The sequence below is a fragment of the Lepidothrix coronata genome, unplaced genomic scaffold (assembly GCF_001604755.1).
Source record: "Lepidothrix coronata isolate B3197 unplaced genomic scaffold, Lepidothrix_coronata-1.0 Scaffold274, whole genome shotgun sequence".
Classification (NCBI taxonomy): domain Eukaryota; kingdom Metazoa; phylum Chordata; class Aves; order Passeriformes; family Pipridae; genus Lepidothrix; species Lepidothrix coronata.
In genome coordinates this window covers 429,895-492,458 of record NW_016690454.1, presented here as the reverse complement: position 1 = coordinate 492,458, position 62,564 = coordinate 429,895, and the positions used below count along the sequence as shown (strand labels likewise).

Genomic DNA, 62,564 nt, shown 5'->3' with positions numbered 1-62,564 from the left:
GACGCACACACACACAGACACACAGACACAGACACACACAGACGCACACACACACAGACACACACACAAACACACAGACACACACACACAGACAGACAGACACACACACACAGACACACACAGACACACAGACACACACACAGACGCACACGGACACACGCAAATGCACAGACACACACACAAACAGACAGACACACACACACAGACAGACAGACACACACACACAGACACACACAGACACACAGACACACACACAGACGCACATGGACACACGCAAATGCACAGACACACACACAAACACACATAGACGCACATAAACACACAGACACACACAGACATGTAAACACACTTAAACCCACACACATAAACAGACACAAACACAGACACACAAACACAGACACACAAACACACACATAAACAGACACAGTCACGCAGACACACACGCACATAAATGCACAGATGCACACATAAACACATACATAAACACACAGACATGGTCACACAAACACACACAAACACACACATAAACGCAGTCACACAGACACACATAAACATTGTTACACAGACACACAAACACACACATAAACACACAGACACAGTCACACACACATAAACACACACATAAACACACAGACACAAACACAAAAACAGACCCCTCCCTCACCCCCCAAACACACAGACACACAGACACACATAAACACATAGAGACACATGTACACACACAGACATACACACAGACACACCCACACATACAGAGACACATAAACACACACAGACATAAAGACACATGCACACACACATGCACACAGACACCCATACACACACATAAATACACACAGAGACACACATAAACGCACAGACACACATAAACACAACATACATACACACATAGCCACACATGCACGCACATGCACAGAGATATGCATACATGCACACACACATGCATGCACACACATATGCACACACACACAGATACACACGGTCAGTTCACCTCTCTCCCCAGTTCTTGTCACAACAGCAAAGTACAAGTTAGATAAGATAAAGTGTCTAAGATCCATCCTGTTGATATAAGCCATGCAGGACAAAAAGGCTGGAAAGGCTAAAATACATTATTCCTGATACACTGTATATTAAGGGCAGAACTGAGCTCAAACGCAGTAGTCTTCCTAACAAGATAGTACTGCAACTACTCAAAATTTCCCTAACAGAAAAGAATTGTGAGAAATGTATTTTTCCCCATGTAACTCATGCTTCATATTCATATTTCTAAACTGATACTTATTTCCTAGCATTCTGTGGTTAATGCCATTTGTATTTTCAATAACATGGTTCAGAGAAATCTGTTTGTTTCCTACCAACATTGGTTATTTCTGACAACCAGAACATCACAAAACTGCAAATGTAGGTTTTGATCAGCCTAGTTTTCCTTTCCAAATACGCAGCTTCTTTTAATGAATGCATAGCTAGAGAATGCTTCAAAGGAAGTGATTCAAACTCACATGATCCAAAAGGCTTTGCAAAATGACTATATGCTGCTTCATACTATGTATTTGTCTACTCTGGAAGTCTAATTTTCTAGCCATGCGCTTCAGTAAGATTCACAATAGTGGCAGCATTAGAAGCAAAACAAAATTTACCTGTCAAAGAATGATATTTACAAGCTCTGTAGATTTACTGCTCCTAACACCTGAACTCTGTTCTTTGGACTGTTTATACTGTAATGGTGAAGAAGCAAACGACAATCCTTTCAACAGCCAGACACTTCCTAACTTCTGCAACATCAGAACCTCATGATGTAAGATAAATAAAAGTGTAAGGAAGCTAGAAAGAGGGTGAGTCATTTGGAGAAATGGACAAATTATGGAACAACAAAAAAAATTCAGTTTGGTCAGCAACTATACAGTTATGCAAGTACTCTAAGGTTACTAAAGTATTTACATTTCACAAGTGAGGAAATGAGATTTACAGATGTAGGTTGTGCATTACATGAGACCAAAATTAGGAAGAATAAGCAAAATACAACTGAAGTGGAACCAGTTTCTAAGTAGCCACACACATAGCCAGACGAATTCACAGTGACTAAGTTTTTCTTCTTTCCACATTTGAGAACAAATAAAGGCTGTAAGTAGAAAATACAATCATGATTTGTCACACTGTCTGGAGGACTTTGGGTCCATAAAGGCAATAAATGCAGAGGTAACTAGCAGATAAAATATAGCAATTTAGCTTGTTTTTTACAACTTCACACTTCCTGGATGAACAATATAGGTGTGTTTTACAACCCCACTCAGAGACAATAACTTGACTGGAACTTCCTCATCCTACACACCAGCAGGATTCGAGGTTCATTAGACGTTATGCTGAAGTGAGATTGTGCAAACACTCTTTAAGCTTTGGTGACAATGTAGCCGAGTTACGCCAGGAACTGGAAGTATAACAGCAGCATGCAGGTGAACTACAAGTAGCCCAGGTATGTTTGTCATACAGATCTGTAGCATATATGCAGAAATTCATCTTCATATACTCTTGTTGCTTCAGTACAGGGAAGCATTAAAAGCTCAGACTGCAGAAAATCTACTTGGCACGGAAATTTATTTGATCGAAGACCCAGCACCAATCTATGTAATTATATCATCTTTTTACCAGGGTTTTACACTTCTTTAAAAGTACTAAATAAATTAATTCAGACACTTGAAAATGCTACGTACAGTGTACATGTTACATGTTACATTTATGTAACTGTAACAACTTGTTAATATAGAAATCAAGAGATGATCTGGATGATGATTATTTCCCAAGACAGATTATTCTAATAATTAATTTAATATATTTCATAGCATCTCATCAGATTCTGAGCACATGAAGAAAATACCTCTTAAATTACAATCCTGTGTAATCTATCAATTTCCCACATTTTTAGATAGTCACATTCTCAGACCAACATATAAAAAGTGTAAAATTTGTCCTGCACTTAATGCTAAATTGGCATATTCTAAAAGTAGCCAAAGGCTCAGTATTAAGCAAGATACTACTATACAAGAAAGATAATAAGATTTTCTAAGAATAATAATTACATGAGGAGAATTTTTTTTAACTGATAAATGTTGGTTTATCAGTTAATATGTTGAATAATGAAGTTGGTGAAGATTTCATGTTTATTCTACTCTGCACAAAAGGTACAAATAGAATTATATGACTCAATACCCAAATGTAAAACACATACACTACAAATTGTTTACACTCCCCATCTCCCAGTGGTGTTTCCTGTTTTAGTTGTATCATTCAAAAATACCTGTGGAATTGCTGTGTCTTGAAACATCTTTGCATATATAATCTCAACTCTCAATACTTCTAGTTTTTTTACAGTTGTAAGGTAGTAGTTTATGGGTATAAATCACTGTTATGGAATAATTTCAATTTATACACAGACCACAATTTCTATAGTTTAAGCACATTCTCATCTGCAAAACTGTTACAGTGAAAACTCATCAGTGTGTATATTTATTTCATAATGCTATGATTTGTTTATAAGTAAGTAGCTAATCCCAATATGGCCTGAATTAGCTTGGTGATGTCTGAAATGTACTTCTCTTCAGTCAGAAATTTGGCTTTTTCTCCTCCCACCTGAAGCAAGGCCAGAAATATGAAAAAAAACCCCACAAACCCACCCCAAATCTGGTTCTGATGCAAACCTGAAATAAAATCTGATTTTAAAAACTGTACCATATTTATATCACTTTTAAAAATGCAGAGCAATTACAGATCTAGACATAATAAGATTCTTTTTTTGGTTGGGATTTACTTTTCAACTATGTTCTAACTTACAAATTTTACCTGGGGCTACTGAAGTGTTTACATGTCCTTGCCAGTATACATACCACTTTATCCTGAATTTGCAAAGCTGACTGTTGTAACAACAAATCTTCCTTCCATTGTTCAATATCATACTTACAAATGTGGGGGAGTAGGCTGGGGAATCTGTCCATGAGATAACTGCGAAGGCAGATTATGCTATTTTTGCAGTTAGAATACCACTACCCTTTAAATTTCTAGGGCGAAACCATGGTATTAGTATTGTCAAAATACTTCCAGTGGAAGAGAAAAAACAGTATGAGCGTTGGGAAAGGTAATTATAGTAATTTATTGAAAAAAACCCCATACACCATTATGTAGCCAGTCTAACAGTCCTATGAAATAACACACAGAAAGTCACTTTGGCAATGTGCTTCTCGGACATTAAATTGATCAATTTCAGGTTAAGGGCTTGATTTTTTGAAAGGTCTTCTAAAGGAAACTTAATTTCAGTCTGTCAAAATGGGTGAGCTTACAGCTAAGTATATGAGGGGAAGAATTCAGTCAGGAAAACACTGACAAAGTAACAGCGATTCAGAAGTAACCCTTGGGTAATCTGTTCCCTTTACATGGCTCCTCTTTTGAGATACTTTATCTTCAAAAGGAAGAAAACCATAAAGTAATCACCATGGCACATCTCAAGCTGTCTCTTCAGTGTTCTGGGATTGACAACAGGTCATCTAACACACTTTTGAAGTACTGTCACTGTAATGAAGAGACAGGAGTTTGTTCCATGGATACACGACTTCAATTCATTTGTTCATCTTTATGCAGGAGTACCAGTGCAAATCCAAGTGCAGACTGTAGCTGTGTGACTTTGTCCTTCTCTTTCCTTGTTTTTCTTTTCCCCTTAAAGACAGTTTCCTCATGCCCAGGAGCTCTCACACTGTTTATAATGCAGCACTCCCTGTAGGACACAGGAACTTCTAATGAACAAGGAAAGTTGAAAAGGGCTTTTATTTTCATTCTAAGGCCTTAATCTTCATCACTTGAAGGACAATGAGCTGCATAATCAAAACTAGGAAACCTGATGGGCAGTTCTCCCCATTTCTTAAAAATTTGCTTTGTTGTTTTCTTGTCTGCAAACACAACCACAAAATTTCTAATCTTCAGACAAGGTAGGTCAAGGCTTCGGTGAACCATCATATTTCCCCAAGCCTGCAAGTATAAGTAAATTACATTTCAGATAAAATAGACAAGATCATTAGACAGAAATAAATACAACAACAAAATAAGAGTAAGAAAATAAGATGTTCCTCACTTGTCCACAATCTTTACATATAATTTCCCCATTTGTCTGGTAATCGGCATGCTTATCTTGCAGTGTCTTATTTTCTCTTGTATGATAAAGGCTTCTGAAAAACAGTCAGACAGCACGCATCAGAATACACTGGTCATTCAATGCTACAAACACACAGTGACTACAATTGCTGAAGACAGATATGAAACCTAAAAAGTCATAAACTCTCTAACTGTTGTGTACATTGAGGAGTTGGAGAAAATGCAAGGTCATACTTCATGCTCCTACGTAATGATGAAATATATGTATACTCCATGTCTCTTTTCACTGTATTTCAGGAGCTGCATCCTTCCTCACAAGTCTAAAGTAGGAGCAGAAGGCTCTCTGTTATAATAGGAGACAGATCTAGTTAATTTTTTTCAGGTGCTGTGGAACTGTCAAAGAAATAATACCTGAAAGTTAGAGGTTTTCTTTTTATTCCCTGTAGTTCTACGTTAGCCCTTAACAGAATGATTTGGATCTAACTCTCCAGAACTGCAGAGTATGTGCACGTTCTTGCATCATTTTATTTAGGGAGTACTTGATCTTGATGGTTACTATTAGCCCATGCAGAGGAGCTATAAGAATAATTACCTTGTATTTGAATTGTCAGTTAACATTATGCTGACAAGGCAATTTCACAGAAAAACACTTTAATATTTAGGGCTGCTGCTCAATTTTAATTTTTCCAATATGTAGGTACTAATTTCTCATACCTCTTCAAAAAGTCTTTACAAAATATACCAATATGTCTCAAAGAAACGAGAACTTTGGTGGGCAGTATCTTGGTAGGATGGAATGGTAGGATGGTCTCTGTTATGTGATAGTAAAGCACATCTGACTTGGCTTGTATGATACCCGTTACAAATTTACTATAGTAAGTAAATGAAAATTAAGTTGAATTAAACTATTTTCTTGAGCTCTTAATTTGCATTATAAGTTGGAAAAGAAGGTAATCTGCTGCCATCAGGTCACTGAAAAGTTTAACAGAGTTTAACATAGATGGCTTCATGAGAGGAAAGTCCTGCTTATCAAACCTGATTTCCTTTTATGACAAGGTAACCCACCTCGTTGATCAAAGGAAGCCAGCACATGCAATCTTTTCAGATTTCAATAAAGCTTTCAGTACTGTCTTCCACAGGATTCTTCTGGACAAAATGTCCAGCACACAGCTGGATAAACACATCATGGTGGGGGGTGAGCAATTGGCTCACAGGTTGAGCATAGAGGGTAATAGTGAATGGGGTACCATCAGACTGGAGACCTGTCACTAGTGGAGTTCTGCAGGGCTCCATCTTGGGCCCTGTGCTCTTCAACATCTTCATAAATGACTTGGACATAGGACTGGAAGGGATACTAAGGAAGTTTGCAGATGACACAAAACTGGGAGGAGCTGTTGACTCCCTTAAAGGCAGGGAGGCCCTGCAGAGAGACCTGGACAAATTAGAGGACTGGGCAGTCACCAACCATATGACGTTCAACATGGGAAAGTGCTGGATTCTGCACCTGGGATGGGGCAATCCTGGATGTATGGACAGACTGGGGAATGAGATGCTGGAAAAGCAGTGCTGGGAAAGTGACCTGGGGATCCTGGTCGATGGCAAGTTGAATACGAGTCAGCAGTGCCCTGGCAGCCAGGAGGGCCAACCGTGTCCTGGGGGCATCAGGCAAAGCATCGCCAGCCAGTCAAGGGAGGGGATTGTCCTGCTCTGCTCTGCACTGGTGTGGCCTCACCTTGAATATTGTGTGCAGTTTTGGGCACCACAATATCAGAAGGATATTAAGTCATTAGAGAGTGTTCAAATGAGGGCAATGAAGATAATGAAGGGCCTTGAGGGGAAGATGTATGAGGAGAGACTGAGGTCACTTGGTCTGTTCAGCCTGGAGAGAAGGAGACTGAAGGGAGACCTCATGGCAGTTACAACTTCCTTGTGAGGGGAAGGTGGCGGGGGAAGGCACTGATCTCTTCTCTGTGGTGACAGTGACAGGACCCAAGGGAGTAGCCTGATGGTGTGTCATGGGAGGTTTAGGTTGGATATCAGAAAAAGGTTCTTCACCTAGACGGTGGTTGGGTGCTGGAACAGGCTCCCCAGGGAAGTGCTCACAGCACCAAGCCTGACAGAGTTCAAGAAACATTTGGATGATACTCTCAGGCACATGGTGTGACTCCTAGGGATGGTCCTGTGCGGGGCAAGGAGTTGGACTCCTTGTGGGTCCCTTCCAACCTGGCATATTCTGTGATTCTGTGATTCTGTTTACCAAATTAGATAGCATCAGAAGCATCACTGGGAGAACTAAAAGGGGTGTGTCACCAGTGTGAACATCCTCTAAATACACAATTGTCAATGCCTAGCATGTGGCAGTATGTTATTTAAGTACCTGGCCATAGGCAAACTCTTATCCCAGGTCTGTTAGAATTGTAAGACCACTTACACTGTGGAATACATACCATACTACATAGTAAGTGACCTATTACCAGGTCTATTACAGATTCTATTACCACAGAACCTGTATCTTTTTTTCAGTTTCAAACTCTATTCACCTTGAATCAGGGGTAAGAACAAACATTTCATTCAAACTCCTTAACTGTAAATTCTATAGAGCCTAGGACCTGACAATATTGGAATAATCTTTTTTTTCCTCCCAGGGCCTAGAGGGTTACAGGCTCTTTTAGAGCCTTGCTGAAAAGAAAATCTGTTTCTGCCTGAAAGAGATAAAGTAGTTCATAAACACTTACTGGAAATCTTTTTTCACACTGACATGATGCATGTTCTCAATAACTTGTATGTCTTCTCCAGAACATATCGTTTTGTGGCAATTTTTGCATAAGAATGTTATTAGTGAAGGATTTTTCTTGTATGTCTTGCGCTGATCTTTCTTTGCCTTCATTTGTTTTTCCACTATACTTTGCAACTGGAAATTCTGAATCTAGAAACAGATCAGTAAGACCACTGTAACATTCTGGTGGAATGACAGCAATATTTTTCCAGTTATTTTACTGAGTTCACTGACAACATGACTTGCAGTCAATTTTCCCCCCTTACCAATAGAAAACCAGACCTTTCTAAAGGAATAGAAAACACAGATTATACAACAAATACTTACAGAAGAATTCAAAGCCATATGTAGTAACTAATATTATTTTAAGTTTTCCTTCTCTAAGTAGATTTCAAATAGAAAGTATTTCATACAATATAAATTAGTGGGAAAGTGCAGAGTTGTAGTAAATACCTTATTTAAATACTCTTCCTGTGGCATCTTCTGGACACGCTGAATGGCCTTATACATCATTTTCTCACGGAAAATATTGACATCTTCACGTTCAACAGCTCCTGAGCCACTCGGAGCCACAAGAGCATAGGTGCTCTCATCAGCTCGAGCTCGACCACGAGCCTACAATTTGCAAGCAATACAACAATAAACAGCACAATGTTCCCTATGACATCACACAACATTTTTTCCTAGTTTCATGATGGAGGATGTTTCTGCATTATTGTCAATGATACCTGTGAAAACTGCTCAGAGATTTGTGATTAGCACATTTTGCAATGCTTAAACTGTATTTTGTCACCAAAATATAAACATGCATTTAAATATTAAATATATAAATATTTGTGCTCACAAGTTAAATGAGAGCATAGTCAAACTGATATTCTGATATGTAATTATCTCTCTTTAGCTGTTGGTGGTTTGGTGTACATACACTAGTGGTACAAATTCTCTGATATCAACTGGTCTGATGATCATATTCTCATACCTTTTCTACTAAAAGAGCTTACTGTTTATGTAGAACTTTGAATGGATGCTACACCATTAAAACATGGAGGCAGATTTTATATTGCCTACAGACTGAGGGTGGCAACTGGAAATAAACCCTGTCGCAAGAGCGTTTTCTCTTTTAGCCCTCAAGTATTTCAAAATTATTTCCAAACACCAGGTATATGATTCACCATTTGCACATTCCAAACAGAAAAGCAGTATTAAAAATAAGTTGTGTGTGCAGAAAACTCATACCTGCACCATAGCAATTTCATTGGTGACAAGGCCATAGCGAATAACGATGTTACACTCTTTGATGTCCAAGCCTTCCTCAGCTACAGTAGTAGCAATAAGTAAATTTAAATTTCCACATCGGAATTTATCAATAACTTCCCTTTGCTCATTCTGTAAATTAAAAAAGAAATAAAAAAATCAGTATACTAACTTTCAGTAGAAGTTTCTTTTTTCAGTAACAAGTTTCAGTAATTATAGTCCCATCATTTCCAAGTTGAGTGTCAAACGTCATGTGGCTTTAACAACTGCATTTAAGCACCTTGCAAGATCACAAATGAGGAGCTCCTATTGAATATAATAGGTGTTTAGCATCTTTTTTTGAGGGAGAAGGGAGCAGAAGCCAATCTTTTTAAGGTAACTGAGCTTGGGAGTTTGTAGCCTATGTCACAGGTACTAGGAGATTTGATAATGTAGTTGTTCTATTGTTTTTAAAGTCTTTAAATACTTATTCAGAAGTCTGGATTTCTACCACTTCAGTCATGTCCAATCAAAGTATAGGCTTCTAAGTCTAGCTCCAAAGCACTTAAAATTGCCCATAATAAATGGAGATAATAATTTTAGTGATCTGGGGAGCACCAAAAAGCACAACAACGATACACTTAAAAAATAAAGCATCCAAAAACAGACTTCTGAATCATCTGGGTATTGTCACCAGCTTGAACAGAGGGACAGAAACTTGCTATTTGCTATATTCAGTTTCAAAATGCAGAAGCTATTGTTTTCTTTGTGCAACATGGGCTACAAATTAAATTCCAGGTTTCCATGGAAAACAAGCAATGTTTTGAGGGAACAATTCCTAACTTTTTTTGAAACTGAGAGCAGCTGAAGAAAATGGGCTCTGCCCAACAGTAAACCACACCATTTTTGCTTAAAAGCTGAAGTAGCAATTTTTGGGGGAGTAAAGAGCAGAATAGAAGAGAGGTTTCACTGTACTGATGTACTTTGTTTTGAAAATGTTTAAATTGCAAGTGGTGTATGAAATCAACACAATGGTACAAGATGAACATAATTGAGTGTTCAATTATGATATTTTCATTATGAATTTTGGCAAGTTATGGTTATGTCTCAGTGTGAAGCATGCATATAAGCTGGTATAATTTAAGCAATAGTATTAGAAAAAGACAGGCATATTCAACTTTGTAATTTTATTTTTTAATTCAATAACTAAAATATCATTTTAAATACTGTTGTCCTGATAAGTATAAACTCATTTTATGATTACATTTTTTCTCTTTCCATTTTGTTTACTTTTCCTTTATATGCCTCGCTACAGCTTGTGTCTCTTTTGACTATATACTACTCTGGGCAATGGATGCTGATTACTCCTATTGCCATAGAATCCATAACCAAAAAAACCTTCTTTCTTGTGGAAATAAAATTATTCCAACATTATTATTCACCTATCCAGCAGCTTATGAAGGTAAGTTGCTAGCAAGTATGAAACCAGAACTCTAGGCTCCACTGGTCTAGTACTAAACCAAGCTGTTTTCTGAAATCATGTACAAGATGCAATGTTGAAATGTATGGTTCTGTACCTGAGTCATGGGTTTCATTTCACTGTTATGTCCAGAGCCGATAAGATAATGGGCCTTAATTCCCACTTCTTTAAATTTTGGGTTGTCTTGAATCCACTGGAATAGAGCAAAGGCACTTAGACGAGTCTTTGTGAAAATAATTCCTCTAGGTTCCTCAGTCTTCGTGAACTCCTCCATTAAAGTATTTCGCAACTGTATTAGATTCTCATTTTCATGTTCTGGCTTTCCAGCCAACTTTTTCAGCCACTTCTTTTTTGCTTTAAAAATAATGGATGTAAATTAAGAAAAAGTAACCATGTAAAATTACAGCGCTAGAAAAAACCCTGCAAATAACAAAACAAAGAGCAGCTTTCTATATAATACTCTCAGCATGGCTAATTCACATTTAGTTTGAAGAACTTTGGCATACCAGTTATTTTTGAAATGAGTTAATATGCATTAAAAACACACTAATCAATCAAATAAATTACCATTATTGTACACTATATCTCATGGTGAGAATAAATCAAAGGAAAAAACCTTTCTATACAAAACAAGTGGTACAGTTAAGTGCACTGTATTAAAGGGCTAAATATCAGCTTATATTTGCAAAATAGTTTTAAAATAATGGAAAAAAGACTTACAAGAAGAAACAGATTAATATGCACAGCCTCAGAGCTGATAATGGTTTTATAAATTTAGACATAAATTGTCCTTGGGACATTAATTAAAGAAGGAATCTTCATTAGAAACATGTAATATAGTACATATCAGGATGAGCACATTTTATGCTCTTAGACGTTTCAATATACTCAATATAAATGAATGACTCTCTTCAACTGGCTCTACTGACCATGAGCAGGGAAGATTCCTCACGTGTTCTCATTTTTAAAAAAACTTCTAATATTTAAAAGTCTAGGTCATTGTCAGATGATTATGCAAACTCAGTAAGAATACTTTAAGGTGGGGGCCTTGTGTGTTACTACTCTCACTGAAGTCATCACCCTGTGCAGATTATTGCAGTGCACCTAGTCCAATGCAATTGTACTCAACGGCCATAAACTACACCACCACCTAGAGAGTGGCTTTCTGACTAGTCTTATTCATATTTTAGAATGTAATCAAACATATAGAAAGCCATACAAAAAGTAGGTAGATATAACAAACTCCCTCAATTTTCCCCTTAGTTAAACCTACACTAATGTCTCCATGGGGTTTATCCCCCAAAAATGAATTTTGCTCTTAAAAGATGAAAAATTTTAATTTTTCTTCTATTACTCCTGGCACGTTTAGTAGTAAAATCATAACAAACTGGAATATAATTTCTTTGAAATTTGTTTATCTGTGGAAATAAAAACAATCTAGAAAACTCATTTTCATTTTTAATTAACTTTTTGTTCTTAGAAATAGCTCAGTACTGAAATTCTAAATAAGGGGGCATAAAGAAAGTATGAAGAGTTATTAAAAAAACACACGGACATTATATAACCTATTTTTATAAGTTTTTTCAACATTTCCTGAATTTCTCAATGATCAGTCTAACTTTGAAAAAACAAAAAAGATTCATGAGTCAAGGACTGAATGAATCCCAGTTCCAAGGTGGATGATCTGAGAAAAAAGGCAACTAACTTTGGTCTTTGAGGCTTTATCCTTTGTTTAATTCTCTCACTAAGTGCTCTTTACCTGAAACTAACTCAAGGTCATCACTCCTATTTCTTAGTATAAAAAAAAAAATTGGCAGAAACTGTTGGTTAAGAACCCATCATTTCGTTACTTTTGTATTCCATTTGCTCAACCTTTTGCCCCTCAAGAGTGTCTACTGGAATACACATTTTATGTATCTGTCAGAGTTTCCTCAGGGACACTTCCTTGGAGGAAAGCAGAGAACAGTTTTTACTTACTGGCAGCAAAAAGAAAGAGCCCTTAGGCCAGAGCTGAGGAACTTCTATTACACGCTGTGACGTGACCCCACTTTGGTGTTGTTTAATGTATTCAAAACTGTATGAACTGGGACATCAAGGTACTGTCATAATAAACAGCACAGCAATCTCTAGGATGTAATAACTAATGGGCCCATGCAAACCATGCTAGTGCATAATTATGGATTTCAAATATTAAATATCACAATGTATTTCAAACTTACCATGAAATAAACCTATTAGAAATTCATCTGTTTCATCCTGTTTTGATACAGCTGGTTCATCATCATCATCATCACTCCTTACTGTCTTCTTACTTTTCTCCTCCTTATAAAAGTTATTTAGGTGATTGTATGCATCCACCATTCGGATACTGTCATTTATCAGGAGAGCATCATTGTATTTCTTCAAGTGTTCTGCACAGACACGTTCCTTGCGTTTTTCTTCTTTTGCAGCTAGAAGTGAAAAAAATACAAACCCACAAAAACATGTCTGTGTATAGAATGACCCAAAGAAATCCAAAGCTGGGTATATTTGCTATGCAGTTACCTCTTCTCTCTTCTCTGATCACCCACTGTTCATATGTCTGAGTTCCAAACTCGGATTTTGGATGGAGCTGGCAATAGTTTTGTATTTCTGTCATGATCTCAGTAATTTTCTCTCTAAATGGATCCTAGAAATACATTGATTAGCAAAGTAAGTAAGCATCTTCTGGCAACAGAAGTACTTGCCCAGTACCACACTGAGTAATTTTTTAAAAAGTTAAACCTCCAATTAAAAAACAAGTAAGGTTGTTAAATACATTTAGTGTTATGGAAATATATAGTTAACAATATTAAACAAATTATATTGTGAAATCACACCTTTTAAACAGAATATAATGTCACTCCAATACAAACATATCAACTATGGTTCAGAAGGTCTTTTGACCAGACACTTAAAAATTTAACTGACAGAAGTAAAAAATTAGCTCTATTTAACTTTACTGATACTTTTCCATACAGAGGAAAGCAACAATATTCAAATTAGGACTATGGATCCTCAAAAGTCTATAGAAAAAGAGCATTGGGCAAAAGGTTTTGATACCATACAACATCCTTTTAAACAGAAATACAACTTTAATACTGATTTGTTTGAAAAAACTTACCCTTTTTTTGTCATTTGCAACCACAGTCTTCTTGGACGGCTCCTTCACCTGATTCTTTAACTGGTCCTCATGCTCTTCAACAGTCATAATTCTACATGCATCAAGATTGGCACAGATCTGAGAGAAAACCAAATGTTATTTCTTTAAATATTGAATGAGTTATTCCACATGAAAACTGAATTAATGCAACAGGGTTTCTCATTTAGATATTTATATAACTTTATTATCTTCCTAAAAAAAATGGATAGAGGCCCTATCAGCATAAGAAAGGCCAAGTCTTTAAAAAGGATTTGAGATAAGCTGCACAAGTTAATTTTTAGGCATAAAAAATGATCCTTGCATACAGCAAAACATTTGTAGATCAGAGTGGAAAATAGGTATTTTGAAAAGGAAAATATAGCATCAGTACTTTGGAAGAGTAGATTTTGGAGCACAAAATAAATAAAAACAATGGTGAAATAAAAAAAAACTAAAAAATTTCAGGATTAATTGTAAAAGTAAGACCTGTTATGAGAGTAGAAAATAATTTGAAATTATGATTCTTGGAACAGGAAGGCAGAGAACATTTCTGTGCTAACTGCACAACTGAACTGGACTTTTCTGCTTTTGATCTCTTCCAAGGAGAAAATACATATATGTCTATCATTGAGTCTCAAGTAATAAGGGGAAACCTTACAATTTTTATGAGCAGAGAAAACAAGAAAGGAAGTCTGGCAAATAACCTTTGTAATGTCTTCAGCTGTATTATCTATTTCAGCTTGCATATTTGGATTACATTTCCTTAGATACAAACCCCAGCATCCTATCATTAGGATTTCAGAGCTGATGAAAAGGAGTTTTCTGCTTTTTCCATTGAAAGTAAGTTTTGTCAAAATACCTCACAATTCTACCTACTTCAATACAGAATAAAAGTAGAATAGGTCTCACCTATTCAATATCACATTCTCTTCTTGTGCAAGTTACCAGTCAGGAGATTTCACTGGAGTCTTTTGTATCACCGGGCTTTTGTATTACTAATGTAAATCCAATTAATTTCAAGTAAAATATAGTTTCTTTAAGCATAGAATTTAAAAAATTATCTCTGTTCCGGTGTTCGTGCAACTCCACAATACTCCCCTCTCAGTGAGTAATTCTAACTGAAAAAACCAAAACACATTTGTACGCTACCTGTATCTCACAGGTGGTTTCTGCTTTGTATAAGTATTCAACATTGTTTTCCATTTTCTTGGGTCCACACAAAAACTCAGCTTAGCCACTCTGGATATGCAGGTATAAAATACATCATCTGTCTAGTGTTTAGGAACACACAGTAAATTATAATGTATCAATGGAAAAATAAATTTTTTAGTAACTATAAAACCGTACTACATTTTGGATTTCTTGCCCCTGATCTTAACTTCAGAATGTTTTTCAAGTGAGGCAATCTTTTTACGTCCCTTTTCAACAACCCTACTTTCCTGTAACGTAAACTTTATTTGTATGTGGATTTCCATTAATTTGTAGTGGGTCAATTTTCTGAATGCCCATGAGCTGAACTTCCACGTACACATGAAAAAAAAAATTAGATTGTATATTTGGAGCCTAATGCCGCCTTTAAAAGTTCTGCTTGAACAAGACAATGGTCCTTTGATGGTTTGCAAGTGTGAGAGCTATTTACTTTCAGAATATGGTCTTCAGCTTTTGAGTAGGATCTTGCACCTCCTACACCAGGTGAGGCTGTAAGTCCCAGAATCTGAGGCTGTGGGATCAGTGGTTTGTTTTCTTTTGCCAGCTTCCTGTTCTTCATCTTTTCTTTTAAGTAACGTCGCATTATATTGTTGTAGACACCTTCCTTCTGCGTGTGATGACACTCATCAATAATGATAAGGGAAAAATCTGGAAAAAAAAAAAGACTCCTAAAATTAACAATTTTATTTCAAATGTGGAATTTGTGTGACTAAATCTTATAACAGGTAAGGATGGTGTTGACTAATTAATGTATTAGGGAATTGTAGTGCTGGAGGAAAGTGTGGATGGAAGCTGTACATATATCCACACAGTGATTTTAGATTTGGCAAAAAGGGTAAACATTTGGTAAAATACAATTAAGAGACCCCCCTCCATTTCACTAAGGCTGGAATTCCACATAACACGTAATGCAGACCTCTGTGAAAACAGATGAAAAAAGAAAGCACAGAAGTTTGGAATAAAAAACTTACAATTAGTTGGGATGATTTATATGGGCTGCAAGTTAACCAAGTCACAGCCATAGAAATGGAGCTGGCTGTGTTCATGCTTTCTTGGCTTTGGTCCAGCTAAACTTCCTAGCACAGGTGTAATAGCACAGAGGAAAAAATGAGGTGCAGGGCCACCTCAGCTCTGGAAAAAATGTAGCTCCTTATGAAGGAAACTTGGCAAGGTGTGCAGTACATTCAAAACCCACTTTGTTAGACAAGCTGGTTGACTCAGCCCAATTCTAAACTGGTCAGCAGTTCCAGTATAAATGTTCAGATGCCTCTATACAAGATTACAAAATTATTCAGATTTAGGAAAGTTTATTAACTTAGGTGCAGTGGAAAGGAAATAAGAATAAGAAAATCTCTGGTACTCTGCCTAGGTTAATAACAAGGCATTCTGAAGGAGGAGAGGCAATTCTGATGTCCCCAAGTGGCTCTGCAAGAGTTACTTTGGATCAAGCAATACTGCAGTCAGCACTAGGCACTGACAGACACAGACTGACCCTCAGGTTTCTCTGCTTTCTCTGTAACATCCAGATTAATACTTCTTTTATCTCAGGTCCATTATTTTGAATATCATAGCTCTCCCCTCAGCTACATCCTGCCCCATCTGAAAAGGATTTGATTGCATGCAAATAGAGGGAGAAGTTAACTTCTCACAGAGGAAGGTCACTGCAGCCCAGATCCTGGAGCTGAAGTCATCAGCTGTTCCATTATTTCTATGTCACTGTCACATAATACCACTTCTTTTCTGATCTCCCATAGATACCTGCCACTTTAGTATTCTGGGAAAACAATCTTGCCTCTTTATATTTTGTTTTCAACTTCCTTCATCTGTTGTAGGAAACTATTACATCTGCCAAGCTCAGAGAGACACACATTATAAGTAATATCACTGTGCGTTAGCAAAATTTTAAGAGTTTAAAGAATACTACTTTTATAACAGATTGGCTTTTATCTTGTGTTCCATTGTATTTCTCAAACTACAAACTACATTTGAGTTTTTATCATGGTTTTTCTCATCCTGTTTATGGCTTCTATGTGATAGGACTCAATGCTCTACCAAGCTTGGAAAGTGGAACCAGTACAACTGTAAATGCATGAACCTGTGCTTGAGTGAGATAAAATAGGAAGCGTAACAAATATTTAGTACAAATGAACTATAAGAGTCTAATTTTGGCTTGAAAAATTTGCATGCTCATTAATTAAGATCTGGTTTTGACTCCCGCTTGCATTTATAAAATGAGTAAATTGAAAAAAACCTACTGAATGTGACACATTTTTACTCTGCAATTTTCCAGACTTGAGACATACTTTTATTCCTTCTGTAAAAATTTCAGAATTAAAAACTTGCCTGATAAGTGGACACCTTCTTCATCTTCTTTGTCTGCATTTATCAGTGAATTCTCAAGGATTTGTGCTGTACTGATGATGACATCATTTCTTCTGACAACTTCAGGAAACGAGATTTTCAGTTGACAATCACCACTTAAACCAATAACCTGATACCAACGCTTCAGGAATGGATGAAACTCTGATTCTAAATGCTGTTGTACCAGTGGTACCTGAACAAAAGTTTCCAAAAAATTTCAACCAGAGCATACACTGGATTAAAAATACATGCCTGTTTGCCAGAACGGTTGTTAGCCGAACAAAACAAAACCAAGCAGTAAAAATCCCCAAACCTATTTCTCCCCTCCAGTTTCTCCTGCGAAACTTTTTTTGTCCCAAGAAACTTGGCTTATCTGTGCCTTAGAAAGAATGAACAAGCCATGCATGCTCTGGCTCTTTAACTGAGCTTATAACATGCTATAAAATTTATTCTTATAAGAGGATATGGATATTGTTTATTATTTCAATAAAGTTCTTAAATGTATTTCTATATTTTAATATTACAGTAGAAGATTAATTTATATGCGCTAAATTTAACTGTAAAAATTACAGCCGCTATCAGAAAATCTGAAAAAATATTCCTTAACTACTGTGAGACTCATTAGATGGCCTTCATTACCAAACTGAAACACAAAATGTGAAGAATATTTTTATTTTTTAAAATTCATTCTAATTTGAAATTTTACTTTTTAAAATAATGTGGTTATTAGGGCACATCTAAATTTGCACTTGCAGTGGGGTACACTGAAATAATTTGAGCTTGCACCAGGATGATGGTGCAAAGGAGATGACAGTCTAGAGCTGTGTGCCTTTAACATAGCTACATCTAGAGAAGCTGCAAATTGTGTTTATATTCATTTTACAATGTCTATATTAACAATGCATGATGTTTAAAAATTATTAGTCTTAAAAAAGTGGACTAACATACCTTATTAACAAGTACTATGACTTTTCCAGGCTCTGATGATCTTTTCTTCTTATCCAAGTGATCTTTGGTAATGTAAACAGCCACTCTGGTTTTACCAGTGCCTGTAGGGAGACATATTATAATATTCTCCCCATTCAGTGCTGGCTTTGCAACTTCCATCTGGTAATCTCTCAGGGTCAGATCTGGCTCAGGTGAAGCTCTCCTCTCCTCTTCATCTTCATCTAAGGGTAGAAAGAAATATAAGTATCAAACAGGAGGCATAAAACATATATCAGAATATTGAAAAAAAATTTCAAAGAGAAAAATACTGATTTACTATCAAAAGTGTCTTCTGAATAAATAGAAACAGGGTATTAGGACAGACAATGTTACTCTGTGGACCTGTTCAACTCAGGATCAGAACTGCTTATATCCAGTCACCAATCGGAATAGGTGGAATAAGCCACAGTATGTCTTCACCTGTCTGTGTTTACATGACTGCTATCATGTATGAATTCAAAGATACGGTTCAGTAGCACTGGGACCAACAAAAGTTGTGTTCAGAGCTGCAGTATTTATTACAATGTAGTCAAATTTATGTGACGTTCTCCTTCATCAATACTGAAATTTATTTGGTCGCAAGGGAGCTACTTTTTTAAATACTTCCAAGAGTGGAGCCACAGAGAGAAAAAGAGATAGGGACCACTTAAAAATGATGAAGGGAGTTATAAAATATAAAGATCAAATAGATAAGAAAATTCAACTGCCCATACAAGATAGAGCTAACTGCAGAACGTATCACACCTATTCATGGTAGATTATGTTGCTTCTTAGCCTGACCCATACATAATGCAATTGAGCTGTTCATTAAAAAGCCATATACATTTGTCACCTAAGGCCACAGCCTTCCATCTCTCATTTAAAATGCAATGGCAGAGTTTAGATCTATGGCTCACAGATGAAACAAACAGCGTTCAAAACTTAAAAGTAGAAAAATGTTGTTGAATTATTTCAAGCAGTAAGAAAAGCATATAAAGTCTCTCGAGTTTACATATATTTAGGGAGTCAGAAATTATATATACCTTAATATCAGAAGGATTTATTTCAATGGAGTTTTTGTGGTTTTTTCCTCTACAAATATGTTTAGATCACCCTCCATCTATTAACTGCCCTCAGTGAAGAAAAGATACAAATTCATTCTACTAGACCAAAAATGAGAGAAAAAAAACATATAGTTTTGTTCCCTGATATCATTTAGTGAAGAATCATGAGGATTTTATTATCACTGAGACATTACACACAAAGTAAGTATATTTTTCTAGTATTCCTGATTCCATTAAATAAAATTAAACTAACAAAAAGTAATGAAGCTTGATAAAATACTGCTGATGGAAACATCTGAATGCCATTCTTAAGTGTTTTTTGCTTGTTTTGCCTTTTAGTGTGAGTGCAGGGCTACCTGGAACGCAGGGAAATTTGCACGAAAGAGTACTTGCTGTCAATTATCTGACTTCTACTACTCTCTTTTGAGGAAGAACGTTGTTTGCTTTCTGGTTGGCTAAATTCAATAGTTCAATCATATTGAAACTAGCACTTTATCACCCATCTGTTTGGTTAAATTTCAGTTCCTTAACATCCTCAATTAACGGTGTAGGACTAAAAAATATTTAACTTAGCTCTTTCCTAACTTCCTCAGCCCCTGTTTAGACAAAGGCTCACACAGGAATCTTTTCACAGATTAAAAAATGTAATAATTAAAGGATTTTCATAATGCACAGTTTAACTTTAGGGAAGTTGTCTGCCCCTGTACAAGGCTCATATGAATTGCTAATTCCATTTTTTCTTAAATGTGAAATGATCCTTGCAGAGAAAACTGCAACTGAATCCACGTGATTCTTTGCATTAAAATCCAAAACATATCAATGGATAAAGACACCATCCAAACATCTATGTTAATACAGCAGCCTCACTGCAAAATTTCAAATTATAAAATCCATAAATATCACAAAGTTCATCTGCATCTCTTTAGCAGACGCTTAGTTGTTCTCACTGAGTTTACCAGGCATGATTAAAAAGTGTAAGTGTTTTTAAAAACTTTTTAAGTAGTTGTTTTTAAAGCCCACATGTAAACAGAACATATAGAAAGTAAACATTGGAAAAAAAAATCTGTTCTCCATTCTTCACCAAAGTGTAGTGATTATTTTTTTTTTATGCTGGTTACTAGACATAGTAAATGTCCAATTTACTTAATGGGAGATATTTCAGGAATCTTAAAGTATCAGGCCACGCATATATATGTGCTGCCACACACCAGCAGCCTGGATTGACCTGACCAACTGATACAGTGTGACCACCCCCAGAACAGAGAAGTTTCCGTGCCCAGACATTTCATATGACACAATGAGGAAAAAAATACAATGTGACTTATGAGTCTCCTCAGTTCATGAAGAAGTGTAAAGTGTATTCTCAGGATTTAGCAACACATAGACTAAAATCTTAGCTAGAGTGTAGCAATTTAGATCTGAGCTACCCTAAATTTTCTGCATACTTATAGATTATGTGGATTTTAATATTTTAAAATCTTGTAACTAAAAGTATTTATAGTAAGTGCTTTGCAGGCATATCATATATAGCATTTACATGATGTTTATAGGTTTATTAGGCAGAGCTGGCCTGAAAGGTACCCAAATTGTTTCTAGCCCTTTTACAAGACACAGTCCCAATACAAATTTTAGAAAGGATAGATTTCAAAGAGTAGCTTTTGAATTCTGTGTAGGCAAACAGGTTAATCACCATGGTGGGCAGCTGCAAATTTGTTCTGCCTGAGGTCTAAGATTTGGAAAAAAAAAAAAAAGAAGAAAAAATATTAGCATGTCATTTACAACAGCAGTGTTTAATTAGGCTCAAACTATACATAGCAAGATAATATCTGTTTGCTAAGTATTATGTAAACACGGCCCAATTTCTAGTTTAAAACTGTATTTAAACTTGCACATGTGTTTAAATGTGGGATTTGCAAAGGTCTTCAGATAGTAATCCCCATTGATTAGGTTGCTTTTACAATTAGGGCTACTAAAATACTTAGGTAGAACGTAGACCTTCATTACTGTTCTGCAGGTACCCTGGAAATGCTTCTGCTCACAATTAGATACTTCTAAAACATGTTGTATTCCCTCTCACTTACTCTGTGTAGGGGCCAGGCACAATCTACCTCCTTTCTGAGAGCAAAAGACAAGTCTGTGTGGCAGCATTGTGAATAGCTGTACAGGTGACTGCACTGGATGACTTCTGTAAGTCTCTTCAGCCTATGTGATTTTATCATTCTGTCTCACTGACTATTTCATATGATGACAATGTCTAGAGACCTACTCAGACAAGCTCAGTAAATCAACTCTTTTGGGGGCTAGGACTTAGGTCCAGACACTTAAAAATGGCATCTGTTTTCCAAAAAAATAAGAGTAAGTCTGGCATCTAAATACAGTGAACTAGTGTTCACAGTGAAAGCCTTCCACTAATTTTTGTTCCAGACCATTCACAGAGTGCTTCCCCTCCAGAGCTTATTTTGTAATTTCTAAATAACAGAAGGGAAACATACCTGAATTGCTGGTTGTGCAGCTCTGACCCAGGTTTTCACTGAAGTTACGGACACTTCCATCTCCTATGGAAACATCTGACTCTAAATGAAAACCACAAACAAATGTAGTATAGTATATTTGCTGTACAAATATTAATAGCAAAAGCATATTGTTTGCTCACTTCCTAACCTGTTAAAATAGGCTAGACAGTTATCAAGCAGGGATGGCTGAGACATAATTTTCTTTGTCTTTGTAAAGATAAAAATATGAACAATATAATTCATTTTCTTATGGAAGAAAATATGGAGTGGAAGATTAAAATCCAAAACATGGCAGAGGTAAGGCAATGTGGGTCATGATTCATTGTTTGAAAGCAAGAGTCCAGACATGACCACCTGCATGATCCCCTCTATCCTCTCTATCCTATTTTATCTTTTCAGAAGAGTGAAAATCCAAAAAAAAAGTTGCTTGCAAACTGAACATCCTCTTTTACTCCCTGTAAGCCACGAGAGCTATACCTGTAGTAGAATAAAAACAAAACCAGAGCTCTGAGTTTTCTTTTTCTTTTTTTTTTTTTTAAGTTTCTTCATGTAACAGGGAAAGAGCAAACCATAGTTCCCAGGTAAATGCAAGCAGTGATGAATTATTAAATCTTCCAAACTGTTTGCAAGCAAAAGCAGAGCCGGGATGGGGCTGCCCTGCCTGGGAAGTCCGCGGGGATATTCCCGTGCTGAGCTCTCCCTCTGCTGGGCGATCACTGTGTTACACTGACTTGTTTTTTCGGTCACCAGCGTAATTTAAACAGCCGGGTTTCCCCCAAGTCAGTCCTCTCAATACCTAAAGAGACACGCAGTTCTTCTAGAAAAGTCTTCTGCAAACTGCTTCATCCTGAACTTACCTTAAGGTAAGCTTAGGTCAGCTTACCTACAGCACTCTGCAACTGAGCCTACAGTGTGCATACGAAATCAGTCATTGACTGATGTTTTGCTTAATCAGCTAGTGAACTTGTGTTATATCAAGTTCTTTCCAGTGAATACCCTATTATGGTCCATATCCATATTTTTCCCAATTTATTGTCCCCAACAAATAATTCATAAAGCAAGACAGATTCTGTGAATGAGAGTTTAGAACTGAACAGAAGTTACAGTGTCTTAAAAGGAGCTCCTGAAATATAACTACAAAATCTTGGTAAGTGAGGTGGAAATTAAACCTAGTCTGCATTCAGTAAATTTATGAAGCTATCTTAGCTACCACTAGAAGTCATGTATCAATAGTTTTTCTAATATAACCGTGAAAAGTGATGCAAACACTTGTCCTGCTGTCCTACAGTTGTCATCATTCATTCCATACAGACCTCAGAATCTGATCCCACTATTAATCACCATTATCTATAGGAAGTGGTATGATAGACAAGGGCATTGAAAACTTTAAGCACCTAAATTAAGCCACTCTCCTGGAAATCTGTGCAATCAACAGAAAGGCACAAAAAAGAAGAAAGCCTCACCAGTTGTAAGCCATGTTCAAAGACCTGTGACAAAACTATTAAGTAGCATTAGGGAAAATGAAGATGATACTGCTATCTCCCATTTTTACTTTCTAGGAATCTATATAGGATAGGAATGAGGACAAAATTAAGATTCTATGTATCTATTCCATATGGTCTCCCATCTAAAATCATCTAAGATGTAAAAATATGCATTCATAAGGTGTTTTGTACATAATTATCTGAATAACAATGTGCAGCATGCATTACACTATAATATCTCAACAGAAAACAACAGTGGTGAAGTGATATGCAAAATAATCTTCTTCCCAATGAAAGGTGAATAAAGTTCTCCTTTTTCAACTGTCTCACCTTTCTTGAATTATTTTAAAATAAAATAAACTAAGAAAACAAACAAACCAACCAGTAGGCATTTCCAAAACAATGAAGATAAAAGAGTCGATACTCTAACAGCTATTTTCACCACTTTTGCTAATCTTCCTTTAGAGTGCTTCTTGCACATTGTAATGTAGAATATTCCACAGAAAGATTTTCAGTCACTTTGCACTGACTAATTAGTAAGTATAAACACAATGGAATGCAATGAAAAACAAGTCTTGAAAAACAGAGCTGCTATTATTTAAATTGTTCTTTGTATAGGTAACTGTAGCCTTAATCCAAATGTTTCACTTCTGACCTTGCAAACTTATTTGCTTTTGTGTTGTTTTGTGTGTGTGTAGTTTCTTACCTGTGTTTTTTTATGCACAATTTTTCTCTAGTTATCTCTTAGGCTAAATGATCTACTTCTGATTTGCTTTTATGACCCTGCTGCACTCATACCTTCTGACTCCCTCTGTTTCAGCTATTCAAATAAACAGGTCAGAGGAGGCTTCAGATACAATGCAAATAGGAGTAATTTCAAGTGATTTGAGAAAGCTTCTTTCTGCTTGAAATACGTCCTTTTCAAGACATGAAAGAACGGTGGGAACGTACTGCAAAACTGACAACACTTGACAGCATCAAATTGCAAATCAGGTGGGTTCCCAGCATACTTGGAAGTAGAATCTGGGCTCCAGTTTTCAGCTGCCTGGTTTAAAAATACAGTTTTACCAGGTCACAAGAAAGGATGGAAATGGAAAAAGAGTTGAGTGCAGTTAAGTGAGTGTACAAGCACACAGAGATTGAAGCTTACTGCACTTCAAAACGGCTGATGTGAGCCTGTTCCTCTGCAGCCATGTCCATGCAGCACTGTCTCCTGGCAGTGCCTGTTACACTGCATCTGCTCTGCTGCTTTAGTTCAAGTCAGAAGTGCATGTTTACAGTGAATCTGTCAATTGTCCCCACTTATACCACTTTGGTTCATATCACAGAGCTGGTTTAGATCAGAAGAAATTCATTGTCAGCTGAAACAAAGTGTTTCATGTGTTCCAGCCACTTCACTTGCAGGTACACAGTCCACACCAGACTGAAGTCAATCTGAACCAAACTGACAGAATCCCTGTACTAAGTACACTCTTAGGACCATTTCAATGAACAGATCTGCTCAGCTGCACAAACTGCTAATACCCATTATATATTAATTTCAGTACAGTTCATCGCTGAGGAGACTGTAGTTTTCTGTCCAGAATTAGCTTGCGGTAGGCTAGTTAATAACTAATAGATCTAATTATCTGTAATGCTCAACCTGGCAAGAGTCAAGTAGAAGATCAGGCTAATAGCAATGAAAACCTACCCTTCTTGAGGCCCAGTAAGAGCCTTAGCCTTGCCCAGGAAGGATTCCAAGTAACAATGAGGATAATTCAGTCTAATCCATTTTGTAATTATCCTTAAATATTTGGCACCTCTTCTTTATACTGCCAAATTATGTTCTAATCCAGGAAAACCAAGCTGGTATTTTTGCTGTAGTCAATAACTCAGTATTTGCTATGAAGCATTGTGATACGCTGTTAATATTACGATTAAGTGAGAAATAGGCTACTACTGTTGTACACTGAAAGGCTGTAGTTTTTCAGAGCCAAATTTTTAAAAATTTATTCATGTTTGATAAAAAAGAGCAGCCTTAACTGTCTTACTCCTTTGGCTGAGTAAGCTCACTAGAATAATTTCAGATAGGATTTGTCTCAGTTGTAACTATTGTTCAAGTTCCATCTGAACTTGTAACACAAATGAATGGCTCCTTAATCGTGCAGCATATGTTTGAACCATTGGTTCCCAGTTATGTTTGGGAATTGTTGCTGCTAATTCCTGTTGCTCTTAATCAACTCCAAAGACATGTTTTTAAAAGTAGATCTGTGTGAACAACAGGCCACAACAATTTCTAAAAATTTGTACCAAGTTCTCTCAGTTACCTGCAGTTACTAAAGTTTAACTGGTACCAGCACAAAATACCATTTAGTCAACAAACCTGAATCTACAGAATTCTCTCCCATGGATGTTTCCAATACACTGTTCTCACTGATGAAACTATCATTCACATTTTCTTGCTGTTTCAAATCCTCCACTGTGGCATATCCTGGTTGGCTTGTAATTTCTGTTTCTTCATTTGTACTGTTCTTCATCTCATTTTGTCTATTCTCTGTTCCTAGAAAACAAATAGAAATTCTAAAGCCCTATAAAACATTTCATTGCTTTTAGTGTGGAGCACAGAAAACATAGAACTAACCTGTATTCATCATGTACATAACGGCATAACATACAGTCTTGGTCTTGACTCAAACACAATAGTTTGGAATTTTGACATTTTTATAAATATTAAGATATTACTCTGTAGTTAGAAATTAAATTTAAAGAAACAAATAGATTTATTTTTATAAAGTTCTCAATTTCTATGTGTAGGCGTCTGCTAATAACAATGTGGTTTATTGTAACAAATCATTGATGATCAACCTGTAGTGCCAAAATGTAGCACCAGTCTTCTCCTTCCACAGTACCCAATGAACCTGTTCTCAGTGTTTCCTGTCCATGACCTTATGTCAGTGGATGCTCCAGCACCACACACCTAACGTATCTACACACATACAGGATTGTGTACATGGAAAATTACTTATCCTCTGGCAAGAGCCACACAATTTATGGCTTTACATATTAGTCTGTAGAGTTTCTTTTAGGGCCTGCATTGCCCAAGATTACAGAGAAACTGTGGAATAAATGCATTCATTCAGTATTCCATAAAAAAAACCTGAATTAAACTTAAGTTTTACCCTATATCCTCTTCACTGTACTGAAGATTTAGAAATGCAAAATTTGAAAAGAATTGAAAATAAAAATATGAAAAGAATATTAATAATTTGCATGTTTGTGAAATATTTGCTACTCTGAATGAAACTGAGGACCAGAATTAAAACTAGGACCACAATAGCTGCTTAGTTGCTGAGCCATTCTCAGGATCTGCGTTTCACTCAGAATGATCTTCTGAGGCTCCAACTTGGTTGGTCTTGTCCTGCAGACCGCAATGCTCAACCATCTTTGAACTGCATACTCAAATACAGCAGCTGTGTATCTGTGTCTGGCAGAACACAGGCTGATTCCTGTCCAAAACCTTCATGCCCCTCTTACCCCAGCCTTATTGCATTGATCCATATGCAGCAACTAAAAGCACAGACACATAGTTCTTGTGAGCTCCTCAGGTGAGCAGGCTGAAGCTGATAAATGGGAAATCTATTAAAAAACGTTAGTCTCATAAATCTTATGAAATATACGTGGAGCACAGTAAAAATGAGGGATGGAGTATTTGGGGGCTGCTTCTTTTTTATATTTTAGAATCCAAGGGAGCACTATGATAATTTTACAATATTATAATCATCATACAGGAATAAAAAGTAGTGGCTGCTTTAATAGTTTATTCTATTATTGATATACTTATATATAGTATATACTTATAAGTATAAATACTTATATATTTTTAAGCACTGTATTGAAGGAGAAATCCAGGTAAGGTCAGTTTTGTTTGTTCAAATTAAGCTTCAGAATATTTTTTATGAGTGATTATAAAAACATCACACTAAAAATCGATAGGATTCAGTTTAATTACAACTGAATACATACTACGGCAATTCTCATACTGCTTAGTAAGAACTTTTAGTGTTTAAAAATCTAATGATTAAGCTGTTAAATAACTTGATTTTTAAATCCCTGGACAAGCAAAAACATTAGTCTCAGGGTCACAGTGAAATCAACACGATGGGAATCTTACATTGTTTCTTAAATAACAGCACAAAAAAAAAAGATATATTAAAAAAGTCAGTAGTACTGAAATAAGATTATTACCTCCTGTATTTCCACTTAAATCATCTGCCAGGTCTCCATGTTGGGTTTCACGGAGAGCAATCAAAAAAGGAGAGAACCAATCTTTCTTCTGCATTATTCTGCTCAGAAGCTCCCTTGCACCCTCTCTGTTCCCACGATTGTCAGTAACAGTCTGGATCTGGTGGAAAAAACCCACAAACAATCATCGTATAAATTTTGGAAATGGTTCGAGAAAGTTAGTAAGAATAGTCTAGGTACATTTCCCTGTCATCATTAAAACATACTTAAAAATAAATATATGAAGCAGACCTGCCCCTAATCAGAAGAGACTTACTGCAGTTTTGTCCAACCTCATGTTTATCCCATATGGTTTCAGGTGGGATATATAAGACTTATGAGATCTGAAATTTAATTGGAGAGACCAGTAGTACTACACAATGGTTACAATATTAAGAACTATATAATAATTATTAGTATTGTGGAATAATAATTGGTGTTCAGACTGGTTTAGGGAATAAGCAACATCTTACCAAAACTCAGACTTAATCTGTAACATGATCTTATACATAAGATAGAACATGTCCCTTCTTAAACTCTGGCTTTATCATCCCAATTCCCACTTAAAAATACAATAACTAAGCCTCTAGAAAGTCACTATTGCCCTCAAAGAAGCTATGGAAAAGTGTCCCAAGGCTGTCACAAGCAGAACTTGACAGGCAATCACACCAGAAATGAAATGATAATCCCAAGAGCAAAGCAGCCTGAGATAGGTGTTCAGTCCTCAAAGGTAATTTTCTTGAGGCTCACGAATCCCCCATCCTGATATACAAGGAAATGGGCAGACATTGCCGTGGGAACACCTGACTGAGATTGAACTCTAAAAGGAAGTGCATGGGAAGTGGGAGTAGGAAGAGGCATTAGGAAAGACTAGGCTCCATTGGAGTTGAAACTGACAGGATTGTGAAGGGTAATGAATGGCTTAATGGAAATACCAGAGGCAAAAAGATGGTCTGGGGGATCACAGGGACCCATTACCAGGGAATGGAGCTGATAACCTAAAAGGCCTCTGCATCCACCTGTGTGTTACCATGCTTGACTTCTGATTCATTAGGGTGTAGCTGATTCTTGCTGCTACCTGACAGTCACAAGACAAAGTTATGTATGTTCCTGTCCTTTAACTGAGACAGAGTACAAAACTACCTCAAAAGTGGATGCGAAGGCTCAGAGTGCAAATGTGATGTAGCACCCTTTGTTTACCAGTTTTCCTCTTATTGCTCTGGCAATTATTAATTTAATGTGTTCTAACACCATTTCAGGATATGAAACCATTTTTTTGGGTTTCAAGTAAGTTTCACACTCCAGATAAGTAATTTTTAGCCAAATGGGATAAACACTGGCAAATGTCTTTATCAAAGATTAAAACTTCCTTGTTCTTGTCAAACTGGTATTTCTGTTCACCTCATTGTCTACTATGACAGTCTTTAGTGAACCTATGGTAAAAAAAGGGGAGACAAAGTCTTGCTTTATTTTAGCTCAAGTATTCTTTAGGACTTCACAGGCCATTGCTACTTCCTGGTATGATTCAAGAGCCAGAAGATACTTAATGACACTTCATCTCCTGAGCCTAAGGTCTGGGGCAAAATAACAAGTAACAGTAAAGCCTGGCATATTTCTTCCAGTGACTTGGTTCATGGCGTTTTTCTTTCACAGGTTCTTAGCTGGCATCCCACCTGCTGTCCCATTGTCAACGGTCTTCATTGGCTTACCTGGAGCCATTTCTCTTTTCCCCCAAGTTTGGGTACTCCCTGTTCATTTTTGCACTTACTAGGCCATTTCTAGTTGTGGTTTCCTACGTGCCGCACCCACACTGGGGCTGGGCAGTTTCTGTGGCACTGCCCGGCACCCAACCTGGCAGGTGGGCCACTTACCCGCTCCAGGTCCTCCTCCTTGAAGATGCCCATTTCCAGGCACTTCTCGGCCACCTGCACGGCCCGCATCCTGTCCACCAGCGTGCTGTAGAGCAGCTGCACCAGGTGCACGCAGAGGTCGTGGTCGGCCTCTTCGGCCGGCGAGGGCAGCTGGCTGAGGCTGGGGTTGGCGTAGCAGGCGGCCAGGCTACAGCCGCCCTGCTCCAGTGCCTGCAGAAACTCGTGGAACCAGCCGCAGCCGCGGGGCCCCCGCTCCACGGCCCGCAGCAGCTCCTCGGCCCCCGCCACAGCGCCCCCCCGCAGGAGGGCCGCCCGCACCTTCTCCCTCTCCTCCGCGCTCAGCGAGGGGAGCTGGTCCAGCACGGGCTGCACCTGGATGAACTGCTTCAGCCGCGGCCTGAAGCAGGAGATCATGTAGAGGAACCTCTCGTCCCGGTCCCCCTCTTCCATGGCCGCGCTGGCGGTGCCCGGCGCCCCGGGGCTCCTGCGCGGCCGCGAGAGGACGGCGGGGGGCGCGAGGTCTCCCCAGGTGCCGCTGCCGGGGCTCCGCAGGCGGGCTCGGACTCGGCCTTGGGAGCAGCAGGTCCCCCTCCGCCTCTCCTCCGGCGGACGCCGGGCCGGCCCCACTTTATTACAGAGCCAGCGTCGCTTTCGCTTTCGTTTACGAGAGCGCTGTGTGGGGCCGGGACACAGTGCAACGGGGCGGGGGCACTGCGCCTGCAGGGAAGGGCACCACTCAGTGCCGCTCCTCAGTGTTTAAACCGGAACCTTTAACAGTAACTGTGAGTTTAAAAACCCAATCATAAACATAAATGTCTGTCACTTTCCAGCTCACGAATTTCCCGCGCCGGTCGCAGCGTGTCGGGGTTCCCAGGCACGCACCGACAGCAGTGAGGCGCTCGGGCCGTGACTGAGGCTGTTGGAACGTCTCTCCCTGAGATGTGGTTTCACCCATAAGGTAGACATCACTGAGCTGCAGAAGCAATCTTGGTTTCCATCTTGGGGTTTTCAGGAACCTCGGTGTGATTCTGAGATAAGGCAATGTTTTGGTCCTGGACAGCTCGAGAGAGACACCGAAAAATTGGAAAGAGTCCAGAGGACCAACTGGATTGGAGAGACTGGTACATGTTGGAAGGAACTGGATTTATAAAGTCTGGAGAAAATGAGACTCAAGGGAGTTCCAACCACAGATGTCCAGGTGTTAAAAAAATAAACTACTTATTGGTAGAACTGGCTTTTGAAGTTTCAGGGTGTGATATGTTTCAATGATCTCAGACCTAGGGGAAGATTAACAAAGCTTGAGGCAAAGGACATACGACTGATAGCGGACACAAAGAACACAGAATGTACAGCCCTCGAGGACATTTGATAGAACTCCCAAAGTAAGGAAGAAACTAATAAAGCCAACTTAGCAATTGTGCTGAAATCAGCTCTGACTGGATAGAAGGTAATTCCGACAGGGGAAGATTATGACTACCAATTCAAGAAACCCATTGACTCAAAAGAAGAGAAAGACACAGCATGTGGATTTATTAGCATAAGAAGTGAGGCAATCATTTAAACAATAGAAGATAGAATACTAATTAATAGGTAACTTGCAGCCAATGAACATTAATGCCTTTGCTTGCTAAAATGTATAAAAAATGTTGATAGTCAAGTGCTGTCTTTGTGGCTTTGCCACCCAGTACCCCTTCCTGTGCAGAACTGTAAATAAATCATACACCTTGACTCTGTGTGTGGATTGGCCTCTTGTCCACCAGGTGAAGGAACCTGTTTTGGGACAACAGTTTTCCAGCTCCTAAAAGTGGGATCCCTCTTCACTGGGGTACACAGGACAAGGAGCAATTGGAACACATTTCTTCAGGGGAAATTATGTCCAGGTGTAAGAAAAAATTATTATCCAGTCTAGAAACAGTTGGACATTGGAATATATTGTCCATAGAAGTAGTGGGAGTTTCCTCAATAGAAATATTCAACACTTGGCTTGGCAGGGTCCTTGATTTAATGTCTTCCTTTTAAAAGGAAGCCGGCTATCTCTAGAGGTCCTTTCCCAGCCTAAAATTTTCTGTAATTCAAATCGTGCCCTCAGCTGATTGTCATGTTGAGATGTGCTACAACATTCTACTCTCAGAGGAGCCTCCTTCGGCTGCAGGCTTCTTTTTCAGAGGAACTTAATTTGTTTTTGTTTTCATTTCATTGTCTTTCTACTTATGTCAGCTTTCACTCTTACTTCGTCATTACTTTTTTATTTCTGCTTTATGCATGTTTCCTTTGAAAGATTTCTGAAGAAAGTATCATGTCTTTTTTTCCTTTGCTATTTTTTTTTTTGCCTTCAGCACCTTATTTGGAGGGCACATGAGCCTTCCTTGCTCGATCTCAGAAGCCCATAGGACTTACTTGGGTTCACTGTGTGCAGATGGGTTGTTTGTGTGTTTGTTTTGTTGTGCATGTACTTGTGGTAAATCAGGCCGTGTATTTATCCCATAACAATCCTTTACTGTTTCTGAGAGTTTGCAGGCACTAAAAGGACACTTAAAACTTCTAGAGATTTACAAAAAAATAATGCAACTTGTTTATTCCAGCTAGCGTGAGGTTGCATAGATGATGACTGAGCACAGCACTGCACAGCACTACACTGCAAGTCACAGCACTGCACTATGCAGCGTAGACATGTGTTAACAGTGTAAGACTTCTATTTGTGTCCAGCATTTTAGAGATCAGCAGCACAAATGGGAGGAAATGCAATTCATCAATGGGCAAACCTCCTGTTGCTTCACCTCTGCAGGCAGCCAGAGGCCATGCCAAGCAGTGCTTTTCAGCTTTTATATGTTATGATGCTGGTGAGTCAGATAGGAGCTCTGATGAATTCTCACCAGAGGGAGGAGATTGCCAGGACACAATTTGCAGGAGAAAGAGGGAAGACAGGTTCATCTGCTGGCAGCAGTGGTGAGATGGGAGACCAGAAAACATGTTTGTTGAGTGAACAGAATGGGAACATGGAAGGAGAGGAAGACATGTAGGTGGGCATATGCTTCCTGGAAACAGCAGAGTTGGGCAGGTCAAGACGCAGGACTAATGCGTTTTACTGTAAACTTGTGCCTGTAGATGAACATGCACATCCAAATGGTTTAGGTTGCTGCACAGCTTAACTATTGAAAAGCATCACAATCTGTCCTTTGCTTTAAATCTTGAACTAGACCCGTAACTGGTGGGAGCCAATGAACTTCATGAGGAACTCTGCTGATTTGTATGGTCTCATCTCTCACATTTGGAGTGATTGTCCCAGTTGCTTTGGTATTTCAGCTACATTAGCTATTCTTGAATTTCAAGGAGACTTCTCTGAATCTACAGCTTTTAATTTATACATAGTTTCAGCTACAGGTTTTAAATGTACATGGTCAAGTTCCTAAGTTCAAGCAAACCCAAAACTTACCTCCTAAAGTTCTGAAAGCTTCTACTGATTTAGAGGCTGTGCACTGTAATGTGTGGGTATACAATCCTTTACATTATTCCCAGTTTGATTTGGATAACACAGACCCATCTCTATCAAGTCAGAACAGACTGGGCTTAAAGGTAGCCTCACCCCTTCAAAAAAAATCAACAAACTAACCAACCAGACAACACTCACCCCCCCAAACCCAAACAAACAGGAACCCCCAAACAGCAACAAACTAATGACAAATAAAAGGGGCAATTTTTGCTGTTTAGAAAATTAACACATTTTCAAAACAAATGGTTTGTACCTGCTTCTGGAAAAAAAAAGTTTGAAACAGGGGGTTTTCATGTACTTCACTGAAGGTACCTGAGAAGGCACCTGAGAAGGTACTTGAGAAGGCAGATCTTTCTTTGCCAGAGAAGGGGCAGTTCAAGTATTGCCACCAAACTTTTGTTTTGTTTCTGCATTCCTTGGCAGATGTCTAGGGAGCTTAGGATCTCCATAACATTGTAAAGTCTCCCTTAGTTTCCCCTTAGTTTTCTTAGTTTTCTTCTTGATACAAAGAGAAGGAACAAAGCCTCTTTGAGCCAAGAAAAGGAGTAAGGAATGGAACTTTTCCTTCACTTGGACTAACTAGAGCTCCTCCTCTTCCCCAGTGCTCCTTTCCCAGTCTACCTGTTTTGCTGAGTCTCTTTGCATTAATGTGAAATACCAAGTGATGAAATTGGACAAAAGACATTTTGTAAACCAATGCTCATGCATTATACTTTTTTCAATGATTTTATTTTTAATTTATACCAGACTTTTTAGAATGTAGCATAAGCACAGATAGTTTTTTAGAAAATGTACTAACCTGTTCCTTGTAGCAGACATTAATATAGTTACCAGACTGAGACAGAGCAGAAGTCATTAACATTTGCTATTAAAAAAAAAAAAGGCAAAGAAAAAAGCAGAAGCTGTTTTTATTCAGCACTCCTGCGTCAGTGGAGTATATGCAGGCAGAGATTCTGAATGGTCCCTAGGATCTGATCCTGCAAGGCACTGAGCAGTGCAGACCTCCTGGAGTCGTGGTAGAAGTAAGAGCAGTCAGCCTGTTGTAGCATTTGGACCTTTCAACAATCAACAGTAGCATGAGGCAGAAGAAAATTTGATCTTTTATGGGAAGGGTTGGTTTATCTTTTCACTTACAAAGGTATTCACTTCATTTTTGTATCTTTAAAAGCAAAGCTAAAGCAGAGCCTTGCTCAGTAGCCCAACACACACTGATTTTAAATGAGGGAAGATTCACCCACCTTGGGTTAATCTACTGGCTGTGTATGACTGGAAGTGTCATGTTTCATTCCAACCCCAACATACAACATATGTATCTGTGTGAGGGACAACTGCTATTGCATCTGTCTGTAGCACTGGTTTAGAACAGAGGGTATAGTTTGGGTTTAGTTAAGATTGCAGTGTTCCCCCAGTAACTGGATTATGTGCTTTTCTGAAACCAGTTTTCTTCCTAGAGGAATTTCACGTTAAAGCTATAAGATTAGAAAATCATGTGAACATTTTTAAATATTTAAAAACAGTAATAAAAAGGTAATTTCATTTAAAAATAAACACAACATTTGAAGCAGAATAATATTTTAATAAAATTAAATCTAAGTATTCACAAAGCATTATGCATATACAGTACATACTGTATTTAAAGCCTACAGACCTTAAATCATTTTATTCTAATGTAGTCAGCTTTGGACACAAGTTAAGCTTACTCATTTTGTAATAAGAAAGTTTACAATTGTTCCTGAAAGTGATTTTACATATATACATATATATATATATATATAGCTCTATATCTATACTCCTACATGTAAGTGTAGGTATATACATATACTTGTGTGTATGTGTGTATATAAATATATATACACATACACATACATACACACCTATGTACATATATAAAATACACACATGCACCCATACAGGAATGTTGCCTGGTGTATGTGTGTGTTCACATACAGATATACCCTAACCAGGATCATTGGGAGGGGCCAGTCAGTAAAAAGAGGTAACTGCAAACAGCCACCTTACTAATTATAACACAAAAATGTGTGAAGTATTTTTAAATTAAACAGATTGTTAATAATTTGCATTGAACAAAAGGAACACAGTCTTCTGTATTATATAGAAATTAGGTTTATTGCATTTGATTATGTTTGTATGACAGATGAAGAGTGCCTGTCTGCTCATCACAGCTAACTTCTATGATGCAATTAAAAAAAAAAAGAAAAACAATACAAAACCCCAAAAACAAAATGTAGTGGAAACAAAATATTCAATTAATGCAGTTTTGTGGATGTGACCTTTGGTGATACTTTCCAGCATGTGGCAGAATTTTCCTGTCTGTTAAAATACTGCCCTACTTCAACTGGTTTGGAAGGAGGCTGTTTTCTCTGTCTTAATTGTTTCAAGCCCAGAATACTTGGTTACCTTATTCTTTCTATAGATTCAGGCTAGTTGTGATTTATTATAGAAAGCTCACTGAAGGAAAGATAAATCAGTTTTCAAAAGTGAGCTAAAAGAGGATTTTGCTTGAATTTTAGCTTGGTCAGGTAGGAGTTTTTCTATGTGAATTATTGTTATTGGTCTCCTATTTGCTCTGAAGATATATCCACAATAAAATACTATTTCCATGACAGCAGTAAATGGTAATCTCCATGCAACGTAAACTGTAATTTCAGAACATGCATGTTATTTAAAAAAAATAAAAATTTAAGGTGCCTTGAGAATGCTGGCAGTTTTATATTTGGAACATACAATTAGTGTGTGTATATATATATTTACATCAGAACCGCTCAACTTTACCTTACAAGCTTCAGATTTAGGAAAATATACAGTACTTTTGCATATAATGGTATATTCCTTGTAGCCCCTGAGTCAAGTATAGAGGATTTAAATACAAAAAAAAAAAAAAGGAAAAACAGCCATTAAAAGCACTTACATTTTTATGTGAAGTAATAGTATAAAAGTACTATTTCCCAGGAAGACCAGGATCAGAAACATGCCTATGAAGACTCAAGATTCCTACAGTGCTTAGTGAAGATTCTGGCAAGGAAGGGTGCCTAATTGGCGGGAGACAAGGTTTACAACGCTGTGAGGGCCGCTCTACACATTGGTCATGTTCTTGGTCTAAAAAAGAAGCCAGATTGTCTTCTGAGGCTGTGTTCAAATGCACTCCACTTGAGAGGGATTCTTTGGATTTAAGTTTTGATTTTTCAACGTCTAGAAGTTCAGGGCACTGGGAAGGATGAGAAGAAACAAGATGTTAATAATTAAATTTGTCTCTTCCAGGCTCTTGTTCTGCTCAAAATTAGCACATTTAGAGAGTTGATAGAAAACCATCTTTGAAAATTAAGCAGTATTCTGAAATATTTTTACATGGTACTGCATTTGATTTAATGTAATTGAATGCAATTCTGTTGATTAATTGTAGAATCATGGATATCTTTTCTTCTCCTCAGACCTCCTCGTATAACATCAAGATACACATATGAGCAGCCCTTTCTGAAGGGCTGAGTACTCTTGAGACCCAGCCTAAGAGGATGGATCTCAACATTTTTGAATTTGCAGTTTTGTTTCAGAGCATAACTCCAGAACTGCATAATTCTGAGCAAACATTCTAACCATTTTGGATTCCAGTTTCAGCACTCAGTTCTTCTTCACTTTTAAAGTTGGAATTTGTGTGAAGTGTGCAGTGCGCCTGTTGATGTTTGCACAGGAGGGCACACCTCTGTTCAAACAGAGATATTTATGTATGTTTTGTGCAGGTACATGCATGGTGGGTTTACACTTCTGAAAACTACTGCTGTGTGTTTGCTGCCCTGATAATCTTTATGCATGTAAACTGATGCCTTCTGGATGTGTTAAACTTACTGTGTCCATATATGTCCCAGCATACATATGAGCTACACAGCCAAGCACACTGGATTTGCTAATTGTATGCTATATGACTGATTTAGGATTCCTAGACATTCAGAAACCTGTTTGGAAATAATAAGCCACATCTCTAAGCTGTTAAACTCCAGTAATCCTGAACAAATTTGGAAAATTATCAAATTTTGCCTGAAAAGAACTGGAATGGAAAATGTGTATTGGGAAACACAGCTATGTCATGTCTCTGTATGTTTGTATTTCCAGCAATAGCGAGGGACTGGACACAAGAATGGGTTTATCCCCTCACAATTCCATATGTGTATAAGCATCATGCTGCGTCAGCTGGACTTGTCTGGTCTGTACCTTGAGGAAAACATAGTCATGCTTCTTCTCAGGACTTCATGAATGGGACCTGTGGTAGATGAACCTATGCAGGCAGGTCTGATGCTTGGAATGTCTTTATGTCTTAGAGCTGTGTCTAATATCTACCTTTTCTGCTAACTTATGTGAAGAGCATGTCAATAAAGGAAATCAGTCTGATTGTGAGATCATTGTATGAATCTCTACAACCCTCACAGAAAATTTGGCCTCTGAAACTGTGGTGTCTAAGCTCCCTGCGCAGGTGTCAGCTCAAAGCAATAATTTCATATTTAAACTAGTGAAAAAGCACCTAGACTGGTATGGATTTCTTCCATCATAAGATAAAAAAAACCAGCAAACCTCTTTTGATCTTATTGTACATATACTTACCTGAGATGAAGGACTGAAACTTCTGTCTGTTTTAATGGATGCTGCAGGCTGAAGCTTTTGTATCGCCCGAGCTGTTGGCTGTTGATACTCTGCCCCTGCAGTCACCATGCTATAGGCAGGTGGAATGAGTGCTGACTGCCTTTGTAGAAGCTGCAGGATGGTTTGGATATCAGCAGTCATTTGAGATTCAAGCCTAGAAAAGTAATACGACATCAGTTAACTCATGGCCAGCAGTGGGAATATTTTAACATACTGATTACAGAGGCATTCAAGAGGCCCCTGCAGTTTACCAACAAAACTATTGGTTGTTGTGGCATGACGATGTCTTAAACAGGAGAGAACAGTAGAGGGAGTACTGAGCCCTTCCAAAGCTTCTGGCTCTCCCTTTCCTTTGTAGGACATACCTGCACTTGTCTCCCATGCTTTTGCAACGTTAAGAATGACTTCATTAATGTGCCTTATGTTTGAAACTATGTATCTGGTTGAAATGAAGTGAAATAAATGTATTCTTTTCATTGCAATTGAATTAATTTGTACTGGCTGAACATGAGACACTATTTCTGATGCATCTGACAATTAATTCTGACATTCCCATTGCTAATACAATGCACTGAAATAAGCAGAAACTACATTTGTTTTTCCACAGTTAGAAAATGAAAGATAATTTCAAGATCATTAAAAAATCCAACTGTCCAAGTCTCCTTACTGTGAAAATTTATTCAAACTTATTCAGGCCTCAGTTAACGTCAGGATTTCGGATGTTCAAACTTTGTAGCTTTTTATTCTTTTTTTTCCCTCTTCAAAAATTTGTATATGACTTCTGAAACACTTGAGCTGGTTTTGTTGTTCATACTTACAATTCCATAACACTGAAATGATTTTCGAATGGCCTTGTCAAGATCTGTGACTAACTCAGGAATAGGTAATGCCTATTGTGCCTCCCCAGCTGCTGGAAGGCTACAGCATGCACTGACAGACTGTAATGCAGATATACAGCCTTCTGTAGTGCAACTCAACTTCTGACAGTAAACAAATCTTTGTCAGCTGCCTTCAATGTTGTGAATGTTACTCCTTGGGCTCCCTGCAGCAATAGAATTGATTCTGTGCTGTCAGATTTTTGCTTTTAGCAGGTGCTTCACTGTTGTCCTTTTTTATCATGTTGGAGTTGTCCATTCCCTGTGTAGAAAAGTGTGTGTGAAATTATTCTGAAAGGTGTGCCCAAAGGATATTTAGGATGCTGTTTGTTTCTTTATTGGGAGAAACTAATTTTGCGGTATCAGCTCTCAGAAAAAAAGGTGCAAACTGAGACTATCGTTGGAGTCAATTGTGCTCTACTTGCCCTCTTGTTCATCTCCCTTGGGTTCTTTGCTACTTGCAAATATGCTGTTCTCACACAAGCGTGGTGCTGATGCCACAGGGCGATATACTGCAGTAGCAGCAGTATGCCACCACCCAGAGAGCTTCCATCTGCTAAACCTGGGTCTTAAAATCTCAGTGAAGAAAAGGTGGCATTGGAGGATGTGTATCCATTACTGTCTTTGAATTAACTCTAAAATTGCTCCCTACTTACTTTGTTAGCACTTGATGGAAGTTTCTTGGTATTGCAAATCAAAGAGTACCTCTGGCAGACTTTATTAATCATCATTGCATATAAAACTTCAGTTTCCATTCCCCCAAATTTAAAACAAATCCATGTTATGACACCCAAATAAACAGGAGAACCCTAGATGCTTGGCCCATGGTCTCCATGAAATTCCAGTTGCTTAAAGAAGAGAAACAGAGATAGCTCTAGGGACATATTTGTTGTAGAGTGGCTTTCCAGCCCTCTATGTCTATTAATAATTGCTATGTCAAGACTCTAACTTGGCATGGAAGAATTCAGGGAGAAGTGACTGTGCTTTTCAGTTCGACCGGTCAGATCTGACATAGGCAAGAAAGAATAATGCCTGTTATATTCATAGAAGACCCAGCAAGGCCCAAAATCCTGAAAGCATGAAAAGCTTTAAAAACATGAAAAGAGTTAAGAATAAAATTATTTAATAAAACACATAACAATTTAGTTCTTAGTTTATCAGTAACAATGATATTTTCTCACAGAAGAAAATACTGAGAACTGGCATGAGAATTTGATAAAACTATCGGTAAATTTCATAAAACTATGGGTAAATTTGAGATATAACTTCAGTTTTGAGAGCTTAAGATTTCACGGAAGGAAATGTTACCAAAAGACTACATACGGTTGATGGGGAGCCTGCAGCTTTTTAGTTATGTGACATTTACAGTTACTTAGATTACTTGATTTTACTGCAATTAGAAATTACATCAATTTAGGCTTATGTGTTAAAAATTGTCTTTTAAAATACAGTATTCAGAAATGAAAAGTACTATGGTTTGATTGACTTCTGGTAGATGAAGGAAGCAATATGCAGTTAACCTGGCTTTAAACTGATTGCTAAAATATACAGCACAGAATGCCATTGAAGAACTACTAAAGTATAATTAGGACCGAGTGCATGTCATAGTATTTGTCATGGAAAAATATTGAAAGTAATGGAACTGCAGAGTTAAAATAATAAAAAAGCCACTGTCCTGAGAATAGGACAATTTAAAATTAAATGAAATTACATGGTAAATTACAGTGTAGGATGGATCAAAATTCTGTAATCATATTTTTAAGATGTTCTAAGCTATAGTGCTTAGCTGCCAGCATGACTAGTATATCAGTATTAAGCAAATGTAATATTGGATTCTGACAAAGAAAATGTTATTTTTCTGTCGTAAGAGATATAAGTATTTTGCCTATGCATACTCCTATGTTTTATTATAGATTGCAAAAAAGTTAATGTGTCAAAAAGGGAATTTATCTGCAATACATTTTTAAAAGCATACATCTGGTGTAGTTTGGGTTTCCAGGAAAGAAAAGTTACTTCAGATATTGAAGCTACTGAAAATTACAATTTTGTAGACATGTAAATATCTGGTGTCCCTGCCCACAGGAGCAGATTTGGAAATAGATGATCTTTAAGGTCCCTTCCAACCCAAACAATTCTGTGATTCTATGATCTAGGAACAGCATTCTGGATGAGGTGAGATTTAGATTTAACAACTTTAGTTGCCTCAGTACAACAAGTACAAGTGCCTACAGCTTCCTGGTTAAAAACAGATGGTTTCCTAAACAGTCGATCAAGGAAAAAGGCTTTCCTGCAAGGGAATTCAGAGTAGCTAATAGGGGTACTAAGAGGTAAGAAACATGAATATCATGGCAATAAATTAAAAATTGTATACCCAGAATTCCCAGAATCAGGTTTTCCAAGAATCTGGAAAACTTAACTTAGTTGATATCTAGGTTCCTCAGAATACATATAGGCAACAAAGTGATATTCTAATCAGACATATTTTTGTGTTTTTGAGCTTCTGAAGACCTTAATGCTTTTGTAAATTTCCTGCACAAACTCATTCCTTCTGTAGCATCATCAATATCAGTTGTATTATGTAACCTTTCACACATATGTTTCTTCTGGTCCTATCTCTGTTTTTACCTGTTGAGTTGTTCTTGAAGTAAATCTAATCGGTTCTCCACTTCCCCATATATGAAATCACTTTCAGTTTCACAGATCCCCCATGTAACATGGGGTAATGCCGGTTGAACTGGGGAGTCCTGGTACTCCTGGATGTTCTCCTGCTCCCAGTTTCTTTTATCGGTGATATCTGATGAAAGACAAAACATATAAAAATACAGGTTTATAAACATACTGTTAGAGAGGGGTTGGCATTTCTCAAGTACCCACTTATTCGTGTGTCTCAAAACCTTGAAAGTCAAATTGGTACATTGGAACATTGACAGAACAACTCTCTTTGTTTCTTACTTCTATTTAAGGAAAGAAAACTGGTCACATTCATGCTAGCATTTTTAAGCTGTAGATAAACAAGCAGCTTTGTCTGGTCTGCATCATCAGAGTTCTGCTACTGAATGTCTCCCTTTAGTTTTATTTCTATTATTTTATTGATGAATCTGAAATTTTCTCGAGGTTTTTTTTTTTTAGCAATTTGTTATTCACTGAAATTAGAAATATTTGTTCTAACCTAAATGCATTAAATGATGTACCTGAATGTCTTTGATTGCGTGTTTCAGAGGCCTGACTAAGCCTCTTCTCTTGAATGAACTATTGAGGTGTATTTACTGTTTAGCTTTTTGATGTAAAAGACTTGCTTCATTGCATTTACAGCGCTGGACATGTGTTACAGTGCATTGGAATGCTCCCTCTAGAGAAAGGGGCCAGGCCTCAGCCAGCTGTCTTACTAATAACTGTAGCACTACTTGTCTTAACAAGGTTGGTGAAATGCAATATGTTTTGTCTGAGATAGGGGCCATTTAATGCAGCTCATATTGCTTGCAAAAGGGTACTGGTTACTTTCAGAAAGGAAATTGATTTTCATTGATGTAGCTTTTAACATCACTACTCTCCAACCCAATCCTTACATCACTGTGTAAAGCATGTCTCTTATAGTACTGTAGGGTGAAAGGTGCCTGTTAATTTTATTTAATTATTTGGGACTTCTAAAAGAATGAAATATTCAGCATTGCTGGGTCAGTCAAAGATCATTTTAATATTAAATGAAGCTTCATGTAAATAATATTTTTTTTCTTTCACACCCCACCCCGTTTGAACTGCAGATAAAATTTTGGATTAAGATAGAGAAAAAAAATTATTTCAAGTTAAAAAAAATTCCAATTAGATTATTAGGATTTTACTCAGCATTTCAGCTATCTTGCTGAATTTAATTACCTTTCTAAGTCTTGTATATTTCATACACAATATATGAAGTATTTAAAAACACTCTTTGTATGAATCATTTATATTTTATCTCCAGCCCCTTGTAAGAAAAATGATGGTGACTACTCCAGTTCTCACTCTGTATCTGCTGTGCTCAAATTCCATCCCTCTTGACCCTCCCAATTCTTGGATCTCTGTGATAAGGCATTTCATGGTAGCACCAAACAGAACTCCTTCCTTTTGCTTGGACTTCTGGTTTGAGCTATTTCTCCTTCCTCTTTCAATTTACTTAATTTATATCACTGGGGATTTATTAATTAGTTTACATTCTTGGCTCTATGCCATTTCTCCTGTTCACCAGGATGGTGAAAGATTACACATCATTTATCATGGGCTATACTAGTTGCACTTATCAGGTCACTTACCACTGTGAGCTTTGCAGAGCCCACAGGTGACATATTAGGTTGAACAGTGCTTTTTCTACAGCTCTCCCTGCCACTCTGAGCCTTTGTTTACTTTGGGTGAATCTGTCATGTGAACAGTCAAAAATTGCTCAGTACCACTCATTCTACTCTGCTGTGATTAAAAAGGCTGTTTAACACCTGCTCAATACAACTCTCTTTAGAGTTGTATATGTAGTTATTTAACTATATGAATTTATAGAACATATAAAAGTTCCTACTGTTCTCAGGCTGCTGCCTAAGCATACAGCTGGACAAAAATCCTTGACTGCTTATAAGGCATCAGCAGTCAGATTTGAATCCCACATCAGTCCTCGAATGGTTTTTTCAGAGCTTCTCCTAACTCTTGGCACTGCACGCTGATAACTCAGCATAGGTTACATTCACTTCATGCTTGTGAAATTTTTCTAAGGAACCGTATCAGCCAGACCCATGTTTCAAAGAAAAGAGAAAAACATCACAGTGTGGATGACATGTAAGAGCTTTGTCTAAATGCTAATAGCTAATCCTTTTCAAGCATATCTTTTAGCAGTGTTGCTCTAAGTGAAGAGAAATGAAAAAAAAAAAAGTGCCTGCTCAGATTTAGGATTTCAAGTAGATTTAACCAGGAAGGGGAGTGCTCACTACATGACGCCAAGTGGAAGGGCAGACTTCCATTTTTTTTTTTTTTTTTTTTTTAATCAGAGAGAGGTAGTTGTTGCATTATCTGATCTTTGGTTACCAGGTGTTAGCAGGTTTTCTGGAGCTGTGGAGAGTGTTTGATTTTCGTCTGACATAACCTATAACTGATTTTGTGTGCCAGGAAGAAGGAAGGGGAAAGAGATTTCATCTTGGCTACACAGAAACCTGTTCAGCTTCTCAGCCACTTAAGCCAACAGAAGAAAAGAGATAAAGGGTGTCACAGAAGCATGTAATTTGGTTTGAGGAGGCACACATGGCGCAATTTGCAGCGTCCAAGGAAAAGTTGGAAAGCTCTTAGCAAACCGAAGAAAGCAGACTATGACAAATTCAGGGGTACAATTTCAAACTATGGGTTTAGGTGCAATGGATGTGATAAATCTGGTGGAATTATAAGCATTGAATTTCAGGAAAATTTTGCTGTTTATAATTTCCTGTAAAAATCAAGATGTTGATTATTTTTCACAATAAATCATTCAATAAAATCACAGATTTTCAATGCTATAGTTATCCCAGGGAAATCACAGCTATTTTTTTGTCCCAGAATATGTATTTGGAGACTATTCTAATAGACATTCAATTTGTGACAAAGCAAATGAATTGGTACCAAAATCACAACATAAGATCACACACTGTAAACCAGGTAATACACTATAAAATATGATATTGTACTGATCTAAGTGTCTTTTCAGGTAATTCCAGATACATAATTAACCCCAGAAAAGCCCAGCAGCAGTTGCAACTTTGTAATCAACTATGGACTTCCAGGGGCTGAAGAATCTTAGGCTGAGAACTAAATCAATAAATGTATAACTAGGTTCACTTGAACAATTCAAGAATCAATCTTATAGCCCAAATAATGACCAAATGAAAATAGCATTTTTCCTTAACATATAGCTAACCGCTACAGAAAAATTATCAGGTCTTCAAAAAAGAGCCATATGTTTTAAAGTTAAAAGTTGCATTTTAGGATTATGAGAGAGATGTTTATACTGTTTCTGCCCACATTACACAATACATTATTAATAGTCTTTCCATTCATTGAATTAATGACGAAAGCTTAAAACAAAACAAAAGGTAATTAAATATGTATCAGTCACAGTGGTAATGAATTGGAGTAGCTTTATACAAGTGAATTTATATCTAAGATTTATAAGGTACCATAATATATGAGGACACATACAAGCAGAGTCTATTTCACTATTTCATTATGTTTGTAACTACTTTTATGGTAAGTTATAATCAATCTCTAATTAATAGCAGGAATAGGAATTTAGTTTAAAATTTATATCAGTCAAAGCTAATCATATTGACCTTGAAGTTTCTATGAAAGATTCAAGAAAGCTCATTACCCTTCATACACATTACTAGAAGTGCTAGATTACAAAGTGGAAAAAAGAATGTGGCCTTAATCAAAATACATAACCTTTATATATTCTAAATGTAGCTCAAATAAAATCTGCAATAGGTTGCCTTGGAAAATGTTGCTATAGCTGCAAGGACACATTTCTGGCTATTGGTAAGGGAAAGGTAAGCTTTCCAATGGCAATATGTATGCAACAAGTTTATGTGGTGCAGATTTATAGAGCTTTAACTTGAGGAGACCAGACTTCACATATTCATACCTCTGAGATGTAAAAATCATTGTTTGGTCTAATCCGTCATTAGGTTTATTTAAAATGATAGTCTAAAAGTCTAAAGTTTATTGAATGGTGGTTAAATGGGTAAATTGCCTCAATGGAAACTGCTGGAGGAAACAGCATTAAACAATAAATAATAATTCTTCCCTTCAGACTGAAAAAATTACAAATGAACTTGCAGCAGTATTTAAGTTGTATATTAATCCAGAGGTTTTCATTTATTTCCTTCGCATTGCTGAGAAAATTAATATTTTAGTATATTAGATGTAATTTTAATAATGTGATTTAACTCTATGTAAAAGTGTCTGAGATTGCTTAATATTTTCTGATCATTTGTCATATACAAAAGCTCATATACAAAATCTTTATTCTTATGTGTTGCTTATGGAAGCCAGGATTTGTTCTGTGTGATGTAATGGCACTGTAACCAACATGTGCAGCATGATTTTTTTCACTCAATTTTTGTTGTGTCTTGTCAGTGTCATGAATGAAACTAGTTAACTGAAATAATTTTTTTGGTGCAGCAATCACTAGGTTTATCTTGCTCTTTACAATTTTTACTGTCATCCAATCTTGGCACATAAAACACCCTTTGAGAGATTCTTTACTGCTTTGTGTGCAGTTTTCATCCATGGGCACTCAGTGAAGATCAGTACCAGTGAACAATTTTAAAGAGTTTGTTTAAATTACTTTCCTAAGGTAATTCAGTTACAAGATGATTTATTAACAAAACATTGAATGACATTTTGGAGGTTCTGTAATACAGCCACTACATTAATGCTCTTGAGAAATAATAATTTTTGATCTAAAATGTTTTTTCTCAAGCTTTTAGGAAACACAAAAATAAATATTATGTAAAGAATCATTAAACCATTCAGAAAATTATTTTGGTAAATCAGAATAAAAGAGATGTTTGCTCAAACTTTACAAAATAGCAACAGATGGATTACCTTTGCAAGAATTGCTTCTTTTGTTAATAAGAATTTCTTCTGTGTCATTATCCACTTCTTCAAAGTCCATCTCTGTGGTTTTCTCTGTTACAGATGGGTAATCAGCTATCCCAGAGAACAGGGGCTTTTGCTCATCTTCAATGGAGGACACAAAAGATGATGACCCACTTTTTTTCTCCTCAAAATGTTTCTTAATAGATTGATAATATCTGGTGGTGTCTCCTGAGGGTTCAGGATCACTCTGATCATTATCCTTGAAATAATCTGTGAAAGAGAAATGTGTGTGTACAATAATAAGCAGTTCATGAAATTGTACTCTAGTTTATTGTGGTCTGAGGATGCACATGATTATTATATCAGATAGGAAGTACATTGTCTATTAGAATAAATTACTTTAAAGCCTTTTTTTGATTATTCTATAAGAGGAGATTTAAATTTCCTTCGAAGTCTAGAAGGCATTTGCACATACGTAGTAAGGATTCATAGTCTGTAAACCTTAACTCATTTTGCAAAAAATTGCTTATATCAAAACAACAAAGGTTTTATCCAACAGGGCTCTCCTGTGTAGTTTTTTTTTTTTTCCCCCAGTAAGGATGAGATTTGAGGAAGCCTTATATTCCAAAGTTTACAAAAAATTAAAATATTTCATTCCCTCTTCCAGTTTCTCTCACTGTCAGGCATTTTTCACAGTCTTGACAGGCTAAGAGTCATGTATGTTAGACTTGATATCAGAAATACTTATTTAAGTAATTCTCACATGAGAGTGTCTTTGCTAATTATTCTTTTTCAAGAAGGAAACGCATTAATGTATTGATCTACCACTCATCTCCAAAATTTCTGGGCCCACCTAAATGGAGAACGTATTTCTCCACACTTATTACAGGAGTGATAGGGTAGAGAGAAACCCTGTTGGTACAAAAAGAAGGGCGTTCCTTGTCTGACTTTGCGGGATTGCCTCAAAACAACTTTCCAAAGCAGCCCAAATTCCTTAACCTTTAGAATTTGTTGCAATTATCTGAATATCTGATCTTTTGAATAAGAAAAGTACACAACATTCTGTAATATATATGGTAGCAGAGTACCAGTCAAGTTGAGAATGAATTTTTCATTAGTCACAATCAAGGCCTATAGTGAGCAATAGGAGATTCAGTTTTCTTGAGAAGTGACAAGTAAGCCTAGATTAAAATAGATACCTTTAAAAACACATTGTAAAAATTAGATAGGATTTAAACCCAAGAACAATAATTTATGAATACAGAGAAGTCTTGATCTCTTTTCAGCATAAACTTGAAGATAATTTCCAATTCAGTATTTGGTTTTACGTATTCTTAACTGAAATGTCAAGATAATTTCAGTTCTGCTATTTATTTAAAACACATTTTAACAGGGTAGTCTCAACAACATATAAATACTGTAACTAGTTTGCATTAACTTCCTGGGGAGACAGCATGATTTCCCATCTGCTTTGTGCTAATTACTAATCAACATAGCTCTGGAATGTCTGTAGTCTTTACAGCCTACGGCAGTGGCTAATACAGCTTTTAGTATATTTCCTGGGTTTCTTCTCTGTTTTCTGGTCACTGTAAGGAAATGAAACTGTGGCCTCATCTAATCCTCTTTGTCTGCACATAAAAAGGATGCAGTATTTGTAAAGAGCATCCTACAAGTGTCCAGACATTTGTGAGCAGTGAGGGCAGGTAATGGTGAACAAAATAAATCCAATAACAAAGCAGGCCTCCTTTACCCTCTAGAGTCTCCAAGGGTGATTAACACAACCTTGGTCTTTATTTGGCTTCTGTTAAGCAGGACTGCTGACTGTAAGTGATACTGATGATACTCTATTACTGCAAAGCTGTCAACACAACTGCAAATGGACCAGCACTGGGGGCTCTTGTGGGATGCTCAGGCTGGAAAGTCAAGTGCCATGTTGTCTGCAATTCCATCTCCAAAACAGCACAAAAGAAATCTTCATAAGAAAATTCTATTGTAGATGTCTTCCATGGAGTTTCTTGTGGGAATATATGCTGAAATACATACAGTCACGCTACAGTAAATTGTCTTAATTACTTAGTGTTTTACTGACTTCAACCTGTGAAAAAGACCTTCTAATGAAAGCTTGAAATTGCCAATTTTTAGGGTAATTCTTTATGTTCATGGGATTTTGTGCACTAACGGCAGCTGTAATGAGCACTCTGTGGAATACAAATCAATCAGTGGACTCATTTTAAGAAGAGGTCATTGAGATCCTAGTGAAAAAAACTGTATAGGAGCTGAAGCGTAGCAGACCGTCTTATCTGTCATATTCATAAAATACTAAAATATCTAGAAACATGAAGCCAGGTTCTGCTAATAGTTACAGTGCTGTAAAACCAGGGTTACTGAGTTGATATCCCTGCATTTAGTCTCCATCTATATCAAAACAACAGAACATATTATTTTCCAAATGCTGCCCAAATATAATGAACTCACTGTCATGAAAAGGAAAGCAGAAATATGTTGAATTTAGGGTCCTGCCTATTGAAATCAGGGAAGATTTGTTCATCAGCTGATCTATTTCAAAATAGACATCTTTGGCTTCACTGCCATTGCTTTATATTCTAGCCATCTGGCTACACTCAGAGAGTCAAAAGTTGTTTTCTTTTTAAAAGACTCATATTTAATGCTAAAGATTCTTCTGTCTGGAGGATAATCTTGTGATACTCTGCACCTAGAGCATGAATTAAAATAGAAACTGCTCTTTTTAATTAACTCTTCAGGACCTGATGACGATGGAAACTCTGTACCTTAGCAGTGCCTCTGTAGCTCAGTGGAAAATAAGTTACAAATAATATCTAGGTAGTGCTTTATTCAAAATGTGAATGTCTCCAGTTTCTCATTCCTTTCGTAATGAAGTCCAGTAACTGGTTTGGAATGAATTTTCCGGAGGAGAAGTTTTCTATCTGTGTATGTATGGATAAGTTCACTTTCTGTCATACAGACTCCAGGCTTCAAAAGGTTTCTTTTTTTCCTTTCTATTCTGCTTCCAAATGTAATCATTAAACCCTACCTTCCCACCCCCCCCCAAATTCTAGTGCTTCCTCTTTCCTTTTGCACTAAAGCAAGTTTCACTTTCTGATTCTGATTGCTAGAAACTATGTTTTACTGAAGATGATTACTTTGTAACTTCCTGCTTTACCAAACATGTACAAACATCATTTATACTCTTTATGGGACTTTTGGCCTGTTATGTGTTTTGGATGCCTGCCAAGCTCATAGGCAATGTCCTCTGACATTTGCTGTCCGGAAATTCCAAAATCTTCGAAGTAATTATCAGAAGGTTTGTGTCATGCTTTTTGTGCGTGCACTGGCAAAGGAAGGGAAGAAATGGGACTGTCACAAGTCTGGGTCATATATCTATGACACTAACTCACAGAAATACTGGCATTAAAATCCAACTTGGTGGGATGCTTACCAGAGATCAGATAGGGTTTTTTTGTGTGACATGGTCTGTAGTATCAAAATTTTGCATTATTCAGACAGTGCCAGGCTGCATGATCTAGATACATTTTCTCTTAATGTATTAGTCTGCTGCAAACGATATTAGTGAAAGTGTCAGTAATTTATTACATGTGGAGAAGCATGGTTTAATACTGCTGTAATTTCATTAACTGGAATTTGTCATACTTAATCAGGCCAGCTATGTAGCCTAGTGTTTCAGAAGGTGGTAGATTTTTACTCTCTTTTCAGTCATCCAATAAAAACTCTTGTAATATGCTGAGACAAATTCAATTTTGTGCAGGAAATGAGGTGAATGACTTCCTTACTCCCACAGAAAGCAATTTATATCCCAAACCATAAAACAGACAATCCTCATCATTAACATGATCTGCATAACTATTAATCTGTTCCGCAGAAATGACATCTTCTCTTTCCTTTGAAAAAACCTACCATATTATTTTACACTACACCAAGTACATTCTTTGGTGAGGAGAAATGCCCACTGTGACTTGGATGGAAAAATGGTTAATGGCTCAAAATGTCTGGAGATCTTCAGATTCCCAGCAAGTTTTTCGATTCAACCGTTACAAGCTCTTCTTGTGTGATGTTCAGAAGAAGATTGTTCCTGTGATGGTCAATCTATCTTTCTATGTATGAACAAAGTATTTGCTAGTCATCATGACGATTTGATATGTGTTCTTTAATTTAAAATGTTCATCACCTTGTCAGAGAGCAGAAAAATGCCTATGTGCCCACCCATGCACCACAGGCAGCAAATATGTTGAAGGAAAAGTCAGTGACCAAGCAGCTCAGATGGTATATTAAATGCAATACCACAAGCAGGGTTGAAAAAGTGCAAAATTCAAAGATCAAAAGCTCAAAAGCTTTTGATGCATAATTTGAACACTGGTGATCAAACCATGCCTATGTTTTTCATCATATAGATGAGGAGCAGCATAAAATCAGTCAGGGAAAATGGTAATTCTAGTTCCTGAAATCACGGTTTTTCACTTAATGGTGTAAGAATATTTACTCCTGTAACAAATGTGGATAGAGCCTTCTCAAATCTTCTTTTGTGAAGCCTAGCCATGATGATGATGTAAGAATATTATAATATTTATCTAATATCAAAAAGTGCTGGTACCATGGAGCAGGACCAGTATACAAGGGGTGATTCCAGAGAAGTCTATTCAAGTGGTATGTAGACTAAACTACTCTACAGAATGCCAGTCAGGGAGTTTAGGATCATTGAACTGCTAATTAAAATGCTCCTGTTTTTTTTTTTTTATTGCTGTTTGCTTCATACTTAGTTGAATGTGACTGGTATGGAGTACATTTCTAAATGTACAGCTGAGTGCCTTCTGGGAGACTGGATAATGGAAGAGTATGAAAAAGGAGGAAGCTGACTGCCTGTAAATGTGAAAATAAAAAGCAACTGTGTCTGGTCGTTCAATAGATAAGTGTTGCTATGTTAAAGCAACATGGTGGACCTTTTTTGCCATATTGTTCCTTTATCTAAGAATAGAAGAAAAATGTTAAAGTAATTTATATTCCTTTGAGATAGATTATTAAAACAATGAAATTGTTATATGACATATATACATATATATGAAATAAAGGACTGCAACGAGTCTTATGGTAAACAGTATGAGGAACTTTAGTGGATTTATTTTCCAGTGAGAGAAGGACGTGATCTCCACAATCTTTACAAATGCATAATGAGGAATAGATAAAACTCAGGACTTCATTTTCTATGCAAAATTGGAAATGAAAGCTACTCCACCTTTGCTACCAGAAAATTTGTCTGAAAACTGATTTTGGTCTTGTCTATAGGGATATTTAACTCTTCTCAAACATCAGTGTTTGGTAGTCAGCCTCAGAGTCCAGATGCTGCATATTGTGACTCTGGATGTTTGTCAAACCCACTCTCAACTCATATCCTGACAAGGAACATGTTCCAGGAAAGGTGTCCTGAAGGTGCATTCCAAAAGACTAACAACTTGAACAAAGCATTCTACCATTTTTCAGCTGAAGAGTAATTTGTCTGTTGTCAGTCTTGTATTGCCGTCAAGATCATCTCAGGTCATGACTGGTAAATTGAGAAGTGCTACCTTCACAAACATTTTTGAGTGCCTGCCGAAAGCACAGCTTGTTTCAACATCTACACATTACCAATACATCCCTGAGGACAAAATAGTAGAGAAATTAAAAACCCCCACATTTTAAGGAAAGTTAAATCATAAAAGTCCTTATAACTAATAACTTGAAGTGATAAGAAAGTTTAAAATCTCTGTTGGCAGGAGAAAAAGTGCCAAGGCAAACCCTCAGCTCTGGACATGAGGAGAACAGACTTCAGGCTGTTCAGGGAATTAGTAAGTAAGGTCCCCTGGGATAATGTTTTTGCAGGTGCTGGTCACTTCTCAAACATCACCTCTAAAGGGCAGAGGAGCAGGCAATTCCCAAATGTCAGAAGTCAAGCAGGAAGGGAGAAGGCCGGCTTAGCTGAGCAAGGACCTTCTCTTGGAAATAAGTCAAAAAAGGAAAGTGTATGCCCAACAGAAGCAAGTTCAAGTGACATGGGAAGAATTCAGAGATGCTGCTTGTTACTGTAGGGAGAAAATCCATGGGGTCAAAGCTCAGATGGAGTTGAAGCTGTTGGAAATGTGAGGGACAATAAAAAGTGTTTTTTCATGTACAATAATGGCAATAGGAAATATAGCAATATCGTTGGTCCCTTACAGGAGGAGAATGGTCACCTCCCAAGTAGGGACAGAGACAGGTGCTTAATGTTTCTTTGCCTCTGTCTTCAACACAGATGACGAACCAAGGAGGTCTCGGTGCCCTGAGCTGGAGGACTGTGACTGTGAGGATGATCAACCCCAGCCAACCCTGAAATTGTGTGGGATCTGCTGCTCCACCTGGATCCCTACAAATCTATGGGGTCTACTGGGATTCATCCTAGAATCCTCAAAGAGCTGCTGATGTGATCACAAAACCTCTCCTGATTATTTTTGAGAGGTCTTAGGAATCCAGAGAGATCCCAGTTGACTGGAAGCTGGCAAACGTTGTCCCAGTTTTTAAGAAGGGCAAGAAGGAAGATGCCAGAAACTACAGGCCTGTCAGTCTCACTTCAGTGCCTGGTAGTTATGGAGAAGATTATTCTGGGAGGTATTGAAAAACACCTGAAAGACAATGCACTCGTAGGTCACAGGCAGCACAGCTTCATGAGATGAAAGTCCTGCTTATCAAACCTGATTTCTTTTATGACCCACCCGGTTGATCAAGGGAAGCCAGGACATGCAATCTTTTCAGATTTCAGTAAACCTTTCAATCTTCTCTCTCACGGGATCCTTCTGGACAAAATGTCCAGCACACAGCTGAATAAACACATCATGGTGGGGGGTGAGCAATTGGCTCACAGGTTGAGCATAGAGGCTAATAGTGAATGGGGTACCATCAGACTGGAGACCTGTCACTAGTGGAGTTCTGCAGGGCTCCATCTTGGGCCCTGTACTCTTCAACATCTTCATAAACGACTTGGATGCAGGACTGGAAGGGATACTAAGGAAGTTTGCAGGTAACACAAAACTGGGAGGAGCTGTTGACTCCCTTAAAGGCAGAGAGGCCCTGCAGAGAGACCTGGACAAATTAGAGGACTGGGCAGTCACCAACCATATGACATTCAACACAGGAAAGTGCTGGATTCTGCACCTGGGATGGGGCAATCCTGGATGTATGGACAGACTGGGGAATGACATGCTGGAAAGCAGTGCCCTGGAAAGGGACTTGGGGGTCCTGGTTGATGGCAACCATGTCACGGGGGGTATCAGGCAAAGCATCACCAGCCGGTCGAGGGAGGGGATCGTCACGCTCTGGTGCGACCTCGCCTTGAATATTGTGTGCAGTTTTAGGCACCACAATATAGGAAAGATATTAAGCTATTGGAGAGTGTCCAAAGGAGGGCAACAAAGATGGTAAAAGGCCTTGAGGGGAAGGTCACTTGGTCTGTTCAGTCTGGAGAAGAGGAGACTGAGGGGAGACCTCATTGCAGCTACAACTTCCTTGTGAGGGGTAGGGGAGGGACAGACCCTGATCTCTGCTCTGTGGGGACCAGTGACAGGACCCAAGGGAATGGCCTGAAACTGTGTCATGAGAGGTTTAGGTTGAATATTAGAAAAAAATTTTTTAACCCAGAACGTGGTTGGGCACTGGAAGAGGCTCCCCAGGGAGCCTGACAGAGTTCAAGAAGCGTTTGGACAATACTCTCAGGCAACATGGTGTGACTCTTGGAGGTGGTCCTGTGCAGGCCTAAGGCTCAATGACCTCTGTGGGTCCCCCTTCAAACCTGGCATATTCTGTGATTCTGTGAATCTGTAATTTGTCTAAGTTCTACCAGACACATGAATTTGTATATCTTGAAGTCCTGCTTTAGCACCTTCAATTAGACGTCTGTAGACCTGTCAGACCTCAAAATCTGAAACAATGCCAGAGACCTACAATAGTTCCTCAAACCAGAGCTGTTGAAATCCTTATAGTCTTCAGCACATATTTGTTTTCCTCCTTCTTCCTCACTTCTACTCATTATGTTTCCCTTCAAATTTCCCACCTATCTTTAGGACCCCCTACTTACAAATGTACTGTCAGATACGTGTGTGGTATTTGACTAACACCAAGGAAAAATGTTGTCTGTCTAGAAACTATGCAGGAAGATGCCTATTTCTAAGAAAAGTAGGTTACTGGAAGTATTTTAGGAAGGCTAAAACATTTTCTCCTCTCAGTAGTAAAAAGGTTTAGAGTTCTTTTTCTATAATTTTTTTTAATGATAGAAACTTCATTGAATTCCAATTTCATTCATAATTTGGGAGTTCCTAAGACTGCATTTTATATATATATATACTGTAGACATAGATAGATATAAATACAGATATAAACTAATGAAATTCCATCCTCATAGCAAGTTCTGGAAATTTTGGTGAAAGGTTCCCGTAGATTAGATAATGATGGAGGAAATGAACTGTACCAGAGAGAGCTGTTTGAATACTGTTCTGTATCAGTGCTTCTTGTGAGAGTTTGGTAAGTTAATGTGTCCTTTGCTGTGCTTCCTATCTGACCTATGAAATTTTGGGTGATTCTGGAAATAGGGAACAACAGAAGACACTGAAACCTTCCCCAGCCATCATGGACTAAAGTCTGGATAATGTTTCCGTAGGGATCCATGTTCCTATTTTTAAATGGACTTAAAAAAGAGCTAGTTTTGAATAACTGAATTTGAGACACATTTTAAAAGCCAAGAATTTCAAAGCTGGAGTGAGTATGAAATAACTCATTTATTCTTTTGTGCAATTTTCAGTACAATGAGATGCTGGGGATGGAGGGACAGCCTTCTATCTGCATTTTCTTTGCTCTGTCTGGTTTTGTATCAACTTTAATGCTAATCAGATAATGATGGAAGGACAATTCTTAATTTATACTTCAAAAAATAATGCTATACTTAAAAAAATCAGAAATTAAAATTATAACCACCATAACCATGCACTTCAGAATGAAAGGTCGAAACAGTTTTCCTATCAAGCTTAGATTACTCTTCTCTTTTACAATGAATTTAGCTTTCACTGTAGCAGTATTATTACTAATTTTTTTTCTGAAGAATGGCTATAGGTATATGTGACTGGACACAACATTTTGACCAGATTTGGCCTTTGGAAACAACCTCTCTGGAAACAAATCCTGGAAACAAGACTCTTCTCTGGAAGCTCCCTGAGATACCTCCTAGGCACTGTGGTAACAGCAATAACAACAGCAATAATAGGAGCAGATGGAACACTGCGCTGATGGGCTCTCTGTTGACCAGGTACTTTCCTGTTATGGGTTTCATGCTTAAGGTAAGATTTTGGGACCTGAGGTCTCGTTTCCAGCCATATGCTACCTGCCAATATCATAGCTGTTTCCTGGTCATTTAAGGACCTAACACTATAGCTGAATATTAAGAAACTCTTTTCTAATTAAGCCCAAGTCAACTGCATCAACAAAGAGCTAACAGTTTAACACAGTTAAGTAACAGCTTCAATTTTTCTCCAGATTCTTACCCTACTTTCTTTCTGGGGACACGGCACAGTGCTTGGCTGAGTCATCTGTTTCTAAAGTAACCATTTAGATAAACAACTTGGGGAAGGGGACAAGAATGGGAAGGAACAGGGACGGGGGTGTTTCCCCATTATCTTAGAACCACTCCACTTCATAGTTTTAGGTAGGAGAACCAGTTCCTGAAAGGTTTCCTTCTCTTCTATATCCAGAGCCATGGCCTCTGGATACCTTGTGTAATAAAGCTGTGTTAATATGGTTTGGCTTCTTAGCCTGAGCATTACCTACAAGCAATGCACACTTAAGGTAGTTATACTAATCAAAATTCATTTAGAAGTTTATTAGAACTCTGGCTTCTGTGCTTACTTTGAGAACAGATCAGTAGACACTTTTTGAAAAGTCTGGTCAGGAAACATAACTCTTCAAATTAAAATTAAGCACTATATGAGTTTACTTAACAACATTCTAAAAATGAAACACTTCAAGATGTATTTTATATTCCACTTGATTGCTACAGCCTGTGTCAGCATGGGTAAGTGCAAGATCCAGTTTAACAAGATTTTGTGAGAACTTTTTGTGGCCTTTTAAATTCACATCCATGGAACTAAAATTTCCTTGTTATGAGTTTCCTGGGCCAGCTGACACTGGAACTGTCCCAAGAAGATTAAGCATTTAGAGCCAACATTAACAAAAAGTTAGAAAAGATACTAGCAGAAGTGATAATGGTTGAACTCTCCAGAAGTCTTTTCAGAGCCTCAAGTTTTCAGGCTTTCAGTGAGCCTACTTACACTCTGCATTTTTCACCTGTCTATTGGATTTCATATTCATGTAAACAGAAACTTCTTACCTGAATGTATTTCCCTTGAAATTAGCAAATTCCTGCAGAACTGCTAGAGGAAAATGAGAAATGGGCAAGAAAGGATTGTATTCTGCACTGTTGAAAATGGCAGCTGGATATAGATGGAGCAGCTTGTTGTCCCTCAGTTTTCAGCAAGAGACTAACTTGCCAGCCCAACTGAGAGCTTTGTTTGGAACTGCCAGGCAGGAATGCTGCTAATTTTAAGCAGTCACAGAGTTTCTTGGCTGACTGTCAAGCATCTATGGCAACTGGCTAAGTCTGCACCTGCACCTGTGCAAGAAGTATCATTCCCCTATTCTGAAAGACCTGCAGTGAATGTCTTTTGGGTGGGAGCGAGTACAAACCACTATCTAGTGTGTATATTAATTTTTGAAGGTGACCTCTTATGGTATTGCAACCCATTCTGGAAGTCGGAGAACAAGCCGGTCTCTTGAATAGTCTTGTACCCTTTAAAATCACGTTATGACAGAGCCCTTACTAGTCTTAGCAGCTGAGATCAATTTTCACTGACACAGGTAAGAAATGGTGGAAATATGTGTATGTTGAGTGAGAAGGTCTTGTGTGGAATTGGAAAAATAGTGGTACTAATTGCAGATGCATAACATAACAGAGAGCTGTGTTGATTTTGGTTTAATCCCTGAAAAACTCATGCAGGAAGTTACCATGGCAACAAAGGTCTAAATCAGGCTAGCATGAACTAAAGGCTGAGATAACACAATCCCATTTTTAGCACTCCAAAATGGAGAAAAACCCTGATGATTACACTAAAGATGGAAACAATGCAATTTCAAGCTGCATAATATGCTAGAAGGTCAACAGATGAAAGTAAAGAATGCCAGCAAGAAGACCATTCCATGAGCACCCCCAAATAAATACAAAATAATATATCAGAATATAAAAGTTAGAATGTTGGGTGTCTCTATCCTGTTCAAACTGTAGTTCTGAAAACAAAATATGATTGTTAAAAGTAGTGATATAACACATTTTTTTTTTATCATTTGGCATACTGTGGCCAGAAATGTATTTACCAGCTGTTTGTTCAGGAACTCTGTCTTTTCTACTCCAGTTCTTCTGAAAAACTCTGCAGGATCACCCCAAATATTTATCATTATAGATTCACTATGCTGGATCAAAATATGATGCCACTATCTCCTACATTTAAAGTCTTGAAATCAATAGAATATTACTTTACAAGCCAGTATTACGTCTAGTACTCTACAGCCTCATAGAGGATGTAGGATGGGCCACAGAAAAGGACCCTGAAGATCTATGACTGTGAGGTGTCTGCTGCAGCTATGGGAATGTGTAGGGTCTCTGAGCAGAGACCAGAGAGGGGCAATAAGGCACTGGGCCAAAAGAATAAGCAGTTCTTGCAAAGGACTCTTACAATTTCATCCTTTCCTCGGATGGCCTTCACTTCTGTCTAACTCAGACATTACCAGGTGGTATACAATCATTGCCAAGACTAAGGAGCTTGTCGTCAGTCTTGTCTCTTCTTCCCCAATGGTGGAAGTATCTTTTTCTGAGACAAAACAGTAGGAAATTATGTTCTTTCAAAAGTAATGTAAATAAATGTTTCAAAGAGGATGTTCAGTGTAGTTGACTGGACAAGAATGATAAAAGCCTAGGGGTCTTGGAACCACATTAACACCTGAGTAGCTTATTTGTAATTCTGCAGCATGCACAGCATGAAAGATCACTTCCATCTTGTCTAGGTAGCAGCATATGTTTTCTCATAAGAAATGTGAAGGTTAGTCAGGCAAAGCACCTCTGTCAACAGATTCTTTGTGAAGAGCAGATTGAATATTTCATGGGGACATTTTCCTGACAGATTTGTTGTCAGTCTTGGCTTCCTGCCCTAAAGATGCTTCTCTGATCAAACAGCAATGTCATTGTTCTGAATAGCCACACTCTGGATTAGAGCCTTTCTTCATCAAGCATTATACTTGCTATGTATGTTTAAAGTGTTCCCATTTATTATCAGCTACTCTGCCACTCTATAAATTGGTATTATGCTGTATTTAGGATTGAAGTTTAACTGTGGAGTGTAAAAGACAGGCACACCAGAAACAGTAATTTATCAGACAAACCATTCAGCCATAAATGTGTGATGTTATTAAAGGAATTGTGTTTTTCCTACATAAACATGAAAATCCTACAAGTATCAGTTTAGCTGTCTTCATGACTGTTGCTGTTTGACCATAGCTACTATCTACAGTTCCTGGTATTTAGCAGTACTGAATACTAATGAAATAGTTTAATATTTAACTGAATTTTCCTTCATTAGTTCCAAAAGCCACTAAGGCAAATGTAAGTACATAAAACATTACCTGAACTTTTGCCAGGACAACATTTTACATATTACTATATGAATAAAAATTGGAATATGGTGAATCTACTGTGTCCTGAAATATTTTAAAATTTAAAATTTTAAAATATTTTAATTCCAGGGAGAAACACTACCTAGCATTAAGTTCAACAAAGCACTTTTCTGAGGAAATTAAATAATCCAATAGACTAGGTTCTCCAAAGAGTTTAAAACATCCTGTCTCAGAAAATAAATATTGTTTGAGATAATATACATATATATATGTATATTTCAAAGGCACTAAGGTAGCTTAATGTTTGAACAGCTCTGCACAGATAGATGTGAAGTCATGGAAGGGTGAAACATCTATCTTCTAGTTCTATTTGAGCATAAGCTCAAATGCACCAAGGGGATAATGCACCAAGTATTTTTACTGCCTAGCTGGATTCTCAAGGGCTGCTGCAGTAACATCCAACATGGGACCCTAATGTACCCAGCATTACCAAGTGAAATACCAATGAATAATGAAGCAGTGCTGTCTAAAGTAAGAAATGAAGTTAATTACCTTTCTCTATTTCACTTTGGAAGGACAATTTCCGTCTTCGTAGTTTGCAGTTATCTCCATCTGTATCATTAGTAGTTTGTGATCTTATTACGAGGTCAGACTTGTTTAATGAAATATGAAACAAAATGACAGATTAGTCCCATCTAAGGAGGGCAGGTTTGTAATAGGTGATTGACTATTAATCATGTTCAAGCTTTAAGCTTTAAGAAAGGCAATATTACAGTCAGTCTGCATCAACCTCTCCATCCCCAGATAATGGTATTGCCCCAGGCTAACATTAAAAAGTTTATACAAATTGACCCAAACCAAAAATGTCACCATCTCATGGTGAAATAAAATTAACCTGATAATAAGTTTACATGAAAATACATGTGTTCACGTGTTATCAACTTCCATGAACTTGCACACATGTGGTTTAAGAACCTCTAACAGAGAATGTACATTATTGCAAGAAGTAACGTGCAATTATATTTATATTTAACTACATGGTAATGATTATAAAGCTTAAATTTTACAACAGTAAATATAAGGCTTACAAGCAAGAGGCACTTTATCCCTCATTGTTTTGTCTTTCTAGGCCTTTCCTTCCTCTCTATCAGAGTTAGATCATTCAGATACTTATTCCATACCAGAACCCAATCTTGCCTTTTTTTGTTCATCTTACAGGCTGTGCTTTCTTTCCTTAATAAAACCAAGATGCATTTAACTCTTTTTTCCCCCCTACTTACTTAAAACCGAATAAGCAAATATATACCAAATAAGCAAATATAACACCAGTTGAGCTCTTTGTGTACATACCTATGGCATTGACTTCAACCTACTTCCCTTCTCTGTGCTAGCAAGGTTTCTCACACCCCTGAAGTAAGCAAACTGGCATGTGGGAGAAGGGCAGAGGGAAAGAAGTGGGAAGCATTTACATTTTTGCTATTCTGTTCATTGTAAACCTGGTGAGGTTTACAATGGTGGCCCACTGGTAGAATAACTGCAGGATGAAAAAGGTGCTTTTACACAAACAGGAGCATAGGAGCAGGAGTTGAGGCATAAGCACCTATTATTCAGATAATAAATTTAGATCTGAGTGATGTTTTGAAGATGAGAATGTGCTCATTGCATCTTTTGGGGGATGATTTTCTGGATTGTAATAGACAGTGGAAAGTAAGTGGAATTGCTAAAAACTATGATTTTGCAAGCTCAGAAGCATGGGTGAACCTCTCCTCCCTTCTTTGTTTCTGTGAAGAACAGTGATTTTTTCCTTAGTGGTGGTACAGGAGTAAGAAATAACAACTGACGAATTTCTAAGATACATAAGCAGTGTGAATTTTCTTTGTATTTTACACCACAAAACATAAGATGGCTTTTTTTTCAATTTACTCAGATGTAAGAAAAAATAATGATAAAACATTAATGACAATGTAAGCAAGAAGTAATTGCTCAGACTAAAATCATTAATGTGAATTTATCCTCTAAGAATTTTTCAAATATGTGGATATTCACTTTCAACTTAAATTTATCACTAGACTATACATTTATTGTATTGTATTTCAGATGTAATTAATAATTATGACCTTTACAATACATAAAAAAGGATAACTTTGAAAATAAAGAATATAATTGGTCTTTTATTTTCAGAATGATATTTTATTAAAAGGGTTCATCATAAAAAGAAGTGATACTTCTTGTCAGAAGTTGTATTTGTTTTAATTTTTTAAAAAATAAAGATCCACATGTAATTAGCAAAGATGTCCCTATCTTTTACAGCCTAAAAATTAGTGCTCTTTTCCCCTTGTTTTTCAGAAGGCCTTTGAGGCCAGAATATGTTAGTTCCTTCTCACTCAACCTCTGTTTTCCCTTAAAGTATAGTTGGAAACCACAAAATAACAGTATCTCAGAAATAATGAAGTGGGAACTAGTCATTCTGTGGGCAGTGTAGTCCATGTCTGGTGGTACCTGCAACCTTGCAGGGAAGGCTTTAGCCTCAGTAGCACGAGCTCGGCAATTGCCTTTCCCCACTCCCTTTTTGGCCAAACGTCCACTTTCTTTCCCAAGTCAGACTCACCCTGTCAGTCTGAAATAAGGAAACGCTGGTGATTTTTTTACTTTCCTGAAGATGCAATTTGTGCAAAAGGGAACATTTAGGACTGTCATTGTGGTAAAAAAGAGACGAAGAAATCCTTGCAAATATGAAGACTGACTGAAATTTGAAAAGGCCCTTGTAAATTTTTAGTCTACTAGGAAGTAGAGTGCACTCCAAGATAAGAGAAGTAACAATTCATGTTTGAAAGGCAATTAAATATTTTCTATTGCTATACACAGAATGAATCTGGATAATCTGATTTATCCTTATTTTATGGATGTACAATTATATTTAGTGTCAAAAGTTCCCCTTGTGGTGACCTAGGCTATAGTCATCTGAAAAAAACCATATTTTCCATGGCTTTAACAAAATCCCTCTGGGTGAAGCTTTAATACTATTTAAATATAGAACCAAATCCTGTTAGATTAACATCATCTGAATAATTTCATTGACTTCTGCCATGTTTAACTGACTTCGGTAGGAGAAATCAGGTGAGTATATTTTTTTAATATAGGATTTGGCCTCAGGATTTTAGCTTTTAATTTTTCTAACCTTGGTTATTCAAATGCCATTTTGAAGTTTTGTTACTGAGGGACAGATTTGGCCCAGTATGAAGAAAAAAACCCACATTTATTATATGTACCTTTGCAGTTTCATCTCTCAGATTAAAGGTCAATTCTAGATTGGTGAGGAAGAGATCAGAAAATTCAGGGTACATATCCAAAACTTCTAGCAGATCTTCTCTCTGGATCTTATGTAAGTCACAGTAAGTTAAAGCTCTCACATCTGCATTTGACTTTCCTGGTTTTGCATAAAGATGTACCATCTCTCCAAAAATATCATTTTTCCCTGCAGAGAGAAAATTAGATGGAGATTATTATTTTAAACATGAACAAACCATTAAATTCAATAATATATTTCTTTATGATAGTGGCATAGAATACTTGATTTTACATTAAGTGATACAATTAGATTACAATTGAACATGCATTTTTGTAAAGAAAAAGTAAAATCATAAAATATTAAAAGTGAAAGTATCAAAATCAATGAAAATGCATAGGCATATAACTGGACTAAGTGAAAGC

The 62,564-nt window shown here is 37.4% G+C and overlaps 2 protein-coding genes across 4 annotated transcripts in view; both read right to left on the bottom strand.

Annotated features, from left to right (window-relative positions):
* Window positions 1-2,799: 2,799 nt before the first annotated feature.
* IFIH1 (interferon induced with helicase C domain 1) lies at window positions 2,800-30,039 on the bottom strand. 2 transcript variants are annotated; one of them, XM_017836295.1, is made up of 16 exons: window positions 29,511-30,039; window positions 27,604-27,760; window positions 25,742-25,918; window positions 21,875-21,955; window positions 18,301-18,521; window positions 17,335-17,545; window positions 15,422-15,639; window positions 13,765-13,881; window positions 13,167-13,290; window positions 12,842-13,072; window positions 10,720-10,976; window positions 9,146-9,295; window positions 8,363-8,524; window positions 7,869-8,059; window positions 5,114-5,207; window positions 2,800-5,010 (listed from the first exon to the last, which is right to left on the bottom strand). In XM_017836295.1, the coding sequence occupies exons 1-16, from the start codon at window positions 29,958-29,960 to the stop codon at window positions 4,828-4,830; spliced, it is 3,024 nt and encodes a 1,007-aa protein (XP_017691784.1). In that variant the 5' UTR covers window positions 29,961-30,039; the 3' UTR covers window positions 2,800-4,827. The 2 variants fall into 2 exon arrangements, with proteins under 2 accessions (XP_017691784.1, XP_017691785.1); XM_017836296.1 differs by lacking the exon at window positions 5,114-5,207 and having other exon boundaries at window positions 4,884-5,010; window positions 29,511-29,994.
* A 5,072-nt stretch (window positions 30,040-35,111) lies between these two features.
* Window positions 35,112-62,564, bottom strand: part of KCNH7 (potassium voltage-gated channel subfamily H member 7) — a 223,188-nt gene continuing 195,735 nt past the window's right edge. For both annotated transcript variants that reach the window (XM_017836297.1, XM_017836298.1), the window contains 6 exons: window positions 62,123-62,328; window positions 59,406-59,505; window positions 46,116-46,379; window positions 41,151-41,319; window positions 37,612-37,804; window positions 35,112-36,226 (listed from right to left, as the gene is read on the bottom strand). In XM_017836297.1, the coding sequence (XP_017691786.1) occupies window positions 35,960-36,226; window positions 37,612-37,804; window positions 41,151-41,319; window positions 46,116-46,379; window positions 59,406-59,505; window positions 62,123-62,328 (1,199 nt within the window). In that variant the 3' untranslated portion in view covers window positions 35,112-35,959. The remainder of the gene's footprint in view (window positions 36,227-37,611; window positions 37,805-41,150; window positions 41,320-46,115; window positions 46,380-59,405; window positions 59,506-62,122; window positions 62,329-62,564) is intronic.

Excerpts from the sequence above, each read along its gene's own strand:
- IFIH1 (XM_017836295.1), bottom strand. The coding sequence starts at position 29,960 with ATGGAAGAGGGGGACCGGGACGAGAGGTTCCTCTACATGATCTCCTGC. Across the intron at positions 25,919-27,603 it reads TTTAAGTGGAAATACAGGAG|GAACAGAGAATAGACAAAAT; the intron begins GTAATAATCTTA and ends TTTGTTTTCTAG. Across the intron at positions 13,291-13,764 it reads TTGCAAATGACAAAAAAAGG|GATCCATTTAGAGAGAAAAT; the intron begins GTAAGTTTTTTC and ends ATGTATTTCTAG.